Below are 72089 nucleotides of genomic sequence, written 5' to 3' on the forward strand. Positions count from 1 at the left end.
TATACACCCTAGGCATAAAGAATTCCTTGCACAATTTAAAGATTGTTTTGCAGAAAATCTACCACCTAGATTACCTCCTTCACGTCTTGAAGACCACAAAATAGATTTAATTCCTAGTACACAACCACCTTGTAAAGCACCATATAGGCATAACCAGATAGAGCAAAAAGAAATTCAAAATCAAGTTGAGGAATTACTAAATAGAGGATTGATTATACATAGTAGTTCTCCATTTGGTACACTTGTTTTGTTAGTAAAGAATAATAATAATACTTATCGTATGTGCATTGATTATCGTGCTCTAAATAAAATTACTATAAAAAATAGATATCCAATTCCTAGAGTCGATGATCTTATGGATAAATTGCAAGGTTCTGCCATATTTAGTAAAATAGATCTTAAATCTGGTTATCATCAGGTGAGATTAGATAAGTCTGACATATTCAAGACTGCATTTAGAACACAATTTGGTCATTATGAATTTTTAGTGATGCCTTTTGGATTGACTAATGCACCTGCTACATTTAGTAGAATGATGAATCGTATATTTTTGAAATATCAGCATTGTGTTATTGTATTCTTTGATGATATCTTGGTCTTTAGTAAAAGTGAGAAAGAACATTATGAACATCTGTCCTTGGTTTTCAAGTTGTTGAAAGATAATCAATTGTATGCTAATCTGGAAAAGAGTGAGTTCTTTCAAATAGAAATTGAATATTTAGGTCATATTGTGTCATCAGATGATATTAAGGTTGACCCTAAGAAGATAGAAGCAATATTGAACTGGCCTATACCTAAAAATGTGCATGAGTTATGTTCTTTTCTAGGTCTTGCTAGTTTTTATAAGAAATTTGTGCGAAATTTTTCATTACTTGCTTTGCCTTTGACTAAACTTTTAAAGAAATGTATTGTTTATCATTGGTCTGATAATCAACAGAAATCCTTTGATTTATTAAAACATGCATTAACCCATGCTCCTGTATTACAACTACCTGATTTTATAGACCATTCTTTTTAGTAGTTACTGATGCTAGCGAATCTAGAATAGGAGCCGTACTTATGCAAGATAATCATCCCATAGCCTATTCTAGTTGTAAACTGAAACCCTCCGAACTCAAATATTCCACATATGATAAAGAATTATTAGCTGTGGTACAAGCTTTAAGACAATGGAAACATTGCTTAATGGGTTCTGAGTTTATGATTAAGACTGATCAACAAAGTATTAGACATTTACTTAGTCAACCTCAAATATCTGATCGACATATCAAATGGGCAGCTTTTATTCAGAGTTTTCATCCCATTATTCAATATCAACCAGGTAAAGAAAATGTAATGGCTGATGCATCAAGTAGAAGACCCACCATTCATAATATCTCTGTTATATCATTTGATTCTCTAACTCCTATGAAAGATACTTATCATCAGGACATTACTTTTCATGCTAATTGGAATAAATTAGTTGAAAATAACTAGATTCCTATTAATTCACTATCTTATAATGATGGATTCATGTTTTATGAAAAGAGATTATGTGTTACAGTTCCATTTAGATCTTTTGTTTGGAATGAGATTCATTGTCCTCCATATTAAGGCCATAGAGGTATCATATCTACTTTGCGTACATTGACTGAAGATTTTTATTGGCCACATATGGACACTGATGTATCTAACTTTGTTTCTGAATGTCTGATTTGTCAAAGAGTTAAGAGACATCATGGTAAACAGTATGGATTACTTATGCCTTTATCTATTCCATCAAGACCATGGGAACAAATTTCTATGGATTTTATTACTAGTTTACCTAATACTAAAGCTAACCATGACATGATTTGGACTGTAGTAGACAGATTTAGTAAACAAGCATATTTCATTCCATGTAAGAAAATTTTAACAACATCTCAGACAGCATAATTGTTTTTTAAAACTGTTTTCACTAATCATGGATTACCAAATGTTACTATTTCTAATCGTGATTCTAGATTTTGTAACAACTTTTGGATTACTTTGTTTGCTAACCTAGGAACAAAGATTGATTTCTCGTCTACATTTCATCCTGAAACTAATGGACAAACAAAAGCCACTAACAGTACTATTTTAGATCTTTTACGTGCTTACACTATTTCTAAATCACAGACATGAGACATACATTTGCATTTACTACAGTTTGCATATAACAATACACCACACACATCTACAAAGAAAGCACCGTTTGAAGTGATTTATGGTTATAGATTGTCTACACCTATTGCATCTTTATCAAATAGAATTCAGAGTGCTAATGGTATTGCTACTATGCACGTTACTATTTTTTATGAGATTAAAGACATGATTGCCAAAGCCCAGCAATCATATACCAAACAAGCCAATAAGAAAAGACAAGCAATGAATTTTAAAGTTGATGACTATGTTTGGTTGAGAATAGAAAAACGTAGATTACAAAGTGTAGATAAACACCCAGTTGTGAAATTAGCACCTAGATTCTATGGACCATTTAAGATCATTCACAAAATCAATGACAATGCATTCAAATTAGAATTACCACCTCACTGGAAAATTCACAACACATTTCACATTAGTTTATTACGACCCTTTAGAGGCCAATTACCTGTACACCCTATTTATGAAACCCACCTTTGTTAGATGAAGAGACTGAAATACTTGAACCTGAAGCTATTCTAGATACAAACTTTATGACCACTAGAACTGGCCGAAGATATTCTAGATATTTAGTCAAGTTCAAAAACCATCCTGTAGAAGAAGCCCAATGGATGCACGCTAGAGACTTAAATGCTTTCCCCACTCTATTAGCTCCACATTGAGCTAATACCAATTGAGGATAATTGCTATCCCACCCCGGGGTATGATGGCATATTTCACGGTGAATTCCGTGCCACGGTGGATTCCGTGAGGTTTTACGGTGGATTCCGTAAACTTTGTTGACCGGGGCTCATACACAAAGTGGATTCTTTGTGCGAGAAGTTGATGGGGACGCCTATCCTTTTCAGGCGTTTAATTAATTTAGTGTGTACATGGGTGATTTCATAGCGGGTGATTCCGTAAAATACATATTAAATTAATAAACGTTTATGAGTTTAGAGTGCGCACTCGTAATAAATTAAGGTTAGGATTGATTTCTAACCAGTTGATTTATTTATGTAGCTGAAGACTGTTAGGTATTCACTTTTGTCGGTTTAATTGTATTATTTTGCTAACGATTGTGAATGCTTCAGTTGATGTGTAGAGATAGCAGCAATGGCGGAGGAAAGCATTGGAGGATAGTGTGTATTCGAGTTATCACTTTTATTTTGATGGGCACATACTTTAGGCATGGCGCCTATATTTTGTCGCACCTATTTATTGAGGCATTGGATATTTATTTATTATTTTGTATGCGCATGGGCGCACGATTATGATATTTGTATTTGGACATTGTATTGGGTACGCCTGACTCTTTGGGCGCCTGCCCATTTGCTTTATTTCTATTTTGTGCTAAAGCAAACTCAAAAGCCAAAAGCGTGCTATTTTGTAATTTGGGCTATTATTTGAGCTTGAAGATGATTAATACATAAAATACATGCTTTGTGAAGCACTCACACAAGGCATGGGGGGAGATTGCACCCAATTGGTCTCTTATTCATGTCGTGCATGCTTTTTACCTTGAGTTTTGTGCAAAAAGTAGAGTCCTTTTGTTCTTGGGGACCTTCCGGCATTCACCACGCGAGCATACAGCATCCGATCTGCGCACCAATTGTTGGGTGAGATGAAGGGAAAGACTCAAAAGAGAACATAGAATATGCACATTAGCCTTTTAAAGAATATGCTAATGAGGTCCAAGAGGTCTCCCAACCATTTGATTTAGCTAGTGAGAGGAAGAATAAAAATTTTGCAATAATTAACTATGCTGCTATTTTTCAACTGATGGTTTTTACGTGTTTTGAAAGTTTGTTGTATATCATCATAATTCTCAATTAAAATGTAGAGTTTCCTATTTTTGCATTGAAGATCCTATCAAGATATCTTGGAGGATATCCCATTAAATGGGAAGTAGGGAAGATAACATTCATGGAGAAGAATGAAGCTCTATGAGTTTTTCATCAAGACTCTGGTTAGCATATGTATCACTACTAGTTAATGTATAGACCATCTGCACTAATATGTGGAATCAATGATCCAAACTTTCTTATAGAATATGAAAAATTGGGCCTAATTAGATCAAAATCAATTCTACTAGTAGAGCAACAATGATAACAACTAGAGAATGAAATTAGGCCATCTTCAAAGAGGCAACAAGTAGAGTGAAAGGTCATTGTATTGTAACAATATTCAAAAACAATTTGCTCCAAAAAATGAAAATTATTTTATTATGTAATGATGTCTTTGAAAATTGATAAGAATTTCATTGTGTCAATATTTCAACAAAATCTATCAAGTATTCATTGCATAAGGGCTTGTGAGCAACTATTGCTTATGGGTACATAAGCCTTATCTTTGTCTAGTTTGTCACCACATAGCATGTTTAATTGCTACATTATAATTTTACCAAGATTCAATTCTTCTTTTCTCTTCAAATGTCGCATTGGTTTGTTAATTTTAGATGTCCTTAGTGCTTCTTTCATGTTGGCTTTATGTAAGTCTATTAGCATAACTCTTCTAAATGGTTAGCTTTCTTTGTCCTTAGTCGTGACTTATATGACTAAATGATTGGAATGAACTTGAAAATGGGTTTTCTCCATTCCTTGAGTTGACTAAACTAACAAACTACCATATTTCTTGGCAAATCAAGGGATATGATTACATGTAATGTGTTATCGAAGCATAAAAACATGTGGATTAGTAAAGCACTTGTAATGAAATAATTGGAATTTATCAAACTTTAAGAAGACAGAGAATCATGTAGTGGGTGATCTATTGATCTATCCATGCACTAACCATTAACCTTTTAAGCGTGGCTAATGTTGTTTCAAAGGCTTAATAGTCAAGCCTACTCCATACTTGCATATCATAGAGCTTAAAGATTATATTTGGCTTCCAAATGTTGGTCTTCCGTGATTGCACTTCACCATTATCTGCATAGCCTCTACAACTACATTGTGGATGCACTTTAATTGGTTATATTGAATCCTTTGAGTAAACTATTTTCCATGTGTTTTCACACCTCTACAACTACATTGTGGATGCACTTTTATTGGTTATATTGAATCCTTTGAGTAAATTGTTTTCCATGTGTTTTCACACCTCTAATCGAAAACTTATTAGGTTATCTTAACCATCCTTTGACATTTTCTCATCATATTCTATATTCATATCTAATGTCTTCTCAATTGTTGACTACCAAGCATGTGTAGACTTAGATCGTAGAGTCTAGGCAAAACATATGTACAAGAATAGTAGTAGCAGTAGCAGCAGCAGCAGCAGTAGTCGTAGAGTCTAGGTAAAACATATGTACAAGAAAAGAAGTAGCAGCAACAGTAGTAGTTTCTCGATTTTAGTAGTAGTAGTAGTAGTAGTAGTAGTAGTAGTAGTAGTTTCTCGATTTTACATCATGAGAAAACATATGTACATGAGGAGGAGGAGGAGGAGGAGGTGGTGGTGGTGGTGGTGGTCTACACTCTTTTGTCATTGTGATCCGTGAATTTCTTTGGATGCAAATGATGTGAGATATGACTTTTTTTTTTCTGTTATGGCTCGCACTTGTGATCAAGCTCAACATGGAGGTGATATACCTCTATTCTATACCTCTTTGACGATGATTCAGGCACCATCTCCATATGTGATTTGACCCTAGCCATCTCCATTTACAATGTTGATTTGGCCCCAACCATCTTTGTTTTTGTGATTTTGGTGAAGTTACTTTCAAAAAATGAGAATATATCATAAGAGAATGTTTCAAAACGTGATATAATAAACACCAATTAAACATTCATCTGGTATTTCGTCTCCAATTTTGATAAAAATATACTACACCCTTAATCCAAATTGATATAGATACATGGTTTCGTCTTACCAACCTAAGTTTCTATGGCTTCTCATAATGCCTCTACCAATTCCCTAACCTCGGCTGGTTGAGGCACCCCCTATATCCCAATGGATTATGTTAGTCATATAATCCACATTGAGGATTATGTGGAATTTGATTTGCCTACTGACTAACAATTTCTTTCCGACATCCTCACCATTAGCCAAAACAAAAAACAAGATTAGTATGTTATTAGTTTTACAACCATTACATAATTGAGTTTTTTCTAAAAGTAACCCATAAAATGTAGTAATAGCATGCTTTTTTGTGACATATTGTTAAGGCTCCTTATCATCCCTTCATGCATGTTGAGCAAGTCCAAGGGAAGCAAGGCATGTGCATAGTGTGTATATGTGTGTAGGTGTGTATGCATGTGCATGTTTAAAAGCGACCCCTCAAATGTAGAAATATCATGCTTTTTTGTAACATAGCATTAAGGCTCCTTATCATCCTTTCTACTTTGAGCAAGTCAAAAGGAAAGTGACACATGTGCATAGCGTGTGTATGTGCGCACATGCATGCATACATGTGCCATGCATGTGCATCTACATACATACACATACATATATGCATGTATGCTATACCAGTAGCAAACAATTAGAAGAAACACTGAAAGACAGGACAATGTATGCATGGGGTGGAGAGAAGCTTAGCCAACAAATATGTGCAATGTTAACACACATTATATTTGAGGTTTTTAACAAAAGAACAATGGATTAAGCATAAAAGCCATAATATTAATTGACATAAAATCATCACCAAGATAGTTGTGACATATTTATTCTATTTCAACATTAATCTTGAGTGTGATTAGATTTAAAAATAAGAAATGTTGATCTATCTTTTATGGGGTTCCTATTTGTCATGATAAGGATCTCCACTATCTAATGTTCAAAGTCTCTCAATTTGATCAATATGCTTTAGCTAGCATCAAGAAACAACCATAGTGTATAGAACGGAAAAAATCACTTTGCTTTTCAACCACTTTGGCACAACTCGTTAAGGAAGCTACCTAAGAGACATTATTTGCATAGCATCAAGTTAGAGTTTTGTGCACTTGTAATTAGCTTTTGAATATCTAGTTCTACTTTCTTGTTCAATCCTAATGCTTCAACAAAAATTAAGGAAAGGGATGCATGAAATACATTAAACTTAAGGAACGCTTAACATAAGGATATTGGAACAATGTGTCAAGTGCAAGAGTTACATTCATGAGACAATGTGCCTAGCAAGACTCCATTCAAAATTAGAGAACCTGATGTCAAAGATCTTAAAAGACCCTCGAATGATGAGAGAGGAAAAATAAAAATGAACATACAATGTACACATACTTACAAAGATGACATGATTTATAAAATCTTAAGAATACATCACTCAAGTATTAAGAGGTTAAGACCAACTTATCACTTGAACCCAAAGCATATACAAGCTAGATGAGCTTGAAAGAAAAACGACAAGGTCCCTAAAGGCTAGTCCCATTTTAATCCTATATTCTTAAACGACTACTTTTAGAAATGAGTTTTAAAAAGACAAAGGGGGAATAAAGCCATGCAAAGGAGAAAGCCTTGATTGGCATACTTTTCTTAACTTGTAATAGTCATCAATCCTACCATTTCTTTTGGCTGTGGCTTGCATCTTGATAGGATGCTTTGCAACGACCTCATTCTTGTTTAAATGCAACCACGCTTCGTCAATCTAAAGCTACATGACCTTCCAACCCGATGCATCTTTCAAGCCTTAGGAAGTCGCACCTTGTGGATAAAACCACCTTACAAAAGTAAAATGCGAGAACAAGATTGACATAAATCTTTTATCTTTCCTCAAAATTGGAGAACTAAGCTTTGCCAATTGTACTACAAAATTAGCATGAGTTAATCTTCAAATTACAATGGTGGATTGCTTTCAAAAGTCCGAGGAATTTATAAAAAGGTTAGATAAATTTTTAAAAGAGAAGTTCATCAAGTTAAAGTTATTTCTAAGTTAGTTGAGGAAGTAATCAAAATTTGCTCAAATCTATAAAGATCATTTCCACTTAACTGTTGTCTAAAGTCCCATTAAAACAAAGTCCCAAAAAAAAAGGGCTTCATACCTCTAGAACATCATGGTTACCTAAGCAAATTTTGCCATTAAGGATTGAAAATTGCCTTACAAAACAGTTCTCTCCAAGACACTAGGCTAACCCACAACAACTTTGAAAGAGCAAAAAACGGTTTTGTGCTTGTCTTGTTCATCAATCACGCACAATAAAATGGGATGATCCTGAGAATGCCAATACAAGGAAAGAGGATAAGTCTAGTTTAAAACTTGTGGCAATGGTACGGTACGAACGTTAAGAGGGCTTTCCATGATGAGTTTCGTAAACCAAAAGTGCAAACTTTCCGTTGAAACTACTACCCCCTTGAACCTTCCCAATGCCCATGCTGAGTTTGAGAAGAGACCCCACAGAAAGTTGTGCTGTGTTCGAAATTTCGATGCCCTTTTGAACTCCCCTTTTCAACTCATTGTGGAAAACCTCTCTGAGAATTTCCAAAACCTAAGATTCCTCGCGCATCTAGTGCTTGTTAATAGAATTTGCTTTGCGTGTAAGGCACATCCTTAAAAGCACATAAAGAATCTGGTTGTAGAGTAGCCTACTTTTCCTTAATTTTTTGAACATATACTCTTGTTGTGAAAGCATGCTTGCACTACCCCCCCCTTTACTATTTATTACTTGGGACTGTAAATCCCACAAATTGAGATTTATTACCTGGCCATATTTTGATGAGGTTCAATACTGGATGTTACGGCGAGCTTAATTTTACCCTCTCTGGTTGTTGCGAGGCACACCCGGGGGTTGGGCGGGTGGGCCGGGCACGGAGAGAGAGAGAGAGAGAGAGAATACATCAGTTAACCGTCATTACATGTTGCTCCTCTCTTGTGAGGAGTAATAAGAATTGGACGAGTTTCCTACCTCATCTCACTGTACAGTGTACAGATTCTTGCTGGAATGTTTAGTCAGTCCTCTTCCAAATAATTTGACAGTCAATTTCCCACTGTACAACGACACTTTACATGCCGCTCTTCAAAATTGACAGTATGGACAAAATGTTTACAAAGATGTACAGGAAGAACGAGCTTGGTGGGAAAGATCAGTAGTTGACTGAGGCTTTGATAGACTCCAATACCTACAAGACATATAACAATAGCTTCAATAACAAATACAAATATAATCTTCACCCGCCACCTGTCCGGGCTCCAGCTATCTTTGGAATGTTGTATTAATGAGTAGCAGAGTTAAAAAAATTAGGAAAGCAGGGTCAATTCCGGAAGTATGATTCGCACAGCCATCGGAACCTCCAAGGAGGAAGGAGCAGCAGCAGATTTACTTGAAATGTGTAAATAAAAGGAAGGAAGGTCTTTCTTCTAGACTTTGAAGGCAGAGAACGAAATGGCCAGCTGGACCTTCGCCGAACGAGTCGGTAAAAGATAATAGGAAATAGGACAAGCGAACTTACAAGAAGCCATCCGGAATCTTACCTTATTCTTCGTAGGCAGATAAAATGGCTCGAAGACGAGAGGAAACGGTGTATCCAGTCCACAAACCCGCGAGACTGGGGCTTCAAGCTGAAGCACAAGAACAGTCAGACCATTGTCTTTTGAAAGAAGTTCTGGTAGTTAGAGAATACATTCTCCCACAAAACAAACAGCTAGCAGTGCCTTTGCCAAAAACAAGTGTTGTTTGTGGTATGCAATGTGGTCAAACCGAATGGTGAAACGCACCCGAAGGAAACAGCGTTCAATGATGGATGCTGCGATTTCAGCCCCAAAACCTCCTGTAACCGGCGCCTCATGACTAACCTGCAAATCCAGAGAGGGATCTGTAAATATGCCTCCGTCCAAAAAGGGTTCGCATACTTCCAATTTGTGGAGAGAACCGCCGAATCGCCATTTCTAGCTCTGCGACGTGAAAATTCAGAAGGGCATGCGTATAAAGGTCAAATTAAAAAGCGGAGAGAGAGAGAGAGAGAGAGAGAGAGAGAACGGTTTTACTTCGTTATGGTTTATGAGCCTCTTCCGTAATCTTGAATCTCAAAAACAACCGCTGTCTGTGCCATGGACATGCAAAAAGTACTCACAAGAAGTCTGCCAGTTTTGTTCACTGATGCCTCTACAGTCTCCTTGTCCCACGGAATCAAGGTTTGTAAATCAATCAGCTCACATGAAATCCCTTCCTGTAGGGCACATCAACAGGTCTCATCGTCTATCTATTGAACCATTTTAAGCAAGCATAAAGCATATGACAAAGGTTGCTGCAGTTTGTACGTAAAAGGGGCAGAGAAAAGCGGGGGAAGGAGTAGAGAAATAAAACATTAGTTAACTTGTGCAACAGATGAGTGATGTACTAGAGCACATAAACAAAATATAAAACCCACAATCATACAGTCTCAGACACGTCATAACAAACAAGTAGATATTGTTCTTTTCAAGGACTGTTACCCTTGAAATTGGGAGTATGTTAAACTCTAGTGTAATATATCACGTTATTGAAACTGGGTAGCAAAAAATCCGAGTCACTCTGCCCAACCAGTGTGAAGTTAAAAAAGCACTGCTGTGCACAGTAACAAGAATTGCATAAAAAGCTTGAGATCAGTCTTGAACAAGCTCAGAAGCGGTCTTTTACTCAAGCAAGTTCATAAAAAACTAGTAATATTGAATCCTAGTAGTATCTCTTTCTCAATTGATTAGGTTTAAGACTGCATTTTCTGAAGGTTGCATGCCAGTTCCCTGCTGTTTGGAGAAAAGAACTAGCGCTTACGAAGGAAAGCCACTTTTCAAGTCAACATTGGATTGTTGAAACTCTAGGTATCTAAAAGCCACTATTGTTTCACCTTGACTATATCTTGTAGCAGGTTTAGAGCATCCATCCCAATGATGAAGGCAAACACCTGCATGCATGGGATAATTGTCACCAGGTGGTGATACTTTTTGTAGTTGCTTTCCTTATTTACTTATATAAATATTTTTCTTTTCTTTTCTTTAGTTGCTGTTGCTTTTTACCCCTAGAGTTCTCTTGGATTAAGCCAAGATCTTTGCATGGCCAGAAGAGGCAGCCATTGGAACAAATTGGACTAATGGTTTGTCTCAGCCTTGGAACCAGTTCCATATTGAATGGGCACTGAAGAATAGAATGCCAGTGGTTTAGAATTGTGTGCTTAACCACTAGAGATGGTGTAGAACAATGAGCAAGGCCAATACAAAAGATGCACATGTGAGAATGCTCATGGAATAAAAGTCACCGTAACGAAGCTACATTACACTTTTTGATGTCGTTGCAATGATAAAAGTTGCTCAAAACAACTTGAGAAATGCAAGGGTCACCATCCCTAAAATTTAGTAAGTTACTATTTTTGGACCCCAAAATCTGTTCATGTCATTATCTTCGTTTTTGCACAAGAATTAATTCTCTAGTTATGGCTAGGTCAAATTTTGCACCGATCATGGAGAATTTTAGACCGGAAAGTGTAAACGGGAAAATTGTTACATGTATGCCATGTGTCACAATTTGGGCACAAATTCCCGAGAGAGAGAGAGAGAGAGAGAGCATTAAAAAAAACGTAATAGGCAAGAGAGGCAGATCTGAGCGTGAAGTTTTCAAGGGTTGAGGGCAAATTGCTGCAAGTACATCAGCTATGGAGAGTACTTCATCTCTGACTCGTGTACAGAGGTAGAGCTTGCTCCCTCTAGTCAACACTCTCTCTATTCTCAAAGGAAATGCTTTGCATGATGGGCTAATTCCATGGAATGTACAGTTCTGTGTTTTCTTTGCACTTCTGCTGAGGCAAGAGCCTCACTGTCCAGGTTCAAGAGCAGCTCATTGCTTCTCCTATGCAGGAACTAAAGAAAGTGATGACCACGCCACATGGGAACAGGGTTTTCAGCTCTGATTTAGTGATGTTTGTGGGTTTTATTGCTGGAATGATGCCAAGATCAAAGGGTTTGTAATCCACTGATATGGAACAGATCTGGAATGGAATAAGGCTGAGAACAGGTCAAGAAACAAGTGAAAAACAGTAAACACAGAGTTCTGCAAATTGCAATTCTACACTTGAATTATTGAGTTATGCTCACAGAAAGTGTTTTCCTACTTGGGATATTGTTCTAGATATGATGTACTATCCTTATACAACTGAAATTTACTTAGAAAGGGATGTTGTTCTGGATATGCTGTATTGTCCTTATGCAACTGAAATTTACTCAGAAAATATGAAAACCAACTCTTCACAAGTTTTGCACTTTGGAACTTTTTTTTTTTTGTAACCTTCCATCTTTTAATTGATAAAGAAATATCGAGAGGGGCACCGGTTTTCAAAGCCAATCTGGTGTTGAGTAAGGGAGTGAGGTCTCTATTTGTGTGTGTATATGAAAAGACCAGGTATTAATTGAAAGGACTACCGCTTTATGTGAATCATAGACCAGTTCCATGGTTCCATCCTTGGGATTTGAATTCTTTTCTATAAGAATTTAAGCTCGGACAGTTTTGGGTGAAAAGGCGATACACACAGGTTTTACAGACATTGGAGGTAGTATTAATGCACAGGTGTATTGATGCACAGGTGTCAACACCTTCTAGAACCAAGATTGAACCACAAGATGAGGAATAAGAACAGGAGGACTGGTTTATGGCACAACTCCTCAATATGGTTCGCTCTTTCCAACAACTTGTAAAGAATCCTCGGATGCAAAAAAATTTTAAGTCACATAATCAGGATTCTCAGGCTAATCATCACATCATACCATGGAGCGCTCAAAAAGGCTAACCTCTAATGTGCATGAACATGTGGAAAAGACATTAAACATGGAGACAGGTCCAGTGCAACAAGAACCACAAGCACAGAACCAAGGAGTGAATGGTCAAGGCAATAATGCACAAGTGGCATAGCAAACTATTCCTCCTCATTTTGCTACTTATCCTGGTTACTTTGGTCAGTTTTTCAAGCAATGGTTGGATTACCCACTAGTTATCAGGGATACTTGCCCCGAGGGCCACCAAGAATGATGGCTATTGAGGCAGTGAACCCACTTTATGCTAATATTGGTCTACAGCTCGGTTATCAAATTTTGCAATGTCCTTATTTGATGCCTGGAGTACAAAATGCAGCAGCTGGTTTTTCTCAGTCTAGTGGGCATATGGCAGCTAAGACAAGTTAAATTAATGTTGATAATGCACCTAAGGGACTCCCCTTTTAACAACCACTTATCTATGACAACCTAACACCAAAAAGTACAAAGCCTAAAGACTATAAAGAGGGTGGTCAGGCATCAAAGTTTAAAACCTTCAACGCTATGCAAGATAAGCTGAAAGCTTTGACATTTATACAACAATTTGATGCAGCTTAAACTGGAAGGAATTTTATTAAGACTTCTATCTAAGGTGCGAAAGGCTGCAACTTTTTTGAAAGGTAATGCTTAGCAGTGGTGGAACATACTGTTGATGCAAGGATATGCACATGCCACTTGGATCCATTTTAAATAGTTGTTTGTAACTTCATGGTTAACTAACTCGTTTGAAGTAGATGTCATGACTGCATAGCATAAATTGAACGCGGCAAATTGTGCGGATTTAGAAGAGTACAATAAGAAATTTTGGGAAGCACTTTTGCCCGTGAGTTCTTACAGGATAGTGCCCCTATCAGAACAAATTGAAAAGTATTGTTGCGGTTGCCCGAAGCCGTCAAAGGTTATTATACCAAGACCAGAGTTACAAATATGGTACAATTAATTGAAAATGTTGGTGTGGCAAATGCTTTGTTGAAAGGGAAAGCTGACAGCTTTAAAGGCACTGAAAAGAAGGATTCTGATTTAAGCAGGATCCTAGCAAGAAGAAGAAGCAATTTCCAAAAAAGACCAGCTTTACAAAGAAGTCTTTTGGGAAGAAAAGTTTTCAGCAGCAGCCTTGGACTTCTTTTAAACAGGGAAAAGGATAGAAGAGGCCACTTTTTGGCAAATCATTTGAAGAAAGAAAGGCTTTAACGATGGCTGGGAAATGTTTTATATGTGAACAAAAAGGCCATATTGCTTCTAAGTGTCCACAACAATCTTCTAAAGATGCGGAGGATAAAGATACACTAAGTAAAAAGAAACCCAGCATTGGCTTAATGCCTGATATGGTGGGAGATCAATGAACTGATGATGCTACAGAATGGTGCAAAGCTTGGGGAAAGATCAGAGATTCCACAATGCTTATTTTCTTTGATCATGGAGCTCATGCAAACTTTATCTCACCGGCATTGGCAGCTTAACTGGGTATACGTCCCGAGAAAATGGGACCAGTTGGATAGGTTGATTTAGCATGCCCAAGACATACCTAACCTGTCACCCCCCATTCTTGGCAAACTCTGTGTGCACATCCAAAGCTATATGGACACAGAGGAGTTCCATATTATACCTTTAGAGGGCAATGATGTTCTGTTGGGAATTCCATGGTGCCACAGGAAGCATGCTATCTTGGATACTTACAACAAAACGATTACTCTTGTACATAGGAGCAAGACTCATGTGTTAGATGTGAAGCTTAAAGGAGAGTCTGTCCTAGTTGTTTCTGCTTCTGCAATTACTTCTGCAATGAAAAATCATCTTTCTGCGTACTTGGTTTTTGCAAAGCAAGTTAATGAAGTTGAGAGTAATGTGTCTGTACTAGATGAAAGTAGAAGGGATTTCTTGGATAAATTCAGTGATTGTTTCTTAGATTCGTTACCAAGAGAGTTACCTCCTGAGAGGCCTAAAGATCATACCATAGATCTTATTCCAAGGAACAGTCCACTCAATAGGCCACCCATAGTATCCCAAAACGTCGTTTTGATAGCGCTAAAACGGACCGGCCATCTCAAACCAAGACGAAAACAGAGGAGACCGCTGTTTCGAGATCCTGCGGCTTGTTTTGGAGTGGTTATCAGGCGCAAGATCGCGATTCGATTCGTTCTCCTTCCCGACTCACGCGCGCGGCACACTCCAATAGCTCTCACCTCCTCCTCTTGGAACCTCCACCTCCCGCCTCCTCTTCCTCTTCTTCTTCCTCTTCCTCTAAGCTCTTCTTCTTCTTTCTTCTTTCTTCTTTCTTCTTTCTTCTTTCTTCTTCTCCTTCTCCTTCTTCTTCTCCTCCTCCTTTAATTCATTACCTAGGTCCTAACGAGTAATCATATCATGGCGTCGAACCCATATTGGAGGCAGGTCACTCCAATCAAGGGATACAAGGGCTCCAGCAAATCAAAGAAGTGGCAGTGCAACTATTGTGAATTGGAGAAATCGGGGAGTATAACACACGTGAAAGACCACTTGGTATGCATTCCCAACAAAGATATCAAGCCTTGCGCAAATGTGCCTCCATCTTTGGCACCGAAAGCATTTGGGTATTGAGCTAGAAAAGGATGAATCAACACCACATTGGGCTAATGAAGCACAAGTGGGGCAAAGAGAGACTAGTGGACCTAGTGGCGCTAACCAAATTGAAAGTGCCTGTGGCCCATTAAAAATAAGTGCATCCATATCTATATCGGATCCAAGTGCAAAAAGGACCCTGTTGCCATCTTCTAGTGGTGGTGGGCAAAAGGGCTCCTTGCATGGTACAAGTGTCCATGCAGGACTTCAGAGGCAAGAAATTCTTGAGGCAACTAGGAAACTCACATGCTTATTTATTCGGTGTGCTATCCCTTTTAATGTGGCTACTACACATCAATGGAAGAAGGCATCAGGGTAGTAAGCCACATACGGTGTAAGTGGGAAGGCCCATCCGCAGATGCATTACGCACACAGGAGCTTCAAAAAGAAAAAGCACCCATAGAGGCTCAATTGGAGCCCTTGAAGGAGACATGGGTGAAATATGGATGCACAATATTATGCGATGGATAGTCAGATATGCGTCGAAGGAATATTTACAATGTTTTGGTATCTTCATGTAAAGCCACCATGTTCATTAAGGCCATCGATGTCTCTGCCTTAGGTCTTACCATCACAGGAGCTTTCATTTGGGAGTACATGTGACAGGTCATCATGGACATAGGAGTCCAAAATGTGGTACAGGTGGTGACAGATAATGGAAGCAATTGTGTATCTATGGGACGTATACTTGAGGAGGAGTTTCCTAGCATAGTATGGACTCCATGTGCATCCCATTGCCTTGACTTGCTTATTAAAGATGTTGGACAAATATCTTGGGTTGATGACATTTTCAAGACGGCAACAAGCATGGTAAGATTTATGAAGAAGAGGCCATCCATCACAAGCATATTTCGAGCCAATAGCACACTTGAGCTATTGAAGCCCTCCACCACTAGATTTGCTTATATGTTTATTGTATTGGAGAGGTTGATATGGGCCCGTCCAAATTTGATACGGACCATTGCATGCCAAGAATGGCTCACATGGAGTGAGAGAGAATCTCCAAAGGCTCTTGCTTTTGGGCACAATATTTTAAATGTGAGTTGGTAGGCATTGGTGAAAAGTCTCACCCTTATTTACATTGTATTGCACATCACTGATATGGAAGGGAGTACTTTGAAGCTTCTATATGAGTATATGGACGAAATTAGCGAGGCCTTGCTTCACAAAAACTTTTTGCCCCAAGACAAGTTTTTGTTTAACTTTTATACATGTAATTATTTGGTATTAACGACTCATTGATGATTGATTATTATTCTAACTTCTAAGTTTTTAGCCTATTTTATCTATAGAATTGATGAGATTCGTACAGTCTGGAATGCACGATGAGATTGGTTCCATAAATCAATCCATGCTGTCGCACATATCTTGCATCCCCTTTGGCGTAGTAAGGAGCAATACACTAGCAAGGAGTTAGAGGAGCGCTTCATGGAGTACATGAGGCGCCTCACAAGGGATGATATAGATATAATGAGAAGAGTAGAGTATGATTCGCTGACATTCCACAATCATTCTCTTCATTTTGGCCGACCCACAGCTAGACTTTGAGAGAAACAGCTTCAGCTTCTATCTTGGTGGGAGAAAACGGCAATTGTGGTCCTACTTTGGCATGTGACTAGTGATTTATATTTTAAATCTTGATTATCTAATATATTATGCAACCTAGGTAACAAGTACTGTAATGTATTGTCCACTCAAATGTTGATTTTGCGGCATGCATATAAGTAATTGCCAATTACTTAACCTCAATCTCTTAAATTTGAATAGAAACGCATTGCTATTTGGGTTCTCTTACAAGATTGTAGTTCAGGGCCTCCTGAGAGGAACTAGAGCACATGGACCCTCTTTTATACCAAAAAGAGAAACAAGCTCACAACTACCTAGCTGGAGCGTTTAGTGTTTTGCCATTGCAATCTCCAGCTTTTTGAGTGGACCGCTCTGTTCCCTAAATCTTCATAGGTAAATTGGTAATGATTAGCATTATGTACGATTAACTTTTTAACCTTGAGTCCTTGACACTTGACATTGCTAATTTGCTTGGATCGTTCACATTTATAGGTGAATGTATTTGTTACACTGCAGTTGAATGATTATACATGTTGTGATACTAATAGTTTGGAGATACATGCTATCGCCATGTGTTGCATCCAGAAACATGTATATTAAAAAGGCTCCTAGTAACCATAGTTGGATACAGGATGTGATCCTCCACCTATGTGAGACTTGAACTTGCAATGGTGTTAGGGGCCCAAAAGCTTGCCCTACTTTTACCCAAAGCAAATAGTTTCCCCTATAATAAACATATCCAATCCGTTTTCAACCCTGACTAATCTGTCTATTCTGAACATTAATTCCGAATCATTCTTTCCATTGACAGGCTCATTTCCGACCACACAGACTCCATTTCATAATTCAGATAATCGATTACTCAAAACAGATAACAGTTTTAATACAAATAGAAACAAAAGAATAGAAATCTGTTCTGTCTATCCATTACTTTTTGAATGATAACATCGCTTGCAAGCTTATCCGTTCCTGATGAGAACAGGCATACCCACATCTCACGACGACTCCTTCTAACTTCCCAAAAATATATATATCCTACTGATGACTCTTCACATCTAATCAAGACAAAGATTTAAAATACCCTTACAAAACTAAATAAGGAACTCCTAAGTTATGCCTTTAACACTAACACAACCAGTGGTTACTATTTTTCCAAAATAGTGGACTTAAACCCACAAAATCCCTTGTTTTCATTTCAGTCCTGAGAATTTCATCTAGGTCTTCAAGAATTATATAGAGTTAAAGTGCAATGGCTGGATACATCCAACTTACACAAAATACACAACATATATTCCATCCATCTAACTACATTCCTAACTATCAATTCTATTTTGCCTGAATATCAGTTAAAACTGATTGAATTGATTTCTCAATCTCTGCATCAGTTTTGCTTTTTTCCTCTCCTCTTGGATCAATTAAATCAGTTTTCTAAACATCTTCTGCACTAACATTGGTCTGAGTATCAATCACATCCACTTTTTCAGATTGAACATCTACAATGATATTCTTCATTTGCACAGAAGTTTGCACTTCCCCAACAAGTACAATTACCCAATTTCAGTCAATACGCCACCCTCTGACTTCTCAAGTTCCACTGAAATTAATGGATCTAGCAAATCCAAATCTGTGGAGATTTGACATGTGGAGATTTGGCATTTTGCATCATCAATGTTCCTTTTTATAATTGCATACTGGCTGTGGTCGACATCCACGACATCATGAAAGGATATGTGTGAAAATGAATTTGTGTCCACTCCTACCAAATTCAAATCAATATCTTGGAACTTATTGAGCAAAAACAACTTTAATCTAAAACCATTCACAAGTTTAGCCAATAAATTACCCTCCAAATCAACCAACTGAGGTGTTCCTTGCCCTGAGTCCTTATTAATTCTATATGGTCCCGCATACCTAAGTTTTAATTTGTGAGGATACTTGCCCAACTTAGAGTTATACATTAAGACCAAATTTCCCTGTTTGAATTTCTTCTTCTTTAAGTACTGATTCAGCCATCCAAATCTTCTATTCTGAATCACAATAGCCACATAAGCACTATGAAATCTGTCTTCATCCAAAGACATCAACTACTCCAATCTCTGTTTAAGTGAATCCTCCTGTGTTAGTCTATTCAAAACTGCCACCCTCAAAGATGGTACTATGAACTCCATTGGCACCACAGCTTCCATGCCATAGACCAATCTAAATGGTGTGAGTCATGTACTGACCTTAAAGGCTGTTCTAAATGCCCACAGTGCTAAATTCAATTTCGGATCCCAATCCTTTCTGTTTTCTGAAACAGTCCTTTTAAGAATTTTAACCAAAATCTTGTTACTGCTCTCAACTAATCCATTGGCCTATGGATGATATGCTGAGGACATTTTATGGCTAATCATATGAGTTTCAGTCAGAACTTTAATCACCTTGTTAAAGAAATTGACTCTCTGATCTGATACAAGTTCCACTGGGCAGCCAAATCTGGTCATTATGTTATTGTACAGGAAATAGGCCACACTCCTTGCCTTATTATCCTTTAATGCAACAGCTTCTACCCATTTGGTATAATAATCTGTAGCAACCAAAATATATATGTTTCCTGAAAGTTCTGCTGCTGGCTTGAATGGACCCATAAAATCCATTCCCCACTTCTCAAAAGGACCCAATGGCAAAACTGGATACTGCCTCATTCTGTCCTAATTTCTTGGATATCCATCCCTTTGACATTTATCACAGGCCTTTGCATACCGATGTGAATCTTTGATTACTGTTGGCCACCATAAGCCACTCTGAAATATTTTTCTAGTGGTTATGTCACCTGAAAATTGACCTCCAGAACTTCTTGTACGAGCTTCAGTTAACACTGCTGCTTGCTGACTGTCACGAACACATCTCCTGATAATCTAATCCACTCCTCTCTTGTACAGATATTCTCCAATTACTGAATAGGTTGCACTTCTTAATACCAGCTTTCTTATGTGGACTTTGGTCATTCCCTCAGGGAATACCCCCTTCAGTAAGGCAATTAAGCATCTGTTCATACCAATCATCTGAGTTGGTTGCCTAAATCTGAAATAAATCTGCATCAGGCAAATCATTTGTTATCCCTTCAAGAGGTTCTCCTGACTCCAATCTGCTTAAATAATCAGCAATCAAGTGTTCTCTTCCAGGTCTATGCACAATGGAATAATCAATTTCCTGTAATAGCAAAATCCATCTAGCCAATCTTTCAGTTGGTTGTGGTTTGTTGACCAAATAGATCAATGCCTGATGATCCACATGAATTATGATTGAATTGCCCAACAAATAATGTCTGAACTTTTATCAATATAAAGATAATTCCCAAGCACTCCCTTCTAGTAACAAAATAATTTCTTTCTGCTCCTGTCATGACCTTGCTTGCATAATATACTGGTCTAAACCAACCTTTCTATTTTTCCTGCATTAACACAGCTCCCACTGCAATATCAGAGGCATCTCCAAAGACATGAAATGGTAAACTCCGATCAAGAGGCTGCATTATTGGTGCTACTTGTAACATCTTCTTTAGTAATCTGGATGTTTTTTCCTGTTCTTCTGTCTAGACATACTTCACATCCTTCTTGGTCAACTTGGTCAATGGAACACAAACATGAGACAAATATTTCAGAAATCTCTTATGCCACTTGATCTGTCCAACAAATCTACTCAATTCCTTCAAGTTTGCTGGTGCCTTGGCCTTTTGAATAACTGTCACTTTCCTGGGATCAGCCTGCATTCCTTCTTCTAAAATGATATGCCCCAGTAAAATCCCTCCTTTAATAACAAAAGCACATTTAGCTGGATTAAGACTCAACCTAGCCATTCTACATCTTTTAAAGCATAATCTGAGTTGGTTAAGGTGATCCACAGCCTTTCCAAACACACTAAAATCATCTAGAAAGACTCTTATGAATGTTTCAAGTTTGGAGCAAAGACTTCCTGTACCCATTTCTGAAATGTAGGTGGAGCATCTTTCAAGCCAAATACCATTACATTAGTGGCATGTACTTCCCACTCTGTAACAAAAGCAGTCTTCTCTCTATCTTCTTCTGCCATCAATATCTGATTGTAATCATTGAATCCATCCAAGAAATTGTACATCTGATGACCTGCAACTGTATCCAACAAAGTATCCTGAAATGGTAATGGGAAATGATCAATTATAGTGGCTACATTTAGTTTCCTGTAGTCAACACAAATTCTGAGTTTTCCATTCTTCTTTGGCACCACCACTATAGGTGATAACATGGTCACCTTCTCCAAACGATAAATAAATCCCACTTTCAGAAGTTTATCAAAATCCTCCTTAGCAGCCTTTGCATAGTTTGGGTTCATCCTGTCTCTCTCTGAAATAACAGGGACTGTATCTTTTTTTAGGTTAATCCTGTGCATACAAAATCTAGGATCCACTCCTTTCATATCAGTGTAAGTCCATGCAAAAATATCTTTAAATTCCTCAAACAGTTGACTCAGATTTGTTTTGAATTGGCCTTCTACATGAACACTGACTTTAACCATCTAAGGCTCCTTTTTAGAACCTAAATTGAGATCCTGTAAATCATCTTCCTGGACCCTGGCAGTTTTAGCCATCTGTTCCTCAAAAGCCTTTTCAGCTTGAATGATCTATTAAACGTGCATCTTCTCCTCCTATTCAGATAACTTCCTGCTTACGTCCTCTTCTGCAAGATCTTCCTATTTACTCTCATTCTGTTGTTGAGAGGTTATAGATTCCTTCTACTCCTTGAACTGCTCCAAAATTCTGACTACATCTATATCAAAAACAAGTACAACTGATTCTTTAACTTTAAGGAAAGCATATTCTTCATCATCATCAACTTCCTTCACCATGTTAATATCATGTGCATACAAGGCTCTAGCTTCTCTAGGCAAGGTTGCACTAGGTATCATATTCATGTGAACTTTCTTCTTCCCCTTCCTAATTGTTATTTTTGCAGCTCCCCAATCTTGTTTAACCTTAGCCTGGTTAAACCAAGGCCTTCCCAACAGAAGTGAATATGGGTTGTCTCCTTCATCCATTTTTAACACTACAAAATTCACTGGGAATGTGAGTCTTGAAACAGGAATCTACTAATTTCGAAGAATTCCTATAGGCCGAATCCTCCTTTGATCTACCATCTTCAATTGAAAAGGAGCTTTTTCTAGCTCAGGCAACTTCAGTTTGGCATACAAGAATTCAAGTAGAATATTTACACCTGAACCTCCATCCAGCAATGCTCCCTGTATTTCCTATTCCTGAAAATTAACATTGATTTTAGGCACTTTGTAGTCCACATCTTCAGCCTCAATCTGACAGGCTTCAGGTTCATCCACTTATTCTTCCTCCTCACTCAGATTTCTGAGTACATGTCTTTTGAACTCAAGGACCAAACCTAAAATCTAATCCATTGTAACAGTGGTATTCCTCAAGACTTCAGCTGTCAACTGAGCCTCCCTTGTTTCCTGCTGCTAAATCTCCTCCTGAATACTTAATTGTATATCAGGTATTGGTTGCTGCAATTTCTATTTACCATAGTTTGTTTTCTGACTCTTCTGAATTTCCTTCAAACACCCCTGTCTGACCTGTCTTTGATTCTCCCAATACTGAGGGTGTTTCATCACCTTATGGAATATAACAGGATCAGCCACATACTTTTCACCTGATCTTGTAATAACTAGAACTGATGCTGATTTTTCAAGAATCTCCCACTTGTATGCAATTTGAACAATCACACTAGACATGCAACACATTGAGATAGTTCCCTTGTTGTTTCTGCAACACACGTTCATTAACTTGCCTAGCTTCCTCCACAATGACTACCTTAGCTTATGGTGGCCTATTCTGTTGTGCCTGTGCAAGTGGTCTCTGATTGTTATATTTTCAACATGCTGTCCATGATTCGTGCCTTGTCCAAGATCAGGCATTGCATTTCCTTCTTTCACATGTTAATGTGCATCATGAGAGGCATCATTACTACTTGATTGCATCCCACTGTACGAAGACATCTTGCTGTAATTTCTCAACTGAGCACAAAGATCAACACTAGCACAAAGCTTTGGCTTGCAATCAGGGGCCTCGGGCCCACCAAATCAAGAGATTTGATGTATCCAAGCAATGGAACCATGAAACCAGTCTTCCTTCTTGGAATGGGTGGTAATAACCTGATTTAAGAGTTAATTACAGCAATAAATAAATGCACATAAAATGAAATACACACTTTACATAACATTCTTGGACAGTAGACACCCTGTTGGCCCCAAAATTGGCACCCCTTGCGGTATTTCTTTAGCTTTCATTCAATTGGAAGGAGTAAAACTCGAGATTCTTCAATCTCCTCTTGCTAACCAATTGCTCTTGCTGTAATAAATGACCAGCAAGCCTTTTGGGTCATTTGCCCCTTGATTCACCCAAGACTTCTTCTCCAATTTGACCTTTGGCTGGCCAAATGCTGCCCCAAATCAATTTGGGATGGGTTGGCTCTTGAATTTCCTTGATAATCTTCAATTATCAGCTGCTGGTTTCAGTCCCTTGAGTCTTCAATCTCTAGCATGGATCCCAAGGTGTCTGCTAAACCCTAATTTACAGCAGGGTTTACTGCAGAAATTACAGATCAGCCCACCAAAAATGGCTGAAATCTCCTCCAAATGGCTGAGAATTGCTGAGAATGGCTGAGCATAGGCTGCAGGAGATGAGAGAATGCTGTAAAGAGAGAAAATTTTGAGATTTGTCGCGAAGAAAAATCAATTGCTGCCCTGTTGTACCAGCCCCAAACGGATGCACCAACAACAATAGGAGAGCATCAAAGACTGTGATCTTCAGGAGAAAGTGCATCAGCAGCAATTGCCAGCTTCCCAAGGTTAAGAATATGCAATCTTCATCACCAAAATGGTCTCCAATGGCTGGGAATTGGCCCCAAAAGCTGGCAGCAACAGTCCAACACCTCTTTCCAACAGCTCCAAAATGAAAAAACGAGATTTCCCTCTCCCTTCAGCCTTATTTAGCCTTCCCTCACTTGCATGGGAAAGTTTTGCGAAGTGGCAGCTTTCTTAATCCATTTTCAACAATTTCCAGTCATTCAATTAATTTTCAGAATTAATTAATTCTGAAAATTAATTCAGCCCTTAATCCATGCCCAAAAAATTGCCCTTGCCCATCCAAAAATTAATTGGCTAGGCCATTTGCAATTCAAAGTGGTCCCATGCATTAATTGACCCTTGGACAAGCATTAATCCATTAATTAATGCCTAGTCCCTAATGTCACCACTGACACTTAATGGCCAATTAATGGTCCTAGGGGCAAACTGACACCAAAATTCACCTAGAATCTAGCAAGTGTAACTTGTTACAACTTTTGCCTTTGACACCCATCTTTTTCACAGGGTCCTTCGGCCTTCAATTGTGAAAAAGTAGCTTGCACCTCACATGTGCAACACATGTGCAACTTTTAATTGCACACTTGATTAATCCTTTAATCAAATGTCAATTAAGCATAAGCAAAGCATCAAATTTTCACGTCCTCGTGACAGACCACCCCCTTGAAATCCTTGCAATCGTCGTCGATTGCACTATAATGTGTCAAAGCAAACAATATTGCATTGGAATTTTCACAAGGCATCATAGTCAACACAACATTGGCCATTGCTGGCTAACTATCTCATATACCCACCATTTGCTGAAAATTTCCAACCAGCATAAAGCTCAACAATAGTTCAGAACTATTGCCAAAAACTCATCGGATGCATCCCAAACTCTTGTTGCTCAACAGTGCTGACTACACAACCATAGTAAAGCATAAACCGAGTTGAAACCATAGCTGAATTGTCAATGGCATTTAATACACATGTTGTCCATAGAACCAGCTGAATACCACTAAAACTAATGATCATACATTGAAAACTAGCACTCGGTAATCAATCTCTCATGATCATAACTTGATGCAAATGTATAATTTCAGAGCTGCAATGAAAACCTTACCCATCTGCATACATATCATAGTGACTAGTATACTGAATAGTGACCTCATGGCAGACATACTGTCAGCACAGTACCTTGGATGCATGCTAAATACATCCGAGATCCACTATACACGAGAGCACTCCATTCCTGGAGAAGTGGAAGTGCTACCTCCCCCTTGAGTATCAGGTGGTACTCTGGACCCTTGCCCTGCTGAACCTGAAAGAGCCCGATCCAAAGTCAGCTCTAACTGAAAGGCATCAAGGTAAAGCTGCAACAATTGAGTATGGTCTGCTAAGTCATCCTCTTCCATCCATTTAGCATCTATTGGTGAACAATTGTGAAACTTCACCCAATAGCTTATGGAAGCTTTACCTTTGACCTTTTCTTTTTATGTGCCAAAATCTGCTTAGATACCAATATCTTATTCAGCTCCTCTACATTGGACTGAATTTCAGCAGATACATCCTAAAGCACATCACCATTAAAAGGCCTCAACAAGCTCACATGAAAGGCATAGTGTATCCGCTAGTATAGAGGCAATTTCCATGATAGCTAGCATTAAACGGAGCATTTGCATAACCAGCACTTATTCCTTGAGCCCCAAAAGCACGATGGGGTATCAATGCTTGCCCATATGCATGATTTTGCACACCACACATCATACCGATGCCGCCATACATCGGATTATGCATTCTATGAGCCATACCCGAGTACATTGGGTTATGCAAGCCATGCATTGGTTGCTGAAAGTTATGGGGAGGTGTGCCATACATTTCCACATTCGGTCGCTCACCCACCATAGCATGAAAAATTGTGCTACCACCAAAGTAAGCTGGCTGCCCCAAATTCTCATGCAAACCTTGCTGTCCAAAAACCATAGGATTAGCATTTACTTCATGAACTTACATTTGCATTTCTTGCCCAACTGGCATCAACTGCTTTTCACCATGAGCATCTTTAAGAGCATCTTGAGAAGGCTTTGGCTTGTTCTTTGGTGCATCTTGCTGTCCCGAAGTTCTAGAAGAGGATTTTCTCTTCTTGCCCTTGTTGTCCTTCGTAGGAGTATTCAAAAACCAAGTAAACTAAGGATCTTTTGCCAATTCAGCAAAGATATTGGCTGCTGCCCTCATTCGATTCTTGAATGCATCATAGTATTCAATTTCCCCTTGCTGATCATCATCATCTTTCTGCATTGAGGGTTTAACATCTTGGCCTTCAACCACATTTTCAACATGTTGTCCATGATTTGTGCCTTGTCCAAGATAAGACATTGCATTTCCTTCTTTCACATGTGAATGTGCATCATAAGAGACATCATTACTACTTGATTGCATCCCACTGTACAAGAACATCTTGCTGTAATTTCTCAACTGAGCACAAAGATCAACACTAGCACAAAGCTTTGGCTTGCAATCAGGTGCCTCGAGCCCACCAAATCAAGAGATTTGATGTATCCCAACAATGGAACCATGAAACCAGTCTTCCTTCTTGGAATGGGTGGTGATAACCTGATTTAAGAGTTAATTACAGCAATAAATAAATGCACATAAAATGAAATACACACTTTACCATAACATTCTTGGACAATAGAAACCCTGTTGGCCCCAAAACTGGCACCCCTTGCGGTATTTCTTTAGCTTTCATTCAATTGGAAGGAGTACAACTCCAGATTCTTCAATCTCCTCCTGCTAACCAATTGCTCTTGCTGTCATAAATGACCAGCAAGCCTTTTGGGTCATTTGCCCCTTGATTCACCCAGGACTTCTTCTCCAATTTAACCCTTGGCTGGCCAAATGCTGCCCCAAATCAATTTGGGATGGGTTGGCTCTTGAATTTCCTTGATAATCTTTAATTATCAGCTGTTGTATTCAGTCCCTTGAGTCTTCAATCTCTGGCACGGATCCCAAGGTATCTGCTAAACCCTAATTTCTACTGTAAATTAGGGTTTACTGCAGAAATTACAGATCAGCCCACCAAAAATGGCTGAAATCTCCTCCAAATGGCTGAGAATTGTTGAGAATGGCTGAGCATAGGATGCAGGAGATGAGAGAATGCTGTAAAGAGAGAAAATTTTGAGATTTGTCGCGAAGAAAAATCAGTTGCTGCCCTATTGTACCAGCCCCAAACGGATGCACCAACAACAATAGGAGAGCATCAGAGACTATGATATTCAGGAGAAAGTGCATCAGCAGCAATTGCAGCTTCCCAAGGTCAAGAATATGCAATCTCCATCACCAAAATGGTCTCCAATGGCTGGGAATTGGCCCCAAAAGTTGGCAACAACAGTCCAACACCTCTTTCCAACAGCTCCAAAATGAAAAAAAGAGATTTCCCTCTCCCTTCAGCCCTATTTAGCCTTTCCCCCACTTGCATGGGAAAGTTTTGCCAAGTGGTGGCTTTCTTAATCCATTTTCAGCAATTTCCAATCATTCAATTAATTTTCAGAATTAATTAATTCTGAAAATTAATTCACCCTTAATCCATGCCCAAAAAGTTAATCTTGTCCATCCAAAAATTAATTGGCTAGGCCATTTGCAACCCAAAGTGGTCCCATGCATTAATTGACCCTTGGACAAGCATTAATCCATTAATTAATGCCTAGTCCCTAGTGTCACCACTGACACTTAATGGCCAATTAATGGTCCTAGGGGCAAACTGACACCAAAATTCACCTAGAATCTAACAAGTGTAACTTGTTATAACTTTTGCCTTTGACACCCATCTTTTTCACAAGGTCCTTCGGCCTTCAACTGTGAAAAAGTAGCTTGCACCTCACATGTGCAACACATGTGCAACTTTTAATTGCACATTTGATTAATCCTTTAATCAAATGTCAATTAAGCATAAGCAAAGCATCAAATTTTCACGCCCTCGTGACACCTGTAACAGAGCTTGTGCAAAGGATTCTCGTTCCTCCTCTTCAATAGTCCAATACTGAAATTCCTCAAGCCAAGAGTTCATTTCTCACTGTGTTCTGTAACTCAAGAATATTCTGTATCTGTGCCATTCTAAAACATTCCGCCTTACAGCCAAAGACGTATTCACAGGATCGCCAAGTGTTAGGGGCCTAAAAGCTTCCCCTACTTTTACCCAAAGCAAAAAGTTTGCCCTATAATAAACATATCCACTCCATTTTCAACCCTCACTAATCTGTCTGTTTTGAACATTAATTCTGAATCATTCCTTCCATCAACAGGCTCATTTCCGACTGCACAGACTCCATTTCATAATTCAGATAATCAATTACTCAAAACAGATAACAGTTTTAATACAAATAGGAACACAAGAATAAAAATCTGTTCTGTTTATTCATCACTTTCTGAATGATAACATTGCTTATAAGCTTATCCGTTCCTGATGTGAACAGACATACACACATCTCACGACTCCTAACTTCCCAAAAACATATTTGTCCTACTGATGATTCTTCATATCTGATCAAGACAAAGATTTAAAATACCCTTACAAAACTAAATAAGGAACTCCTAGGTTATGCCTTAATCATACCTTTAACAAATGGCACAAATGGTAGTGGGGAAACTCCTACCATCACCCCGTGTCATCTATTGGCAAGTGATACATGCAATGGTACTAATAACATGGAGAATCTTGTCATCCTCCTATGCTATCCACCGTTAGCATGTGCAGCATGCAATCAAGGTCGCTTGCTTCTTTCAAGAAGGGGATATATCACCAGGTGGTGATACTTTTTGCAGTTGCTTTCTTTATTTACTTATATGAATATTTCATTTTATTTTCTTTAGTTGCTGTTGCTTTTTATTCCTAAAGTTCTCTTGGATTGAGTCGAGATCTTTACATGGCTAAAAGAGGCAACCATTGGAACAAATTGGACAAATGGTTTGTCTGAACCTTAGGACTAGTTCCATATTAAATGGGCACTGAAGAATAGAATGCCAGTGGTTTGGGATTGTGCGCTTAGCCACTGGAGATGGTGTAGAACAATGAGCCTAGCCAAGACAAAAGATACACATGTGAGAATGCTCATGGAATAAAAGTCATCGCAACTGAGCCACATTACACATTTTGATATGGATGCAATGATAAAAGTTACTCAAAACAACTTGAGAAATGCAGGGGTCACCATCCCTAAAATTTAGGGAGTTACTATTTTTTAACCCCAGAATTTGTTCGCATCATTATCTTCGTTTTTGCACGAGAATTAATTCATTGGTCTATGCCGAGGTGAAATTTTGCACCAATCATGGAGAATTTTAAACCGGAAGGTGTAAACAAGAAAATTGTTACATGTATGCCATGTGTCACATTTTGGGCACAAATTCCCAAAAGAGAGAGAAAGCATTTTAAAAAATGTAATAGGCAAGAGGGATAGATTTGAGTGTGAAGTTTTCAAGCGCTGAGAACAGAATGCTACAAGTACATCAGCTATGGAGAGTACTTCGTCTCTGACTCATGTACAGAGGTAGAACTTGCTCCCTCTTGTCAACTCTCTCTATTCTCAGAGGAAATGCTCTACATAATGGACTAATTTCATGGAATGTACACTTCTGTGTTTTCTTTGCACTTCTGCTGAGGCAAGAGTCTCACTGCCCAAGTTCAAGAGCAACTCATTGCTTCTCCGATGCAGGAACTAAAGAAAGTGATGACCACGCCACACGGGAACAAGGTTTTCAGCTCTGATTTAGTGTTGTTTGTGGGATTGTTTTACTGCTGGAATGATGCCAGGGTCAAAGGGTTTGTAGTCCAACTAGTATGGAACAGATCTGGAATGGAATAAGGATGAGAACAAGTCAAGAAACAGGTGAAAAACAATAAATACAGAGTTTTGCAGATTGCAATTCTACACTTGAATTATTGAGTTATGCTCACAAAAAGTGTTTTTCTACTTGGGATGTTGTTCTAGATATGTTGTACTGTCCTTATGCAACTGAAATTTACTCAGAAAATATGAAAGCAAACTATTCAAAGGTTTTGTACTTTGAAACACTTCTTTTTTTTTGTAACCTTCCATCTTTTAATTGATAAAGAAATACCGAGAGGGGTGCCGGTCTTCGGGGCCAATCTGGTGTTGAGCGAGGGAGTGAGGTCTCTATTTGTGTGTGTATGTGAAAAGACCAAGTATTAATTGAAGGGACTACCGCTTTATGTGAGTCATAGACCGGTTCCAATAATGAACAGCGAGAAAACATAAAGGTGACCTTGGAGTTAACATTAATTACCTTCAAAGCTTGTCTGCAAGCCTCATCAAGTATAGTCATCTGGGCACCCCATCCAACTACTGTGATATCACTACCAGCATAAACTACCTTCAGAAAAATGACAAAACTCAGATCGAGACTAAATGAAGATCGATTGGACTATCATAGTATCTATAACAGCTTTAGAAAGGTCACTTCAAGTTTAACAACAGCTATACCTCAGCTTTAGAAAGTGGTGAAGTGTACTCCTCTTCAGCCACTTCATCTATTGCTTGCCGATAGAGCCACTACCAAAGAAACAGCCATCAATCGAATGACAATCAACATCACAAAACAGAACTTCCTGAAGAAATTTTTGTTCATTGAAACAGAATAAACTTCCAAATGCTTACTTTAGGTTCAAAAAAAACCACTGGATTTGGATCATGGATAGAAGCCAATAACAGTCCTTTGGCTTGTCTTGGACCTCTTGGTATTACCACCTGTGCAAAAGAAAAGCTATCATACAAGCTCATAGTGAAAGTCTTCGAGTATAGAAGCATCGTAACTGTACTAAGACAGCCTTGTTGTAGAAAGCATACTTTCCTTGTATGTAGGAAGCATGAGAAAGTGCTGGAAGAAGAGGATTTTAAATGCACCAAATAGCATTAAGGGTAAGATTAACGCTGTGTGTCATGCTTCCTTGCATAGCAAGCAAGGATTGTAGAATCCTTAGTTCCATTTACTGAGATTGTCACAAGGTCAGATTAATTTAAAAATTAAAATATTCTAATTCATGCTAATGCTAAGTTCTAACAAATGCAACCCTTGTTAGTAAAATATTCTAAAGCATTCTAAAGTAATGTGAACTCCTAACATAGATACAATGGTCCAAAGTTCTCATCTTGAAGTCATAAATCTGAAGCCTAGAGGGCCAATTATACAATCATGTAAAGTGCCCAACAACTACACTGAAGAAATCATCTGTTCTAGCAGCATCAGTATGCAGTAACTATAATTACACCTCACACTTTTATGCATAGCCAGATGTTTGGTCCTTATTTCCATTGGCTTACAAAAAAGTTCTTCCTTTTTCTGAGAAAAGAAAAAGTATATTAATAATACCTCTGAAAAAATCCCATTGAGGTAAATTGCAAAGTACAAAGGACCCTGTATAGAGCAACTAAGTACATAAATACAATGATTGTGTGAACCACCAATCTAGTGAGCTATAATACCAGACCATCTAAGGGGCTACATGAAATAAGGTGCCAGGATCCCATGTCTGTAAGAAGGCATTTCTCCTTCTCCTATCTTCTCACAGCCACCCTGCAACCTCTCCTATCTCCAAATCCTCAGAAGTCTTTGCAATGGATCATTTCTATCCAAATCCTTGAGAGTCTTTGCAATAGAGACATCCTAGTGACCTAAAGCATGGCTACACCCTGAACCTACTCAAATGTTGACCAATGTTGAGAAGGGGTTAGCTCCCTAAAGTCCTTGTATCCATATGCTTGGCCTCTTTCAGTGACCCAACCTACAGCCCCAGAAGTCACAACCATGGTATCTGCTATGTTGTGAAAGACCACTTTGAAGGCTCTCTTGCATACCTCCTGAGCTCTAGCACGATTTCAGCGTGTCTTTGCATCTCCTTTGTCTCACCACATCTCACACATGCCACTAGGTCCCTGCCATACTTGAACCGTGTGCCAACCATAGAGTGCTATTAATGTGAAGCCCTAGTAACTTTTGTTGGGAATAAAGGGCCATCGTGTCTTTTATATGTACACGGGTGTGAACACACCCTTAGCACATTTGAACTTTTATATATATCTATCTAAAACCTAAAGAGGTACACTAGTCTTTTGTACCGAACATAAGAGGTATCGTGCTCACTCTCCTTTCTACTGCTCTCTACTCTTTGTGTGTGTTATCCATTGCATTCACTCTCAGCTTCGTTAGGCTCAAGCTCCAACAAACTGGTATCAGAGCTGCGGTTAAGGTGTTTGCGCTTCTCGGAGTCCGTGCAGGTCAGCTCATCATTGTTCTTCCACATTTTCAGTCAAGCGACAGTTCCAAGTCGCGAGCACGTCAAAACGTCACTCCTGCAGTCAAGCGCAAGTCAAAACATCAAAACGTCACTCATGCAGTCAGGCAGTAGGTTCGACAATAGTAGGCAGGTCGTGGGCTGCAAGAAACAGTCACACGCAACCAGGCTGCAGTCGCAGGCGACCAGGCTGCAGGCAAGGCGACCAGGTGCAGGAGAAACAGAGCACAGCTGGTGAGACGGGCTGCAGGCCACAGCACACGATAGGACGGGACGGGCTTCAGCAGGTCGCCGCAAACCTGAGGGGTCAACGGACCCACGTCAAGTCACGCAAAGGTTTTTTTTCCTTTGATAAAAAATCAAATCTTCCCCTTAATCCTTTCAGCCATCACTAACTCTTGGCGGGCGTTCGTGCGTGTAAGCACGGTTCAGAACTTTGGGCAGATTTGTGCCAAAAATTTGGAGATTTGTCCAGATTTGATACGGGCAAGACACAACAATGATATTTGTCTCAGAAATTGCAGGAATTTGTGACATTTTGCCTCTGACATTTGGGGCTTTTCATGTACATGCAAGAATTGGGCTAAAATCTACCCAATTTCTCGACATTGAAGCACATTGGACCCCGTGCAATTTGGGGCTTTTGCTGTTTGGGCGAAATTTGTGTGCCATTTGGTCATTTTATGTAAATGCGGGTTTAATTCCATGCAATTTGGACATCTAGCACTTGGAAAAAAGTGGGGGTTTTGCTGAAATTGCTCTCTTTTGGCAAAATTTGCCTATTCTATGCATGTTAGAGACAGTGCAAATGTATGGTTGATGCTTTGAGCCCAAAAATTTTGGGGCTTTTGACCGTGCGTGTCAAATTTTGTGCCCATGGGTACATGTACAACAGAAATTGCAGCTAAAATTTGGGACTTCTCATGTAATGTGATGTATTTGTCCTTAGAACAACTATAATCAGTTGTGGAGTGTTGTAGCACAAGGTTTAGTGCTTCTCTGAAATTTTTGCTTTTACGTGGTTATTTATTGCTGGTTGGTACTTGTTTGTACCTTAGTCACTTGTGTGACAGTTTGGACCTGCATTTGCTGAATTTGTTAGTCACATTTGGGCTGAAAATCATGGCTGGCAACAGTGACAGCAGTCATCTCATGCACATTAAGAAGCTTGAAGGAGCACATAACTTCACAGTTTGGCAAAAACAGTGCTATAATATCCTATTGTAGAATAAGCAGGCAAGGCCAATTAAGCCCAAAGGGGCAAAACCCGCAGATATAGAACAGGAAGACTGGGATGAGTTAAATGAGCTTGCATGCTCAACCATCAAGCTATCGATTTATGATGCCTTGTTGTTTAACATTGAAGGTTTGGATTCTACCTATACTATTTGGACTCGACTGGAAAAACTGTATGCCCAGAAGAGTGTCGCAAGCAAAGTTTATTGGCTGAAAAAGCTTATAGATTTGCGTATGAAAGAGGATACAGCAATGTTTACTCACTTGAGTGAGTATAACTCCATTTTCAGCCAACTGGTTGCCTTGAAGTTCATGATTGATGAAAAATTTAAGGCTACGTTCTTGCTTTACACTCTGCCAAAGAGTTGGAATCATAGTTACCTGGAACGGGGAACGGGAGCACGAGCGGGACCCCCTAGAATGGGGGAGAACGTCCAAGGTGGGGGAATGGGAACGGGAACGGGAACGGGGGGGAACAGCACATATCTTAAGTGCCCCAAATATGCCCTGCATGATCAAGTTGCCCCAAAGAATGTCCCTCTAATTACCCCAATACCCCTCAATGCTCCAAATTGACCCAAATGTCCCAAAATTGACTCGATTACCCCCACAGCTCCAAATTGCTCATGAATTGCCCCAATTATTCTACTTTCCCTTGAAATTAGACAATATAAATGGATGATTACCTTGGAATTGAGAATAGGCTGAAATTTGATTGTGATTTGCAAGAGTTCATAATGCATCAAATTTGAGCTTTGCATGGACTCCTAATTGGCTTGTGGCTTGTCTTGACACTTTGAATATTCAAAAGAGAGAGAGAGAGAGAGATTAGTGTGTGCACATTAGGCAATGGAGATAGGTGAACATATAGTAGAAGGAGTGTGATATAAGCAAAAAGAAAAGACCTGGAAAAATGTAAATTTTTTGTCAACAGGCCTGGAATGGCCGTTCCAAACAGGGAACGGCACGGAACAGTAGGGAACGGCAGGGAACGTTCCCTGGCCGTTTCACCTCCTCCAAGGATCTTGAACGCGTTAAACCGTTCCTATAGGCCGGAACGGCCGTTCCCTGTTTCTATGGTTAGAATACATTCAAGACTGCTATGAGCAATTCTAATGTGATCCTTTTGTATGCTGATGTAGAGAGTGCTCTACTCATGGAAAAAATGAATCAGCAAAACAATGCATCTAATAAGTCTTCCAGTGCTTTGCATACTAGGGGCAGATCGCAACAGAAAGGCAAATCTGATAGCAAGGAACACAGTAAATCACATGGTAAGGATGTTGAATGCCATCATTGTGGCAAGAAGGATCACTTTAAACGTGACTGCTACAAATGGAAGAAAGAGAAAGGAAAGGATAAGAAGACAGATGATAGCAGAGAAGATAAGAAAAAGAGTCAGCCTAAGAAGAGCAGTGTCAAAATTAAAGAGGTGAATGTAGTCACTCATAACAATGGCAATGCGAATAATGTACTCTTTATCTCTTCCCACTTTAGTACACATGCTTTACTTGCAGATACGGATGATGACATGCATACTTGGATTCTAGATTCAAGTGCTTCCTTTCATGTCAACCCTCATCGTGAGTGGTTTTCTGACTATATAGGGGGTCAACATGGTATTGTCCATCTTGGAGACAACTATGCATGTGACATTGCAGGTATTGGCAATGTGCAGTTGCAGTTTCAGCATAGTTCTATCTTCACACTTCAATATGTACGGCATATATCTCAGCTCAAGAAGAGCTTGATTAGCACAAGGCAGCTAGATAACGATGGATTTCATACCACCTTTGGTGATGGGAAATGGAAGATCTGTAAGGGATCTAGAGTGATTGCCAGAGGTTGTAAAAGTAATACCTTGTATCCTCTCCATGTATCTAGTGTGCGTGACCATGTTGTTGTCGTGACCGAGCAGCCAAGTGTTTCTTTGTGGCATGGCCAGTTGGGACATATGAGTCAAATTGGAATGAAAGTGCTTTCTCGTTTGGGTTACTTGCCTTGTCTTCATTATGCTGATTTTGAGCGTTGTGATCATTGTGTTTATAGTAAACATGCACAGACATCTCATAAGAAGTCTCTTTCGTTAAAATCTTCTCTAGAGTTAGTACATTCCAATGTATGTCAGATGCCGGGGTTATCTTTAGGGAGAAAAAAATACTTTGTTACCTTTGTCGATGATGCTACACGAAAGGTATGGGTTTACCCTATTCGTAGCAAGGACGAAGTGCTTGACGAGTTTCAAAAATTCTTGGCACTGGTTGAAAATCAAACTGATAAGACACTTAGGTGTCTTCGCTCTAACAATGGTGGGGAATATGTGTCCAAGGCCTTTCGGGCATTTTGTGACAACAAAGGAGAGGGAGCTCACTGCCCCTCATAATCCACCCCAAAATGGAGTTGCAAAGCGTACGAATCAGACCATTCAAGATAAGGTTCATATGATGCTGTCTCGTGTTGCTTTAGCTCATGGTTTTAGGGTAGAGGCTGTTATAACAGCCATACACTTGATTAATCGGTCACCAAACAGGTCTTTCTTTTTATTTTGCGGGGGGGGGGGGGGGGGGGGGGGGGGAAGGAGTTTCCCAAGAAGCGTGGTCGGACAAGCCACCTTCGTATGCACACTTAAAAGTGTTTGGCTACGAAGCATTTATGCACATACGTAAGGAAGAACGCAACAAACTTGAGCCAAAGTCCTGTAAATGTATTTTCCTAGGATATGGTGATGAAGGTGAAATAGGATATAGATTATGGAATCCCAAGAAAAGAAAAGTAGTTGTAGCAATGATGTTATCTTCCGGGAAGATTGCATGCACAAACAACACAAAAGAACAGAGGAAGTCCATAGGGTTGTATTCCGCGTGGAAATACCTTTTGGACAGCAAAATGTACCCGCTGCACAGCAGCAAATACCTGCTGTAAATGAACCTGCAAATGCAGAAAATAATGCTGGAAATGATCAGCCAGCCATTGCCCATAATAATGAGCCACTGGATGTGCAAGAATAGCCAAGACAACAAGCTGAAAATGGAAATTTGCAGGCTCAATAGCCAGCAAACAATGATCATTGGGTTAGGAGATCGTCTAGGGCTACTAGACAACCTTATAGATTCGTTCCTGGTGCAAACAATGTGGTTGATTATGTCATGTTGACAGACTGTGGTGAACCATCTTGCTTCAAGAAAGAAAGACAAACAGAACAGCAAGAAATGGTATAAAGCCATGTTGTCAGAATATTGGTGCAGTTGCCTAAAGGGAAGAAAACCCTTCCATGTAAATGGGTTTACAAGATGAAGGTCACTTCTGGTTCCTCACCAAAGTACAAAGTAAGATTGATTGCGAAGGGATACAAGCAGGAACATGGAGTTGACTTTGATGAGATCTTCTCTCCTGTAGTCAAGATGACTACATTGAGAACCATTTTAGGCTTGGTTGCAACTGAAGATATGGAGCTCATACAAATGGATGTAAAGGCTGCATTCTTACATGGTGATCTGCATGAAGACATATATATACAGCAAACTGAAGGATTTGTGGCAAAAGGGAAAGAAAAGATGGTATGTAAGCTCAAAAGACGTTTGTATGGGCTGAAACAAGCACCAAGAGAATAGTATCATAAGTTTGATATATTCATGCAGTCTCAAGGTTTTCATAGAAGTCAAGTGGATCACTGCTTGTACACCAAAAGGTAGCAGATGACAGTCTGATTATCTTGGTTTTGTATGTTGATGACATGCTGATTGCTAGCAGGGATACTCATGCCTTGGACTCACTGAAGCAAAGTCTTCATGGCAGCTTTGACATGAAGGATCTTGATGATACAAATCACATTCTTGGCATGCGAATACTCAGAGATAGATCAAAAGGATTACTCTATCTATCTTAACAAGAGTATATCTCCAAGGTTTTGCAACGTTTCAATATGGAGGGGGAGGAAACAATTGGGGTTCCATTGCCTCCATATGTGAAACTCAGTGCAGAGGACAACCTTACATTTGATGATGAGAAGGCTGAAATGGCTAAGATACCATATGCTTTATCTGTTGGCAATTTGATGTATGCTGTGGTTGTTTCACGTCCTGACATTGCCTTTGCAATGGGAGTGGTTAGCAAACATATGGCAAACCCTGGTAAAAAGCATTGGGAAGCAGTGAAAGGTATTATGAGATACCTCAAATGCACAAAGGATTTGTGCATCTGCTTTGGAAAGCAGAAGGCATCTGTCATTGGTTGTGCGGATGCAAACTATGCTGGTCATGCAAACTGCAAAAAGTCCACTTCTGGATATGTATTTATCTTCACAAGAGGAGCAGTCTCTTGGATCTCTAGGCTACAAAAGTGTGTTGCATTGTCTACTACAGAGGCAAAGTATGTGGCTGCCACTGAGGCATGCAAGACGGCTTTATGGCTTTCACATCTTGTGGGAGAGCTTGGCATTACAGAGTTACATGTTCTTCATTGTGATAGAGTGCTATCATGCTAGCACGGAATCTCATCTTTCATGCAAAGATAAAGCACATACAGGTGAAGTATCACCTCATTAGAAATATACTTGACAGCAAAAGCATTGACCTTGTCAAAGTGCATACAGATGATAATCCTGCAAATTTTCTCACGAAGAGTCTTCCAACAGAGCGGTTTGCTCATAGCCGACAGATGATGGGAGTTGGATAGGTGTATGTATTTCAGCTTTGTACATACCTAGACTTAGCTGATTCTTTTCTCCTCTTAAGGCACATCGCCTTTAGGTGGGAGGTTGTTGGGAATAAAGGGCTATCGTGCCTTTTATAAGTGCATGGGTGTGAACACACCCTTAGCACATTTCTACTTTCATATATATCTATCTAAAATCTAAAGATGTACACTAGTGTTTTGTATCGAACATAAGAGGTGCCGTGCTCACTCTCCTTTCTACTGCTCTCTACTCTCTGTGTGTGTTATCCATCACGTTCACTCTCAGCTCCGTCAAGCTCAGGCTCCAACAACTTTAGGTCAAACAAGATGGCAAACCTCAATGGCAGAAATTCATCCTTGCACGAGTGACAAGTGTCTCTTCAAGAAACATGCACACATTGATAAGGATGTTTTTGATCAAAACATTTGTGCATCACTTGAACTGAAGTATCATACATGTACATATTTTGGAGACTGGCCCCATACATTAACATATTTGGAGACTGACCCGTACCATACAACTCTTTGCTATGTAAAAGCAATAATTGCCTGCAATGGCCACAAACTAACTTGAAACACTTGTCAATGTTTGCTTCTATCATTGCTTCTTCGCACTTCTCAGCCTACTTGTTCAAACTTTCTGATGCCAGGAGGCATATTCTACGGTGGATTCCGTGAGGTTTTACGGTGGATTCCGTAAACTTAGATGACCGGGGCTCATACGCAAAGAGGATTCTTTGTGCGAGAAGTTGATGGGGACGCCTGTCCTTTTCGGGCGTTTCATTAATTTAGTGTGTACATGGGTGATTCCATAGCGGGTGATTCCGCAAAATGCATATTAAATTAATAAACGTTTATGAGTTTAGAGTGCGCACTCGTAATAAATTAAGGTTAGGATTTATTTCTAACCAGTTGATTTATTTATGTAGCTGAAGACTGCTAGGTATTCACTTTTGTCGGTTTAATTGTGTTATTTTACTAACGATTGTGAATGCTTCAGTTGATGTGTAGAGATAGCAGCAGTGGCGGAGGAAAGCATTGGAGTCTAGCGGGTTTTCGATCTTTGGACTATATTTTGATAGGCGCCACGCCTATATTTTGTTATGTCTATAGAGACATCGATTATTTATTATTATTTTGTATGCGCTTATGCGCCTGGATATGTTATTTCTATTTGGACATTGAGATTGGGCGTGCCAGATACTATGGGCACCGTCCATTAGCTTTATTTTCCTATTTTTGGTAGAAAGCAAACTCAAAAGCTAAAAGCTTGTCATATTTTTGTAATTGGGCTATTTTTGAGCATAAAGATTGGAAATATACATTAAATACATGCTTTGTGAAGCGCTCACACAAGGCATGGGGGAGATTGAACCCAATTTGTCTCTTGTCTCATGTCGTGCTTGCTTTTACATTGGTTTTTGTGCTAAAAAGTAGAGTACTTTGTTCTTGGGGACCTTTGGGAATTCACTACGTGAGCTACCTGCGTCCGATCTGCGCACCAGTGGTATCAGAGCGGAGCAGAGACCAAGGGCTTCCAATCGCTACCAATCTCGGGCGAAGGCGGAGCTCCAGGAACAAACGGCCTCTACAGTCAATCTCGTCGCGAACCGTCGATACAGGCAGACTTCTGGCGATCAAGAACCCCTGTTTCCACTCTCAGATCGCGAAGGACCACTCTCTGTCGGCGGAGGACCACTCCCTCAACTCCATGAACAAGTCGTGATCAACCAGTGAGAAATTTCTTATCTATTTCATCAAAAAGCTTAGTTTTAAGCTTAAGAAGCTTATTAGCTTCATAATCTTCAAATCGTGATCAACAAGAGAAGCTCCGAAATTTTCGGCGGAATCAAAAACGGCCCCCCCCCCCACGATCAGAAAAACGGCGGCCTTCTTCTTATTATTAAGCTTTAAGCTTAACTAATTAAGCTTAAATCCTACTCTACTCTGCAAGTTCTACTGGGCAGACAAGTTTGTAAACTCTCGGTCACGCACTCCAGAAGACAAGTTTCGCAAGTCGACACTAATCAAGTACTGCAAGTTCTGCAAATCGGCTAAGTCCAGCAAGTCAACAACCCTGCAAGTCTGTTAAGTCTGCAACTCTGCAAGTCAGACTAAATCAGAACTGACTAACGCTCGAAACTCCTAGAAGACTTGTTCGTTTGCAAAAACTCAGAACTGGAAAGTTGTTCGCAGCAAGCTGTTTTACCTATCTGCAAGTTCGTTGAAGTACTTTCAGCAAACGGAGACAGAAATATTTCAGAATTTCTGAAAATTGAAGAAGAAAATACCCAAAATACATAGCCTTGTAACCCCAAATTTGAGCTACGCTCATCCCGCTAACTGATTTTGAGTGAGAAAGGTTTGTTGAGTTTTACAGGATGACTACCCCACATATGGATGATCCTATGGCTGAAGACGACCTACCCGAGCCTACCATGGAACAAAAGCTGGATCTTATCATGTTGCAATTAGACGAAGAGCGAAGAGCTAGGCAAGCCTTGCAAGCGCAATTGACAAAGCTACAAGGAGCGTCCACTGATAAAGAAGAACCTCAAGCTGAAGATCTGATTCGCCGTACCATCGACGCCACTCTTGAAGCACAAACCATTCGCAAGGAATCCAAGATAAGTAAACGAAGTTTCAAGTTTCGCACTTTCAATGGCATAAGAGAAGGAAAGACTGTTTTATCATTCATTAGCCAGTTTGATGACTATTTCCATGAGGAAACTTATCCTGAGAAAGATAAAATCAAGTGTGTTACTAATCATCTGATAGATAGAGCATCACTTTGGTGGACTGTCGTCCGCAAGAGCATAGAATGTCCTGCTACATGGGAAGATTTTAAGAATAAGTTCATGCAAAATTTCCTTCCACCGCAATTTCATGAGAAGGCAATCAAGCAATGGGATTTACTTCAACAACGCGACCGTGAGCCTATACCACAGTATACAGAGCGTTTTTGGAATGCACTTCTACAGCTACGCATGCTTGAAGACGTACCAGAGACGACCCATAAGCGGAAGTACATGTCTGGACTTCTTGGACATTACTACGCTGAGGTGAATATGTTCAAGCCTGCTACCCTTGAAGATGCTATCTCCTTAGCTCACGACACTGAAGATAAGTTACGTGGAAGAGATCGACGACCACAGCCATTCCAAGCAAACGGTAATTATGGATCTAAACAATTCAATTCAAATTTCAGAAGGTTTAATCCAGGTCGTTTTTCATCACCATCTTTCCGCAAGAATTGGCCTAAACCACCTGCATTACCATCCACTGTCAATCCAAATCCTAAGCCTATCCAACAAGCAAATCCAAATATACCCAGACTCCCAGCCATTGCAAATAATGTGACCAAAGCCAAGCCTATCGTATGCTACAAGTGTCACCAGCCAGGCCATCTCGCAGCAAATTGTCATTCAAAGAAGCCATCAGCACATATCAACTACCTTGGAGCTATGGACGAAGAAGAGCATGAGGATATGCCGGACTTCACTGAAGAAGAAGATGATCCTACTACTACTTCCAACACTTTACCAGGTATGCCTACTTCACATTCATTGTTGACTATGAAATGTATGGTGCATGGAAAAGAAAGAATTATATTGCATGATGACGGTAGTACCCATGACTTTATTTCAGCAAAATTGGTAAAGGAATTGAAATTGCATACAGTACCTACGCACTATCGCATAAAAGCTGCATTTTTAGGCACTAGGTACAATGGCACACAAGAAGTTCAAAATTTAGAAATTCAAATTGGTCCATATATTGAAAGAAGAAATTTCTTAGTTGTCCCATTACAGTCTAGCGACATTATTCTAGGAATGCCATGGAGACACCAACATAATCCCAATATAGATTATTCTACGCACACAATGAATCTTAATTTTCAAGGAAAATCTATTACATTATTTGGTATGCATGCATCTCATATGTTTCCACTGCTTTCGCATACTCAAGCAAAACGTGCACTACGCAAGAATACTAAATCATATCTCATTTGGGTGAATGAATTGCACACAAAAGAAACTCATATGCACCCTAGGCATAAGGAATTTCTTGCATATTTTAAGGACTGTTTTGCAGAAGACCTACCACCAGGTTTACCTCCATCACGTCCAGAAGACCATAAGATTGACCTAATACCTGGCACACAACCACCTTGCAAAGCCCCATATAGGCACAATCAAATAGAGCAAAAAGAAATCCAGAGTCAAGTAGAAGAATTACTAAATAGAGGTTTAATTCGACCTAGCAGTTCCCCATTCGGTGCACCTGTGCTCTTAGTCAAGAAAAAGAATAATACTTATCGGATGTGTATTGACTACCGAGCATTAAACAAGATCACTGTAAAGAATAGGTATCCTATACCTAGAGTTGATGACCTTATGGACAAACTGCAAGGATCTTCTATATTTAGTAAAATTGACCTTAAATCTGGATATCATCAGGTGAGGTTAGATAGATCTGACATATTTAAGACTGCATTCAGGACACAGTTTGGCCATTACGAATTCTTAGTTATGCCATTCGGATTAACTAATGCACCTGCCACTTTCAGTAGAATGATGAATCGTATTTTTCTAAAATATCAATATTGTGTGATTGTTTTCTTTGATGATATTTTAGTATTCAGTCAAAGTGAAAAAGAGCATTATGAGCATTTATCATTAGTTTTTCAATTACTGAAAGAAAATCAATTGTTTGCAAATCCTGACAAGAGTGAATTCTTTAAGACAGAAATAGAATATCTAGGTCATATTGTATCAAAAGAAGGAATAAAAGTTGATCCTAAGAAAATTGACGCAATATTGCATTGGCCTATTCCTAAAAATGTACATGAATTACGCTCATTTCTTGGTCTTGCTAGTTTCTATAGGAAGTTTGTACGTAATTTCTCATTACTTGCTTTACCACTGACCAAACTTCTTAAGAAAGGCATTGTTTATCAATGGACTGAAAACCAGCAGAAATCCTTTGATTTACTTAAACGTGCATTGACCAATGCCCCTGTCCTACAATTGCCTGATTTTAATAGACCATTCTTTTTAGTTGTGACTGATGCTAGCGGATCAGGAATAGGAGCCGTGTTAATGCAAGATAACCATCCAATAGCATATTCTACTTCTAAGCTGAAACCCTCTGAGCTCAAATATTCCACTTATGACAAGGAACTTTTAGCAGTTGTCCAAGCATTGAAACAATGGAAGCATTATTTAATGGGTTCAGAATTCATGATAAAGACCGACCAGCAAAGCATTAGACATCTACTTAGCCAACCCCAAATTTCTGACCGCCATATCAAATGGGCTTCATTCATTCAAAGTTTCCATCCTATCATTCAATACCAACCTGGAAAAGAAAATGTAGTTGCTGATGCATTGAGTAGAAGACCTGCAATTCATAACATTTCTATCATATCTTTTGATTCTTTGATTGCTATGAAAGACACATATCACCAGGATATTACTTTTCATTCTGATTGGCAAAAATTAGTTCAAAATAATTTCATTCCTGTTGATTCATTATCATATAATGATGGATTCATGTTCTTTGAAAAGAGACTGTGTGTTACTATTCCATTCCGATCATTTGTTTTGAATGAAATTCATTGTCCCCCATATCAAGGTCATAGAGGTATCATTTCTACATTACGCATGTTAACTGAAGATTTTTATTGGCCGCATATGGATGCAGATGTGTCTAATTTTGTTTCTGAATGTCTGATTTGTCAAAGAATAAAGAGACATCATGGTAAACAGTATGGGTTATTAATGCCTTTATCTATTCCATCTAAACCTTGGGAACATATATCTATGGATTTCATTACTGGCTTACCAAATACTAAATCTAACCATGACATGATTTGAACAATTGTAGATAGATTTAGTAAGCAAGCATATTTCATTGCATGTAAGAAAACTTTAACAGCATCACAAGCAGCACAGTTATTTTTGAAAACTGTTTTTACTAACCATGGATTGCCGAAAGTGATTATTTCAGATAGAGATTCTAGATTTTGTAATAATTTCTGGATTACACTGTTTGCAAATCTAGGCACAAAGATTGATTTCTCATCTGCATTTCATCCAGAAACAAATGGACAAACAGAAGCCACAAATAGCACTATTTTAGATCTTTTACGTGCATACACTATCTCTAAACCTCAAACATGGGATACTCATTTACATTTATTACAGTTTGCTTACAATAATACACCTCACACATCTACAAAGAAAGCACCTTTTGAAGTTATTTATGGACATAGATTATCTACACCTGTTGCATCTTTGTCTAATAGAATACAAAGTGCCGATGATATTGCTGTTATGCATAACACTATTTTTGATGAGGTCAAGGATATGATTGCTAAAGCCCAACAATCATATACCAAACAAGCCAACAAGAAAAGACAAGCCATGAATTTCAAAGTTGATGATTATGTTTGGCTTAGAATAGAAAAGCGTAGACTGCAAAGTATAGATAGACATCCAGTTGTCAAATTAGCCCCTAGATTCTACGGACCATTTAGAATCATTCATAAGATTAATGACAATGCATTCAAGTTAGAACTGCCATCTCATTGGAAAATTCATAATACCTTTCATATTAGTTTATTGAGACCATTTAGAGGACAATTACCTATCCACCCTGTCTATGAAAACCCACATTTACTAGAAGAAGAGACTGAAATCCTTGAACCAGAAGCCATCATAGACACTGATTACATGACCACTAGAACTGGCCGAAGATACTCTAGATATCTTGTGAAATTTAAGAACCATCCTGTAGAAGAAGCAAAATGGATGCACGCTAGAGACCTAAATGCTTTCCCCACTCTGTTAGCTCCACATTGAGCTAATAGCAATTGAGGTCAATTGCTATCCCACCCCGGGGGTATGATGCCAGGAGGCATATTCTACGGTGGATTCCGTGAGGTTTTACGGTGGATTCCGTAAACTTAGATGACCGGGGCTCATACGCAAAGAGGATTCTTTGTGCGAGAAGTTGATGGGGACGCCTGTCCTTTTCGGGCGTTTCATTAATTTAGTGTGTACATGGGTGATTCCATAGCGGGTGATTCCGCAAAATGCATATTAAATTAATAAACGTTTATGAGTTTAGAGTGCGCACTCGTAATAAATTAAGGTTAGGATTTATTTCTAACCAGTTGATTTATTTATGTAGCTGAAGACTGCTAGGTATTCACTTTTGTCGGTTTAATTGTGTTATTTTACTAACGATTGTGAATGCTTCAGTTGATGTGTAGAGATAGCAGCAGTGGCGGAGGAAAGCATTGGAGTCTAGCGGGTTTTCGATCTTTGGACTATATTTTGATAGGCGCCACGCCTATATTTTGTTATGTCTATAGAGACATCGATTATTTATTATTATTTTGTATGCGCTTATGCGCCTGGATATGTTATTTCTATTTGGACATTGAGATTGGGCGTGCCAGATACTATGGGCACCGTCCATTAGCTTTATTTTCCTATTTTTGGTAGAAAGCAAACTCAAAAGCTAAAAGCTTGTCATATTTTTGTAATTGGGCTATTTTTGAGCATAAAGATTGGAAATATACATTAAATACATGCTTTGTGAAGCGCTCACACAAGGCATGGGGGAGATTGAACCCAATTTGTCTCTTGTCTCATGTCGTGCTTGCTTTTACATTGGTTTTTGTGCTAAAAAGTAGAGTACTTTGTTCTTGGGGACCTTTGGGAATTCACTACGTGAGCTACCTGCGTCCGATCTGCGCACCACTTTCTCAGCCTCAATCAATCTCAATCTCAACTGACGATCTTCATTTGATTCTAGCACTAGTTTTATAACTTGAATCCTGACTACAGATGTAATTGACTCCATACTATTAATCGCAAGGCCTGATATTAAATTTTGAATTGCTTTTGTCGTATTGTTCTACCCTTCAGGCTTACTTACAACTCTCACCTGATTTTAGGGGACATTTGTTTGAGTAGTGTGAAGGACCTGTAAAGTGTGTCATTATATTTGCAGGTGTATCAGCTTGCTTCAAGCGCGCACACATCTCCAAGCATGGAGTGTTTTGCTCATGTGCAATGTGTTGTGTGCAACCTACTGCGAAACCAAAATCATAAAGCACTAGTTTTACCCACAATGCTATCTATAACTAACCTTAATTCCTGGAACATGGCAAAAGAAAGCCTCTGGAGACTGGGAGTGATAGTGCCCTCCATGTCCTACTGCACCGTAGGGAGTTCGAATTGTGAGTCCTGAGATGAGTAATGGTTATGAGATTAAAGATGCCTCAAAGCTTCCTGCTCACCACAACTCACATCACATTAAAGCAGTTAACCTGAAATTACCTCCACAGTTGAACTGGTTCCCACTTCTATAACGAAATTTTGCAGCCTCATTCACAATCTGCTAGCAAGGCCCCAATTAGACCACAACTCATACACAAGACACTATACTCCAACACATAAGATCATAAACAACTCTCCAGAAATAACCAAGTACCTGATCAAACGCTGGGTAAATATAATCAGCAAACTGTATCTCCGCTATTGCTCTATTGCCCTGCAATAGATGCCAACAAATAATGCATAAACCAAAACGTAAACCACTATCCAGACTTTAGATTGGGTCTTAACAGCAAACAATTTTTTCCATAAATTCGTATCAACATCAACTAACATGCTGGCCAAGTCAGGTGAGGGTTTACCATTGCAGCCAATCCAATGCCAAAGCCAATAATTCCCTGTCAAGAAGTAAGAAGCCCATGTGAGAGCTTTTTATGGACCTCTTTGTTGCATCAAGAGAACCGTTTGTTAAGCGCAAATAAAAAATTACAAACTATGTGGTTTTGTTTTCACTCATATCCATGCCAACATAAGAGGTAGAAGCAGTCCCATGCAAAGAGAAACAGCAATTTTATAAGCTCCCCCAAAAAAGTACAGCTTGGTATTATCATTTATGGCAAGCAAGCAATCTGCATCCTACCATTCAAAGGATGCAGAATTTTGTATGTCCTCATAATAAGTGGCAAGAATGCATAGGGCAAGAAAGTATTCAGCATTCTGCCATCCCTAGAATGAAGGACCTTTTAGCTCCTCATATCTAGATGTACAGGACACAGGAAGTTTTGCAGTATGCTTTGAAGATGGATGATGGCCGGATGGGACACCATGAAGACCTATGGTTGGGTGTTACGCTTTTGTTAAACAGCAGCAATTTCTGTTTGTTGTGACTTGTCTCAATTTTATATAAGAGGTTAGCTGGCGTCTGTTTTGCTGAAAAACCCATGTGACAAAAGAAATATCCCTTCCAAGTGGTCTCCCAAACATCAGAATTCTGAGAACAATGGCCACATGGTTCTACCACCGATACAGAGCCAAATACAGAGTATGTAAACGCCATGTCTTCCTGGTGTGAACTTTGAAGGAGTACAAGAAAACAAAGGAAACTTTGTGCAATAATTGAATGAAAACGAGAGGTGTATAGGGAACAAAACAAGACCTCTAAGCGAGAGCCATCCTATTGTTGGCCAAAAACCATAACTCTCAAGGCTAAGCCCCCAAAGGAGGATACAAAAACGTGGAAGTTCTTAATGTCAATCTTATGATTTTGGATAAATGAGAAGCATGTGCCTTGAGTTGAGGACCAGTAACTGACTTCACAGGATTCGTAATTCCCATGCGTACGGGACAATCCTCGGTTTTGATAAGTAGGCCTGTAATATCTTTTGAGAGGGAAATCACCTGCTCACATAAAGGCGTGTTGAATACTCGATGCTTGCCAAACATATCAGCAAGCCCAGTGGTACACCGGAAGACACCACCAAAGCTTACATCTTCGCCAAAGACGTAAGACCTGCTGTCACACCCATAGCAAAAAATTACTCTGGATGAATTTACCCACAACTGGTAAAGAAATATGAAACCCACGAAGTGACACGCAATCTGATCACCACACACTAACTACACTTGTATTAGCCGGATCGTAGATTCTGTCATTTGGCCAGGGTAGCGAGTGGTTTTTGAATTGAGATACTTTTCTCAAAGCTAGAACAGTGGTAAGTGCACAATCATGGCCTCACAAGACCACGTAAGACCTTAGAGCACAGCCTTCTCCGAAAAATGCCACGGGCAACAACAGTAGAAAGGGCGTGGGAAAATCCACACGACACTCTATTGATTGGGTGAACGAACCAAACCATACAACATTCATCGCAATGGTAAAAGGAAAGCTCGCCTTGGATCATTTTCCAGAGTTATTTGCAGAGCATTGTTGATTGCGGAGACTAGATTCATCTTCTTGACGGGCACTGCCGTTGCAGTACTGGTAGATACGAGTCGCTTCTGCGGAGAGAGTAATTGGGGCTTGAACCCTGATCGCCTCCTTGAAACGCATCGAGTGAGGAGCTTCTGCAGAAAGCGCATGGCGATCAACGATGGAGAGTGTGTGTGTGTGTGTGTGTGTGTCTGACGGGGCGGAGAGAGGGCGGGATAACAAATGTGGGATGAGAGAGAGAGAGACGAGAGAGAAAGAGCTGTGATGTCGTAAGCTTTGAGACTACCAAGACGATCGAGGTTGGGTGCGTTACCGACCAGTAGCTATTGTTGGTGGATAAAGAGGTTTCTGTTTCCGACGAAACACATTTGGTTTTCTTACATATATTTACCATCTTTGCCTAGGTGGACCAGACCAAGGACCTAAATCCCAAGCCCAGATCACTTGTAAAGAAAAAATCTATATTTTATTTTATTTTATTATTATATTATTTTAGTTATAGGTTTAAAAAACTTCGAACCTCAGAGGGTTTCTTGAATCTATCTCTTTTTTTAACTTCTTTTTTTCAATCAAAACCCTTTCCTCTCCTTTCTTTTTCACGTGCAATATCTCATTTTCTCTTCTTCCCTTTTTTCATTAAAGTCTTTCCCCTCTCCCATTTCCCGAACCTACGCTTTTTTCCAAACCTCCTTTTTTCAATCAAAACCCCTTCTTCTCTTCTCTTTCTCACGTGCAATATTTCATTTTCTCTTCCTTTTCCTTTTTTTCATTAAAGCCTTCCCCCTCCCCCTCACCTCCCTTTTTTAAATTAAAACCCATTTGTAAGAAGTTGGAAATAGTTAAAATGTTGATAATATGCCATGTCACACTGACATTGGTATATAAGGAGATAAGTTGTAATTTTTCATATCTTTTTGACATATCAATACAATTACAATCTTTCTCTCCCTTCTTGCTCCAAGCTTCCATGGCTTCTTCATCTTTCCTGTCTTTCTCTCTCCAATTCTAGTCTTTCTCTCTCCTCGTCACTCTATTTCTCTCTCTTCCTGCAGTCTTTCTCTCTCCTCTGTAGTCTTTCTCTCTCCTCTTTCTCTCTCCCTAGTTCTCTCTCTGACAAGTGGTATCAGAGCTTCAGTCTTTGATCCATTATTTTCTTCCATTTTCACTCTCATTTTCCTATTTCAAAACCAATTTCAGACAAAAATGGTACAAGACAGTGACTAGTGGAGTGCTGCAGGACAACTACAGTTAGCAAATAACTACATCTGGAGATATCCAAGGTCAGATATGGCAGATAAGGGATTAAATGGTTGGACGTCACCAAATTTTATGCAAAATTGAAGGTACACAAGTACAGGAGCAGTAGGGGAGTTTCCAAAGCATCTCTGGACCACAAGGACTGCATGTAGAAGCATTAATGACAGCTTTTCTTGGGAGTTTACACCTCCAGACCACAAGGACTGCATGCAGAAGCATTAATGACAGCTTTTCTTGGGAGTTTACACCTTCAGACCACAAGGACTGCATGCAGAAGCATTAATGGCAGCTTTCATGAAGACCACACAGACCATGGCAGCCTTTCTTGGAGTCTTAAATGAAACTTAGACCAAGTTTAGAGGCTGACAAACCGGATTTGGCAACTAGTTGGTCATTTTAGGCCATTTTTCGAAGACTAGAAGAAGGATCAAATCAAGGAGCTCAAGGCATCCATGCAAGGCGCAGTATTGCTAGGGATGCCTCATAATCTGACATTTTCGACTCTAGCTCTGCTTTTTGAATGTCCAATACTCGCTGCAATTCAATCAACTCCTTTTGTTGCTCAGAAATCCTAGCATTCAGATCCAGTTTTGTTTGTCGTAATGATCTTCACGAGCCTCAGCTTCTTGCAATTTTCTCACTGCAATACCATGTTTGCGAGTGGCATCTGCCTCCAAGGCATCTGCTGCACGCAACTTTGACTCTGCTGCAAGAATCTTTTGTTTAGTTTCGGCGATCATTTCTCTTGCTTAAGAGAGTTTGTCTTCTGCAGAGACCTTCATATCAGCAGAGTTTACTCGCATATCCTTTAAAGCCTTTTCCGGATCTTCAACACATTGCTTCTCAATTGACAGAGCTTTCTTCAGATTCTCTTCACGTTGTTGTGCCTCTAGAAGGGCTGTAAATTTTGCTGCATGCTCCTTCCTTAAGGTTGAATACATAAGATCGTTTTGATGACTTCACGGTCTCAAACAATCCCTCCTCAAGGCCATTCCTGTGAGAAAGCGAGGAAACGGAAGGCGCGGCTATGGGAGAAAGGGGAAAGCAGAGAACGTTGAAAGCCGGTGCAACTGCTTAGAGTGGTAGCCCAATGATGAATTGCAGTGATAGCATAGGATGATGCACTTTGTGATGTTGCATCTACTGCAGTGCGTCCACTTTCTGATGCATCGCCACATGGATATAGCAAAGGCACTCCGTGAAGCGGCAGGAGCTTTGGAGGCGCAATGAGAAGGCTTCACTGTTATTGTCGAGGGTGTAGTCTTCTCCGGAGTTCCCAACAATCGACAGGAGCAGGCCTTCAGGAGAAATCCTCACTCTGCAGAGAGAACTTCAGCAAAATCTCCTCAATGTTCACCTTGCCACTTCTAATATCATCTTCTGGTATAAAGACCGAGTACTTATTGTGATTCTGTGGGAGGTGCCACACATACTGAGTATAAGCAAAGTGCACATGGAACAGATCTTGGCTCATTCTCAGAACTGTGAATGAGCAAATCGAGGAAGGGCATTCTCCCTTGCAACTAGAAGAGATGGTTTCCTGGCTGCAAGGACACCTGCCTATGCCTGTGTTCATTCTGCTTTCATCTACAAGGGTGTTGGCGCCATTCCCTTGCGCATAGGCATTTTCCTAAGGTAGACAGAAGTTGTACATGCTTACAGAGTCCATGAGCAATGGAGGGGAACATTCTGCCGAATTGTTCACTTCACCTCCTCAAGGTTTTGGAAAACAGAATGTTGTTGGAAGATGAAGACGGCATTGCTGATGCCAGAATTGAATAGTCAATTGTGTACATCCCAAAACACCTCCACAGGTTTGCCGTCAACAAATACAGTCTAGTTGCCTCAGAATTTCCACTCCAGGTCCTTCACATGAACAACCTCCTGCCTGTCCACCCTGATGCAGAGATAAGGATCCTTGGAAGGTACATTGGTCTGACATTCAATGACAATGTCGTGAGTCTTCCCAGAGCCATCAAATTGAGCTTTGGTGCAGAATAATTTCTTGCCAAACACATGTTCCTTCTTGGACAAGAGAGATGCTTCAATGGTTGACAGCCTTGCCTTGGTTCTCTTGTAAGCCTCCTTGGTTTTGTTCCCCAGGAGCAGCACCACCTCTTCATCGCAGACGATGAAAACATAGTACCCATGTTGGGGCTCAGGGCTGCACAGGTATTTGGCGGATAAGAGGTCCCAGAAGACCTCCACCTTGCTCCCACAGACATCAAAGGCCGATCAAAAGCCTATGGTTTGGATGTGCAATTATCTGCTTTTGCCCTGATTTCAGTTAGTTCGTTTCGAAAATTAACATAGTCCTGGCCAAGCTCCTCCCAGTTCTGCCTTCCACCATCTCCAACCAGATTCAAAGGGCTGCTCCTGAGCCCTAAATCCCGAGACCAAGCTGTTTCTGAGGATGCATCAGTACCAATGGCATCTTTCTTAACCTCCCTCAATTTACTGGCCATTTTGTTTTCCAATCGCTTGATGATGATGCCGAGGTCCTTGATGAGGCGCCATGTGCTGTTGTATGCGATGCCGTTGTTCGGGGAGGTGGCCCAGGGGCATTCTCACTGAACCCTTAATAAGATTTTCAGCTGCCCTAGTTTGTATACATAACTGCATTACTGGCATGACAGTAAGAAAGATCATAAGACTACGCAATCCATCGACCAGAGCATCACATAATGCTGTTCAAGCGTCCCTTGAATTATCAGCAGAACCAACAGTTACAACATCTTCTGGAGGCTCAGGGGATACAAGAAAGTTGCAGCAGATCGATCAGATTCAAGGAGAACCAACTCCTGAACGCTTGTCCTTGGCATTACAATTCTAAACAAGGTGCTCCTGGAGCACCTTGATCAACATGAAACTCTCTGACTACAGGGGCAAGAAAGTCTGAGAAGTTGAACACTAAAGTGCTTGGTGTGTCTAGTGATAGTGTGTTTTCCCACCTTGCATGGATCCAGACTGACAGGAAGTCTGGCGGATTGGGTGACCTGAAATATCCACCAGGGATGCTTGCATCATCATTAATGTTGAGGCCAAGCTTCAGAATACGATAGATTTGGTTGCCAAACATGCTGGGATTATCCAAGCTAAAACCATATGTGAGTAAGGCAGTCTCAAACAAGAGTAGCACTAGAACTTTGATAGACTTGTCATTTTATCCACCTCTGCCTTGCCTCCTGCAAATGTTGTGACAGTGGATTGAAATCGATGTCTTCTTCGTCCTCCTCATCACTCTGTGTGCAACCAGTACTGTCAATCATTAAGGCAGATAAACATGCAGTTACAAGTCGTATAGCTGAACCTACTATGCAGAGGAGGCAAATGTTGCAAGCATTTTAAAACCAGCTATGAACAGGATTCTTGTCACTGCTCAGGAGGTTTCTGTTATCTGAGAGACGCAAGGTTTCATATTGCATCAATAGCTCGATTGTCATCCATCGACAATGCAACCAATGGAAGTTTTCCATGCTTCAGAGAAGATTTGATTGTCTCCTGGCTAGATTCATACATTGCATTGATATATGGAACTCTAGGATTGACAGTTTTGGACAACACTAAAATTGTTCAAAAATTTTGAAGAATTTCATGGGGCTTTTTTCTCTTCAACACTTCCTGAATGTTCTTAGCATCAGTGACCAACAACATTTGAAGGTTCTTCCCCAACATTGAAGAGATTGAACCATTTCTTGAAGGCTTAGCAATGATCTATTTGATGAATCTTGTACCACTTGACTTCTCGTCATCAACCTATTGCCTATGGAAGATCGATGGAGCATTCTCAAGGGTATGATGCTTTGGGGATGCAATCTTGTAATGCCATATTCATGGAATGCTCTCTCCTACTCATTTGAGTGTATAGGTATTGGGTATTGACTCAAGTTGGATAAGAAGTACTCAAAACACTTGGAACAGGGCCAAAACAGGGCGCAGTCCAAACAGGGACAGATTTGGAAAAGTTGCTACAGAAATTAGTAGCATCATTCTAACGACAAAGAAACAATTGGAAGTGATACTAGTTATCATAAGCTTCGAGTGGAGCCATCAAACGTCTCTTTTGGACATATATTTCTTGAGTTAGAGCCTAATTGGTACTGGCAGTTCACTAGCAGTTTATTGTGGACAGTTCTGGAAATTCTTAAACAGACAGGGGTATTGCTACTCCTAAATTCAAACCAGGATTTCTACTTGATACTAGACATCCTAACCTTCGATTCAAGCTATCATACACCTTATTTGGACTTCTATTTTTCAAGGAACAGCATATCTCTTCAACTTGACTGCAATGGCAGCAGCTAAGAACAATAGCTCCAGCTCTAGTGAACAACGTTGGCTTCAATTACAGGCTAAAATGGACAAACTTGGACAAGGTTGGCTTCAAACACAAGCTAATATTGACAAACTTGTAGTTTCGGCTGAACAATGTATTGCTCTTACAAAGACACTTATGGAAAAAACAGCAAGACCTGAATCAAATGCTTATGCTCATGGCCAGCATCAATATGCTGATGGTACACTTGGATCAAATGCTTATGCTTATGGACAGCATGTATATGCTGATGGTACACACTATGATCCACATGCATCTTATGAATATGAACGGCAACAATATGCAAATGAATATGAGCAGTATGCAAGTACATCTGGACAGCATGTTAATGCTTATAAATATGATGTACCATATCATAATGCAGAGTATCATCCCATTGAACCTTGGCAGCAGAATGGTTATTATGGTCAACATGCTTATGCTTATGAGCATCCATCTCTTCAGCAACATAGTTCTTATGGATGTAACAGAAATGGTTATGCTTATCAGTACACTTCTAGCTTTGATCAACAGCAAGCAAGTGATTATGACCAATACAGTGGGATCAATGATCAAAGGCAACATGCTTATGAATGTGAGCAGCAAACTGCAGTGGAAACAACTGCATATGCTCAACCTAACTGCCCCTCTGATGTGCAGCAGGACTATTATCACCATATGCAGTATGGACAGCATGAGCAATATGGTTATGAGTATGGACAGCCATCTGTTGTACATGATGAGCATGGACAGCCATCTGTTGTACATGATGAGCATGGACAGCCATCTGTTATGCATGATGTCAGAGAGAGAACTAGGGAGAGAGAAAGAGGAGAGAGAAAGACTACAGAGGAGAGAGAAAGACTGCAGGAAGAGAGAGAAATAGAGTGACGAGGAGAGAGAAAGACTAGAATTGGAGAGAGAAAGACAGGAAAGATGAAGAAGCCATGGAAGCTTGGAGCAAGAAGGGAGAGAAAGATTGTAATTGTATTGATATGTCAAAAAGATATGAAAAATTACAACTTATCTCCTTATATACCAATGTCAGTGTGACATGGCATATTATCAACATTTTAACTATTTCCAACTTCTTACAATCCATCCCTTCCCAAAAAGGTTTTTGTCCTCAAAAACAAACCTAGAAACAAGCTAAAGAGGAAATGGATAGAACAGAGTACTACTCTGTACAGCATTACAAGGGATAAAGGAAAAGATTACCTAATACTCAATAGTAGTACTAATCTATACAGGAGGTCAAAATCAGCCTGTAGCCTCCCGGATCAAAAGGAAAAGTTGTATCTTTGCCATGCATAGGATCAACTTTCATAAGATCGAAATCAAATACTGCTGGAAACACGATCATCATGATAGTACTCACTAATAAAGTCTCCATTGCATGATAATCTTCCAAGTCCACATGCTGTCCATAATCTTCCTTCTTGAACTGAACTTCTTGTTGTTGAACTTCTTGTTGTGGACTCATACCATAATGGTCTTCAACAAGATGTTCTTCATCATCTTCAACAAGATGTTCTTCATCATTTACATCATAATATTCGAATAGCAAGATTATTTTGGCAGACCTTGCACTACATGTGGCTTGGTGGTTACAAGATAGTGGCTTAGCACAACGATAGCATAAGCCCGCAGCATGCAATTCCCGTATTGTATCACTAGTAAGGTGTCTAACACGTTTAGCTTTAGATAGCAATTTACACACCTGTTCATCACCATTAGTCAGCTCTATGATATTCTTGACATGCTGCTCATAGTCATCTTGCTGCTCATGTGTAAGAAGTTGGAAATAGTTAAAATGTTGATAATATGCCATGTCACACTGACATTGGTATATAAGGAGATAAGTTGTAATTTTTCATATCTTTTTGACATATCAATACATTTACAATCTTTCTCTCCCTTCTTGCTCCAAGCTTCCATGGTTACTTCATCTTTCCTGTCTTTCTCTCTCCAATTCTAGTCTTTCTCTCTCCTCGTCACTCTATTTCTCTCTCTTCCTGCAGTCTTTCTCTCTCCTCTGCAGTCTTTCTCTCTCCTCTTCTTCTCTCCCTAGTTCTCTCTCTGACAGATGTAAATTAGGTTAGTTGGGTAAGTAAAGTCAAATCAAGTCAACTAAGTCAAGTTAGTCTAGATAAGTCAGGTAAGTCAGGGTAAGTCAAGTCTGGTCTAGTCAGGTTAGTCAGGGTTGATTAGGTTAGTCTGAGTTAGTCTAGGTTAGTTAGGTCAATTAAGTTAGTCTAGGGGTAGTTAGTCAAGTTAAGTTAGTCTAGGGGTAGTTCTAATTAACCAGTGTTAGACTAACTAACCTAGGGTTAGTTAGTGGGGGTGGAATTAACCTGAGTTAGGTTAGTCAGACTGACTACAGTTAGATTAGTGGAAACCTAACCCTAGTTAGGTTAGTGGAATCCTAGTGGGGTTAGGGTAACTAAAAGGGGGTTTAATAACTTAAGTTAGGTTAGTTTTTAACTTAAGTTAGGTTAGAGGTTAACTTAGGTTAGGTTTTAACCTAACCTAGGTTAGTTTTAACTTAACTTAGGTTAGGGGGTAACTAAACTTAGGTTAGTTTTTACTAAACTTAGGTTAGGTTCTAACCTGGCTGTGGTTAGATGGAGAAGGAGGAGGAGTAGGTGCAGGTTGTGGGGGAGGAGGAGGAGGGGGAGTAGGTGGAGGTGGTGGGGGAGGAGGAGGAGGAGTAGGAGGGGGAGTCCGTGGCCGCGCAGGTGGCGGTGGCGGCAGGTTGAAGAGGTGGTGTCGGCAGTTGGAAGAGGCCACCCGAGGTAGACAGCGGCACGTGGAGGAACCGCAGGCGGCGACGCGTAGAGGAACCGCAGGAGAGGGCGGCGAGGGAAGAAGAGGAGATGAAGGGGGCGGCAGCAGGCGACACAGCGGGCGGCCGAGGAGGAACGCCGAGGGGGGAGAGAAGGCGCGGGGGCGCTGCGAGGCGAGGGTGGAGGAGAGTTGGAGGAAGGCGAGTTCTCAGAGGCCCGCGAGGACTTGGCCGCCCTCAAGAAGGACTTCGAAGAAGTCAGTGCCAACTCCACTAAAGGCGACAGCGAGGATGAAGGAGAGTTGGAGAGAGCCGCTGCGTGAAGGAGGCGGCCGAGGAGGACAGGTGGAGGCCAAGGAAGAAGCTTTTTTCTTTATTTTTTATTGTCTTTTTTTTTGTTTAGTTTTTCTTGTTTCTGTTCTTGTGTATTTTTATGTGTGATTTTAGTGTATTTTGTTATTTTTTTTCTTTTTCTTGGTTTTCTTAGTTTGTTTTTTTTTTTAAACCGTATATGTAATTTATTTTTTGGTTTTTTTTATCTTAAATAATAAAAAATAAAAATAAAAGAACACATCCCTAGCCTGTGCGCATGCGCACGCAGGGGTAAAAAATTTTGCAATGACGGGGTCAAATGGGCAAGGACGGGGATGCGTGAGTCACGAACGCCACGGGGCATCCCGAGGCACGTAAAACCAAAAACAAGCGCGTTCACGCGCGAGGCGAGAAACGTGGTTAACGGGAAAAATAAAGAAAAATTAATAAAATCCAAACCGTATGTCGGATCAAAAATCCGTAAAAAGGAAAAATGGGCCGAGAGGCGAGGGAAAAATGTCGGAAACATGCAACACAAGTTCCTGGACAAAATCAGGGTGTTCACATGGGAAAAACGCAAAAAACAAACTCGAAAATACATACAATCATTAATATCGGAAAATCCACGCATCGGAATGAAGTACAAAAAGAAGGAAAAGTGTGCAGAACAATGTGTCCAGTATCCCTATCATGAGAAAACACAGTTTCGATCGAGATAGGACGCATTCACATGGGAAAAACCCAAAAAAAAACCCGAAAATGGGATCGAAAATTAATATCGGACGAACCGTTCGCCGGAATGACATGCAGTAAGAAGGAAAAATGTCCGCAGGAAGGAACGGCACAGGGTTGTCACGTTAAACTGCAGTCCTGGTGGAAGTAGGAGGGGTTCACATGCAAAAAACTCCAAAAATACACCCAAAAACTCATTGAAGAATTAATAATAAAAAAATCCAGAAGGCGAAAGAGGGTGAAGGGAAGAGGAAAAAGGTAGGGAAAGACACAGGGGACACGGTTGTCTAATCAAATTGGAATTCCGATGCAAATAGGGCAGGTTCACATAGAAAATGTCAAAAAGACGCACGAAAAAGTCGTAAAAAACCGGAAAATTAATATTGGACAAACCGTGTATCGGAATGACTCAGAGTGAAAAGAAAAAATGTCAGGGGAAAAGTGGTTGGCAGGGTTATGATATCAGATCACGGTTCCGAAACAAGAAAGGCACGTTCACATAGAAAACCGATTAATTTGCGCAAAATGCTTTAAAAATTAATAACTCAAAAACCGTGCACCGGAACAGGGGTAGGTAAAAAGGAAAAATGGTCATTTCAAAGGGAGGAATAGGGCTATAAGGTTGGATTTGTACTTCGGTGAACGTAGGGTGCATTCACATGGCAGGACCTCAAAAGTAGGGAATGAAGAAAAACTGCAAGGGAACAGTCCCAAGGGTGGGTGGAACATGAATTGTTGGGTGGGAAGAGACCCCATCAGAGTAACAACAAGTCATGGCATACATGCATGAGCAGGTTGAGGCATATGCAGAAGAGTAGGCAATGTAGATGCGCAGGGACGCGTCCCCACACTTAAGATCTTAATGGATAGGGCTAACTGAACAATAGGGACCTAGGACCACGCCACAGACCATCCACTAACGTCCCCACACTTAAAACATGAACGTCACTAAGCAAGGTTGAGTGTCGATGGCACGTCCTGTGTTGTTGTCGGCTGCTGGAGGTACCAAGGCATCTTCTCGGCACATGTCCTTCATGGCAGGGACCACGCGGCAACACCCAGGAAGGTAGCTGGTTGAAGGAATCGCAGGAAATTTGTCGATGATAAGGGATATTGCACTCAACTCACAATCACTCATATGGAATGAAAGAACAGTCACTCGCCCCATGACTAATATCACTCAAGGAAGAATGATGGAAACCCATATCTCGTATCCGATTGAGGAATCGACAAGGGGGAATGGTGCAGAAGGAGTATGCCAGGGTGCACAGTTGATGGTGCATTAGTGCGTCCAACCCGTCTAGCATAAGTGCAAGGAAGAAGGCAAGGGAGCCTTAGAGTGCAATGTACAGAACAAGGTGACGTGTCTTATGTTGATGGTAGAGACCCATCCCGTGGGTGCATAGGGAAACGGGAACATACCTTACTCCAAGTATCGTAACGTCCCTCAATCTCACCTCTTGGTAATTGATTAAAGAAACTCCAGTCACACTCAGCCCACCCTCTGTCTCACGCTCTATTGATAGATACAGGAGGGTAGCCATGTCCTGAAACCCATTGATGTAATCCTCACAGTCACTTGTGCAAAGGTTGTATGCCTTGTGTGCATTTGATGGTGCAACTGTGCATCCCGCCCTGTGCCGGCATACAGTGCGAGAAGGAAGGCCAGGGAGCCTTATGGTGCAGTGCACAGAAACAAATTGTGCTTTTTGCATGGAGAGGCCCATCCCATGGGTGCAACACTTCATTCACACTTCTCACCTCTCATTTGATTTGAAGGGAAAAGACTGGTCACTCGCCCCACCCTCTGTCTCACTCTCTGTGGATAGTTACAGAGGGCAACCCATACCCACGTCCCCATCCGGCTAGGATGAAAGCTCACGTCACTCGATTGTTTGTCGATGAAGATCGTGTCGTCAGTTGTTGAAGAGGCGTACGCAGGGAGGTAGCCAACAAATCGAACATTGTGTTGGATAGGACATGTCATCTGCTAGAGGACAGGTAGACGCATTGCAGAGAGACCCAGGACACAGCGTACCAAGGGAGGTAGCTTTGGAACTGGATCCTGGAAATATCAATTGATGAATCCACTTTCTGGACTACTGGGTGTTGCCACCTTTTCCACAGCCAGCTTCTTGCCCAAGGGTGTTTACCACCTTTTCTTGAAACGAGGCCTGCTATGACAGGGAATTGCTTCCTTTTCTCCCATAACAGTTTTGTTTTTCTTTGTTTTTCTTTTTTTTCTTTTTTTCCCCTATTCTCGAGGGTGTTTCCACCTTTTCTCGAAGAATAGGTCGGCATGACAAGGACCTAAGTCCTTTTCTCCCATAACTGATATGTATATTTTTTCTTTTTTTTTCTTGTCTTTTCTTTTCTTTCTCTTCGAAATAAGCAAGGAAATTGTAGAAAGACCATGTATCAAGACCAACCTCGCCACTGTTGCTGGTGGAAAATAGAGGATAAGAGATCAAGGTTGGAAGGTGGAGTTGAGGGGACAGAGGGTTGCGTCCATCTCATCAGGAGTGACTGAAGAACGGCTATCAGAAGTAGCATCATAAGAAGTACAGTGCCGCACCAACGAGGGAAAGGATCAAGTGACCGTAATTGTCAAGATCCCCAAGGAGGGAAGTACTTCTTCAGGCGATATCCATTGATCAGAAAGGGATCATCAGAGGCATCAACGGTCTGCACTTGGACAGAGCCATTAGGGTTGACGGCAAGTATCTTATAGGGGCCCATCCACCGTTGTTGGAGCTTGCCAGGAAACTTTCCAAATCGTGAATCATAGGCTAGGACCAAATCACCTTCTTTGAACTCCTTGTGCTTGATGAAGCTATCATGGTAAGCCTTGCGTCGAGCTTGCGTGGCATGGCTTCCATGCATTGTAGAGCCATCCTACGAGTTTCGTCCAAACATTCCAGGTGCAGGAGACGGCGTTGCAGTGAATCATCACCCCCCAAACGCTCTTTGATAGCCACTCTCAAAGAGGGTAATTCCAGTTCAATAGGGAAAACAGCTTCTGTACCATACACCAGCTGGAAAGGTGTCTGTCCTGTTGCTGCTTTATAGGAGGTTCTGTACGCCCAGAGGGCCTCTGTAAGTCGATCATCCCAATCACGACGATGTGCGGCAATCGTTCTTGTCAGAATCGAGCAGAGGATATGATTGGTGACTTCGACTTGGCCATTGGCTCTGGGGTAATAAGGAGTGGACTTGCGATGGCGGATCTTATACAACTCTATCAACTCTTCCATGACTTTATTAAGGAAATGAGTACCTCTGTCACTTACCAGCTCTAAGGGACTGCCAAAACGGGTGATGATATTCTCGTACATGAACAGGGCCACGCTGTTACCATCGTCTCGCTTTAGGGCTTTAGCTTTACACCACTTTGTGACATAATCTGTACATACCAAGATGTATCGATTCTATTTCCTTCTGGCGAGAGGATCGATTAGACCTACGAAGTCGATGCCCCACTTCTCAAATGGCTTTAAAGGAAGAATAGGTTGCAATGGCATAGCACTTGACTTCGTGGGTTTCCCCATTCTCTGACAAGCATCACATCTTTTACAGTAATCATAGGCATCCTTGTGAATGGTAGGCCACCAGTAACCTGCTAGCAGAGCCTTCCTGGCTGTGGCTTCTCCTACAAAGTGACCTCCACATGGCTCGTCATGGCAAGCCTTCAAAACAATCCCAATCTCATCTCCGGCAACACATCTTCTAAGCACTTCATCTTTGCCTTTCTTATACAGCGCACCGCCTAAAGGGTGTAGGGGGTTGATTCTAGCATAAGCTTCTTCCTTTCCTGACTAGAAATGCCAGGAGGGTACTGTTGGGTTGCCAGCAGATTGGCAATGTCTGCATACCAGGGAGTTACAGTTTCTACCAAGAATAGGGAAGCATCATGGAGGTCTGGATCATCTTGCTCCTCGTCTGCAGTTTGTGGGATACGCGACAGATGATCAACCAAAACATGGGAATGACCAGGTTTGGTAATTACCTCAAAGTCGAACTCCTGAAATAGAAGGAGCCATCTCATCATTCGTTCTTTCACATCTGTTTTGTTCATTAGGAAGAATAAGGCCTCATGATCCACATAAAATTTAAAGTGGGTGGATAGGAGATAATGGCGGAACTTCTCTAGGGCAAACACCATTGCTAAACACTCTAGCTCTGTCACTGTATAGTTCCGTTCCCTATCAGTGACTTTTCGTCTTGCGTAATAGATGGGTTGATCTAACTTAGAGGAGCCCTTTTGGCAGAGAACTGCAACTAAACCTTCAATTGATGCATCAGTGTGTACATGGAACTCTTTCGTCCAATCAGGAGGTTGCAGAATGGGTGCCTCAATTAGACACTGCTTCAAAGTGTGGAAGGCTTTGTCACATTCTTCCGTCCAAGTAAACTCTGCATCTTTCCTCAGAAGCTTGTGCAAGGAGGTTGCCTTTGTTGCAAAATGGGCTATGAACCTTCTGTAGTAACCCACATGGCCTAGGAATCCCCTCAACTGTTTGAGGTTGGTGGATGCTGTCAGAGCTGCAATCTTTTCGATCTTTGCAGGGTCTGTTGATATCCCTTGTGCAGAGACAATGTGGCCCAACAGAACTCCAGAAGAGACCCCAAAGATGCATTTGTCGGGGTTGAGGGAAATCCCATACTCCTAGCATCGGTCAAAGCATTGTTCCAAGTGTCCCCAGTGTTCACGGATCAAACTATAGACACAGAAGTCATCCAAATATACCTCAATAAAGTCGTGCAAATGATTTTGGAATGCGGCCATCATGACTCGGTGGAAAGTAGCAGGGGCATTGCAGAGCCCAAACGGCATCACTCGGTAAGCGTAGGTCCCCCATTCTGTGGTGAAGGTTGTTTTGGATTGGTCTTCTTCTGCGATTTGGACTTGGTTGTATCCGCTGAATCCATCCAGAAGGGAATAAAGCTCATGTCCGGCCACTGTGTCCAACAATTGGTCTGTGAAAGGGATAGAAAAGTGATCCTTCTTCGTCTTGGAATTGAGCTTTCGGAAATCCACACAGATTCGCAGTTTGCCATTCTTCTTAGGTACAACCACGATGGGTGAAACCCATTCACTATTTGCCACTGGCTAGATGAAATCGGCTTCTAGAAGCTTCAACAGCTTTGCTTTCACCAATGTGAAATAATTCGGGTTCATTCGCCTCTGTCGTTGCCGTACTGGCTTGGCATCAGGCTCCAAGTCAATATGATGTTTACATATTGTGGGATCAATCCCCTTTAGGTCCTTGTAGGACCAAGCAAACACGTCCAAATTCTCTTTCAACAAGTTGTACAAGGTTGACAACTCCTCTTCTGGGAGGCTGCTACCCACCTTCAAGTGGCGTTCAATGCCTTCTGTATCCACAAAGGTTAACTTCCTTTCACCTTCTACTTCACGGATGAAGGTCCCACGGACTGCTTTTGGATACAGATCCGACTCCTTCAAGGGATTGATATCCTCTTCTGATGTCCCACTAGACCCAACTTCTTCTTTTGGTGGAGACTTAGGTTGCTCCTTGAGATATTGGAATGGGATTAGGGCCGTTTCGGGTTTGGTTTCACGATTAGTTACCTCTTGGCTTGAAGACTCATCTTCTGATGACACATCCAGGAATGTCACATAACAGGGACCCTCTGATTTCTGTTGGGTTTGTGGGACTGGTGCTTGTTGGCACGGTGCATCATCATCATCTTTCTTTGGCAAGGATGGGTGAGGACGGCATGAGCCACTGCTGAAAGACGGCTTGTTCTTCTTAACCCATTTCTTATAAAGATTTTGCATGTGAGAAGATCCATTTACCAGACCAAATGGTACCATCGTCATTCTGTCCCATAGCATGAGCTCGTCTGCTTCTGATGCTTCTAGAACTTCTTCATATATATTCACTTCGGGTGGGATAGATTCTTCTGGTTCACTTTCATAACCTTCTTCTTCCATATTCTCTGTTTCATCTTCTGCCTCTGTCTCTGCTTCTGCTTCTGTCTCTGTCTCTGTCTCTGCTTCTGTCTCTGTCTCTGCTTCTGTCTCTGTCTCTGCTTTTGTCTCTGTCTCTGTAGAAGCTCTGTAAGATAAGAACAGGTTCTCTATTTCATCTTCTACCTCTGTCTCTGGCTCTGCTATGGCCCTGTAACAGGGAGAACAGTACATCCATGCTTCTATCTCACTGTTAGAAGTGATTTCGGAAATTGTTCCTAGTTCAGGCAGGAAGTATTCACCCATTGATAATGGCTTTGCATCTTTTGAAAGTTGGCTTACAGTATCCACTGTTAAGGAACGTGCCACTGTTTTCTTGGGAAGGATCTGTTTGACAGCATCTTCATCTGCTGATGTTCCATCTGTAGCCTCATTAGGGGAGTCAGAAGATAATTCCAAGGAGGTGGATCCATGTCCTTTCTGAGAACCTTACAGTTTCAGCACCACTTTATTGGGTCCTCTACCCAAAGTCAAGGTTCCTTTGAACCAATCCGTCCTTGCTCGGGCTTCAAAAAGCCATGGTCTGCCCAGTAACAGAGGGTAGGATGTGCCATAAGAGTTTGGCTTCACTACCAGATAGGTTAGCCAATAATCTTTTCTAGCCACTGTAGTCTTCACATATGGGAGAATACCCAAAGGCTTGATTCTGCTCTGATCCGCCAATCTGATGAGCCATTGGGTTGGTTGCACACCTTGTAGGCCTAGATCCTTCATTGTCACTTCCGTCATAATGTTCACTGATGAACCACCATCAATCAGTGCATTTGCAATGAAGCAGCCTTCAATCCACACGCCAGTCTCTGGAGTACCCGGATCTAGGAAGGCGTTAGCCACATCCACTTCTTTTACAGGCTCTGGAGCTTTATTGGACTTTGTTGCTGTTGAAGGAGCAATCCTTAAGCCACGTCTTCTTGTCAATATACTTTTGAACCTTTTTCGGCAACTGGGAGACAACATCAATAATTGTCAGAATGTGAGGTTTGGTTTAAAGGTATCTAGATCTCTGACCAGATCGTATTCCTTAATAGGATCCACTGGCTTCTCTAATCGGTTAGGGAATGGGGCAACACCCATTTTCATCTTCCCTCTCTCTTCCAACAAGGGAATCATGGGAACTTCTTCTGCCACTTGTGGCACTTCCTCCTCTTCTGTCTCCTGGACCTCTGGTCCTGTCTCTGTAACTCTCTGTGGCACTGTAGTGCTCTGTACGGCACTGTCAGGCTCTGTTCTGTTCTGTTCTTCTGGTGGAAGGTTGAACTTCACTATTCTGGCAGGAGGGTTATTTTCATTCTGGATAGATGGTTCCTTCTTCTTTGCACGTATGATAGCAGCAACTTCCAATTCCACTAAATTGGAGGTAGGCTCTTGGGCCTTGGCCGGACTATCAGTAGCATTGTTTTCACTGGGGCTGGGCTTGGACAATCTTTTGCAGTGTAGCCTTCTCCTTTGCATCGAATGCATAAGGGCTTGTAATCCACTGACCTTCTGGGATTTGGACAATTTGGTGAGATGTGTCCCTTTTCTCCACATCTGTAACACTCCACTTCTATTCTCTGACCACCGCCAGACTGTCTTCCTCTGTAACTTTGGGATGGAAATCTTCTGGGTCCGAAATTAGGACCAAACTCTCTAGGCTTGGATCCAATATCCTATGTTGTCATTTTGGATTCTAGCAAGTTAAATCTTGTGTCTTCTTCCTTCCTTCTCCTATCATGCATCTCCTTCAGAGAGCAAATGTCCTCTATATGGTTCTTCCGCAAACAGTAGGAACAGAAGGCTCCAGGAATGGTTGGTTTTCGTGTGCATTCAGTGGCTAAATGGCCTGCTTGATGACACTTACCACACCAAGTATTTGACCGCATCACATCTCTTCGTGCTCCTGCAACGTTGGATATGCTAGCGGTATTCACTTTCAGCGTCTATAGCTGCTCTGTAATCACATCCATCAACTCCTTTTTTATATTTGCAACTGAGTTGGATAAGTAGTCCTTCAAGCTTTCTCCTCCGGAGGTATTGGCAGGAGGGTTTTGAGGAGTCTCTGTAATCACTGCATAAACAGGTTGGGCTGGTGCAGAGGAATCTCTGTTTTGGTTCTGATTCAGAGCTCCTATTTGAACTGTTGGCTGTTGGCTCCAGTTGGTAGGGTTCCACTGTTGCTGCTGATTTGGCATTGAGAAAATTGGTCGGGACCATTGTTGTTGTGGTTGAACCATCATTTGAGGCATGGATTGTGGCCATTGTGGATTTGATGCACTGTACTGTGATACTGGGGGCATCTGTTGGTAAGGGTAGGGGACAGTCCTTGGGACTGCATTTGGTGGGTACATCATTCCTGGCATCAGAGGAGGTAGGACTCATATTCCTGGATTCATCGCCAATCTAGCTTCCACTTCATCATACAGTCTTGCACCTTCTGTTGCAGCTTGCAGTGTGGCTGGTCTTTGCAGCTCCACAAACTTACGGACTTCTGGTTGTAATCCTCTGAGAAACACCCCCTTCTGAATGCCATCATCTAGATTATGGTTAATCCATCTCTTCAGGATGGATTCCATTCGTGAGACATAAGCTTCCACTCTTTCTCCATAAGACTGACTTAGGTTCATAAATTCCTCTCGCATCCGCTCTTCAAAACCTTCACGCCTGAATTTAGTGAGGAAGGCCAACTTCAGGTCGTCCCATGTGCCAAAAGTTCCTGTTGCTTGTCTCTCATACCACTGAAACGCCGCGCCCTTGAAAGTGGCGGGGAATATTGCTAACCAGTGCTCAGGGGTTCTAGCATTATTGGCCACACATGCTACCATAAACTCTGCTACATGAAGATCGGGGTCTTCATTGTACTCTCCCTTAAAAATTGGCAATGGGACTACATTCGCTGGCCTGTCATCAATATTTCCAGGACGGATCTGGCTTGGAAGTGGACCTCCATCAGGAGGAGGAAGGGCTTGATGTGCCATTGGGACTTCTGTAAAGAGTTTCGCAAGGGCGTCAAAGGCGGCTTCTGCTGCGAGCTCATTCTCGGCTCTAATTTTTGCTTTCTCTCTTCTCACGTACCTCTGGACTCGTTCTAACACTTGCCACTTTATTGCGTCATTCATCAGGGGGTTGGCTCCACTATGTTGTTAGTGCTCCACAGAGGGTTAACAGAAGGCTTCAGTCTCTGGAGGACTGTCTTGCTAACATTTCTTCTACTTCTTCCTTTTCAACGTTTCTGAATTCTGCTTTCATGCCATTGCACAGAGGAAGGTATTCGGTTCTGAAGGTGTCAAAATGCATCCGTCTGAGCATTGTGGTGGTGCCATTATCATAGTAATGCCAACTTTTGATGGTTTCAACAGTGTATGTTGTGAAAAACACTCTGTCCACCAACTTCCAGTGGGTTGCTAATTGAACGAACAGAAGGTTATCAGTGCACCAAGCATCCCATGTATCTTGCTGTTGAGCATCCACAAACAAATTCCAACTCTTTTCCTTCTTGTCTCTGTGAACCTCCACAGACCAAGACTCCTGAAGCTTCTTCACAATCTCCCACTTGATGATGTCTGAAAACTTCTCAATGAATGCCAAATCTTCCATGGATGGTCATTCTCTCTGTTTCTGCTCTTCAGTTTGTTCCCAAACAGTTTGCCACCAAGATGCAAGTTTCTGCTGCTTCAACAGGAAGAGGAAACTGTCCACTGCATAGAGCATGCATCATGATGGTGATGTGTTTCCGCCATTGTGGGATGAACTTCTTGTGGAAAGTGGCTTTGATTATGAGAAATTCCAACTCTTCAGTGGAAGAAGGAACTTTACAAACATCCATTGAATTCTTCTCTTCTTGGCAATGCCATTTCCTTCATTTTCAGCCTCTTCTGGTGCTTGTTGATGGTAAGTTTCCCCGGCGGCGCACCAAAAACATGGAGCCCCAAGAGGAACACCAAGGAAGAGGGAATTCTCTTGCAAGAAAATCTATCTTGTAACATCAACAAGCTTGTTTATGATGTTTCATATGATCACAATGAAGAAAAGAACACCAGGCACAACAAATCTTCATACAGCATCATGTAGATCTCCCACGGATTTGATAGAATCAATCATATTCTTCAATATCTTCACAAAATCTATCAATAGAACAAAGAAAGCAAAGGAATACACCATCTTTGAATGGAAATACATCACATAGTATTCATCTTCAATATCTTCATAGTCTTCTCTCTCAATCTCTCATATACAATCACTTTGTTTTAGTAGAATTGGCTATCTTTGACTCTCTCTCTCTCTCTCCATCAATAATACATCATATCCTCACTACAATCTCTCAAATTCACTCTCAATAATCCTTTTTAGGTCGTGGATACCCCTCCCAAGAGGTATGTCTGATATAAAGAGTCACCAGAGCCACTACAGTGTCCTTTCAAGCTTCACTACTATCACTTCACTCTAGTCTTCACTTGAGTCTTCAGCAGCAGCTACTTCTTTCAGCTCCTTTGCACTTGTATTCACCTCTTTCCAAGGCTAGAAAACTTTCCTAAGCTACACTCTCATCCATCAGAACACATACAGAAGCACACAGAACAGTCACAGAACAGTACCAGAACAGCTACAGTACAGAACAGAACAGAACAGAGACAGAGGCTCTACAAAAGACCTACAGAAGATTACAGAAGGTCATCAAAACCACATAACTCATACTCAAACCATTCCAAACTCTCACAAACTATTCAATAAGCTTTCACAAGATCTCAATCTTCATCAATCAATAATCCATCCCTCCTTACAGAAGACAATCAGAACAAAACAGAACAAAACAGAAGGTATACAGAACCAATCAGAATCTATCAGAACATCAAGAACCACTAATAAACATCATGAACTTCCAAAACACAATCAATATCATCCAAAACACTCTCAAACCACTTCTAAACCAATCAATCATCTCATAAAATCAATCATTTAGCTCTTAAAAACAACAAAAAAACAGCCAAAAAACAAGTCATTTCAACACTCAACACCCATACATCCCAAGCATTGTATTCACTGCCATTGATTGCATATGTATTCTCATGTCTGCAAATACATCCTCAGTAGAAATTTCCATACATTTGCAGCCAATAATACTTCCATATATTAGTGCCAAGTCAATATCTCGGTTCTTCAAGTGGGTACCTACACTTGCAAGCAACTTCGGGCTTCGGATCACCGAGAGGTAGGCAAAGTTCCCCCTGGGCCGGGTTGTGCACCCCTTCATGGTCTTTGATGGCAAGGGGGGGTCACCCCTCTTTTGTCTTGCCACCTTGCCTGGCATCGGGATTTTTCCTCACCCAAAGTATACATGGAAAACATTTATTAATTAAGCAATCAGCATGCTATGCATGGTGGCTTGGAAGTAATTCTTTTCATGAAGTGCATGGAATTGAGTTGGGAATAAGGAGAAGGCTTATCGAGCAGTGACTCATTGCTAACTCACCTCATTTACAATGGATTTCAGAGATTAATTTGTGCTCAAACAATCATCACAAGTCAAGAGGTTAGGGTGAGGCAATCAGTAAACAATAGTGAGAATTTTCAGCATAGAATGGATCATTCTGAATGCAAGGAAGCCTAAGAGAGGACTGAAATTAAATTGGTAGCATGTGAGCATTGGAATCTTGAGGAAAATGCATGATTGACTACTTGAATCTCTTCCAACAATAGGCTTTTAGGCTCAGCAAGAGGATGGAATTAAAAGAGAGTTCAAGAGTCAATTACCTCTTTGATTGGTGAAGACGGGCTGAGAATCAATGGCCAATGTCCCATGATTGCTCTCCAATGCTCCCATTAGCTCCATGATGACAACTTCAACCCCCCTCCAAGAATTGAGTCTTCAAGCTTGATTCTTCAATGGGAGAATGAAGGGTTGAACTTCAGTAGTTCCCAGCATGCCTTGAAGGTCATAGAAGAAGAATGCCCCAAAATCTCACCCCATAATTCCTTCTCGTGCTCCAAAGCTCTTCCAATTGGGTAGGCAAGCTCCATTGATGGCAAGGAGTCCAATCTTGAAGCCACGGGACCCAATCTTGAAGAGAACTTGAAGAAATTGAAGGTCGTGGTCTATGGCTATGGCTGCCCCAAATGTCCAGCAGCTTGCATTCTTGCCTCCATCTTCAAATACAGGCTTCTTGATGCTTGCTTCTTCAAAGAATCTTGTAGGCACAAGTTCTTGGGACCAAGGGAGGCAAAAGCCCTCAAGAATCAGTGAGTTTTGAAGAAGAATTCATGGCTGTCCATGGCCCGCACCTGTTAGGGTTTCAAAGATTGAATGATGTCCAAGAAGATGAGAAGGTGGCTTCAGACTTGCAAGAACCAACTGCTAGATGGTGGCGAAGAAGGCCAAGATGAAGGAGAAGCTTGGTGTGCTGCTATTTGTGCCTAGATTCTTGCCCGAAAATTGGGCTGCAAATTGCGGGCTATACACAGGAGGGAAGAAGGTAGCTCAATCACCCAATTGGGTACTTGACATGAAGCATGAGACCTCTTGGAAGCTGTGGTAGAAAGCATCTGACCATTGGAGATGGAAGGAAGAAGATCTATGTTGTTTCTCCTCCATGGAAGCTTGGCAGGAGCTTGAAAATGAAGAAAGGAAAGACTGCATGTGAAAAGTAACCAAGACTAACTCTTCCCTACTTCTTGTGACCATCGTTTCAAAAAATTTATCTTCAAATTTGGCCCAAAATGACCCACAAGCTGCCAAAATTGGTCTCCCAGCCTCTAACTTGATCCAAGGACTCCATTAATGCTCTTGACTGCTGTCCTCTTGGTCCTTGACCTCTGGCTCTTCAGTGCTCCTCCATTTTTGTGCATGTCACTATGTACCTAAAGCTTCTTGGATTTTTAAACTGAAAATGATAGTAACTGAGCATGTAAGGTAACTAAATGGATCAAAACTAGAGCTCTGATACCACTTGTCATGGGGAGGATAGGAGAAAGAGAAGAAGAGGAGAGAGAGAGGGTGTAGAAGAGAGAGAAAGGCTGCAGGAAGAGAGAGAAAGAGAGTGACGAGGAGAGAGAAAGACTACAAAAGGAGAGAGAAAGACAGAAAGAGAGAGGAAGAATCCATGAGAGCTTGGAGAAGGAGATGAAGATGAAAGGAGACTTATATTATAATCTGATGCCAAAAATCAAGTCCCTAACACCTTATATACTAGCCAGTGTAGCTAGTATTTCCCCATTATTAAATCCCCCTCTCTTACACTTTCAAACATCGAATTGTATTACTAGGCACCTAATTTATGAGCATCTAGTATATATTTTCCTATATAATTTTTTATTGATTTAATGCACTAATTATTTTGTGATATTATCTAAATAATTTTCTATAAATTATTATAAAACTCATATGCATTTGTTTATCATTAGCAAAATGAAATAGAGATAGTTACTTTCAAGAAAAAATTATAAAATATTTCCTTCCCTAACACCATCTACCTTTTTTTTAATATTATAATCACACACGTCATTAATGAAATAATAATAAATATCACAAAATAAATCATAATTGAGATATTTTCTTAACGATAGGCATATAATTCTTTTCCAAGTGAAAGAGTCTTTTCACTAAATAGTTAATTATTATATTACTTAGGCTATTTTCCTAAGCAACAATTTATATGTATTTTCTTTAAAATACGTTTATAATCATTTAAAGCCAAATATAGTGATAAGCTTTTAAAACATTAATTTTTTCCAAACCGATGAGATGTTACCTCTCTCAAGTTTGTTGTAACAATGGTTTCGCCAATTCCTACCGCGCCATTTCTCCATCGGCCACGTTCTTTACTTCCCTTGCTTCAAAAGGGCTTCTTAAATTTTTGCGACCTCGTGGAGCCATGGATGTCATGCAAAAATAACATGGCAGTTCAAGGAGAGTTGGTGGTCATTCAGAAAAATTTCGCCAGCGTTTTGCTTAGCGATATGGCTGTATGGAAGAAAGGCATAATAGGGGGTAGAGAAAATGGAAATGAGATAGAAGAGGGGTATTTTCCTCCTTCAAGGCTCAAGTTACAATGGAAAAGAGAAGTAGAGAAACTTTTCCATCATCAAGAGGTCTTCCTTCTTGCTTTCTTTGTGAATGAGAGGGGGTATATTTATAGCCATGAGGGGGAGCATGCAATCGACTCATTCTTTTGGCTACTTGTGAAGAGCTAAGTAAGCTTTATAAAAATTCTTACTTGTGGCATGGGAATGATTTTAATGCCACAAGTAGCCAAAAGAATAAGTAGCCAAAAGTAGACAAAATCATAATTTTCTAATGCCTACCTATTGGATGGTGGCATGGGAATGATTTTAAATTTCTTTCTCTCCCTTTGGGCATTA

General features: G+C 40.5%; 1 protein-coding gene and 1 pseudogene across 5 annotated transcripts; both read right to left on the reverse strand.

The window, feature by feature from the left end:
* Nucleotides 1-8694: 8694 nt before the first annotated feature.
* Nucleotides 8695-48707, reverse strand: LOC148031966 (2-oxoisovalerate dehydrogenase subunit beta 1, mitochondrial-like). 5 transcript variants are annotated; one of them, XM_087682562.1, is made up of 13 exons: nucleotides 48324-48707; nucleotides 47720-47942; nucleotides 46795-46830; nucleotides 46590-46649; nucleotides 46436-46493; nucleotides 46245-46342; nucleotides 30538-30627; nucleotides 30364-30432; nucleotides 30167-30253; nucleotides 10135-10230; nucleotides 9779-9856; nucleotides 9536-9622; nucleotides 8698-9183 (listed from the first exon to the last, which is right to left on the reverse strand). In XM_087682562.1, the coding sequence occupies exons 1-13, from the start codon at nucleotides 48509-48511 to the stop codon at nucleotides 9148-9150; spliced, it is 1206 nt and encodes a 401-aa protein (XP_087538688.1). In that variant the 5' UTR covers nucleotides 48512-48707; the 3' UTR covers nucleotides 8698-9147. The 5 variants fall into 5 exon arrangements, 3 of the variants coding, with proteins under 3 accessions (XP_087538690.1, XP_087538688.1, XP_087538689.1); XM_087682563.1 differs by having other exon boundaries at nucleotides 8700-9183; nucleotides 47831-47942; XR_015691549.1 differs by lacking the exon at nucleotides 8698-9183 and having other exon boundaries at nucleotides 9552-9622; nucleotides 9779-9955.
* A 2613-nt stretch (nucleotides 48708-51320) lies between these two features.
* LOC148031967 (uncharacterized) lies at nucleotides 51321-51848 on the reverse strand (annotated as a pseudogene).
* Nucleotides 51849-72089: the final 20241 nt, after the last annotated feature.

This window comes from Lygodium microphyllum, chromosome 8 (assembly GCF_053477565.2).
Source record: "Lygodium microphyllum isolate KBCC chromosome 8, Lygodium_microphyllum_v1.1.10, whole genome shotgun sequence".
NCBI classification, from domain to species: domain Eukaryota; kingdom Viridiplantae; phylum Streptophyta; class Polypodiopsida; order Schizaeales; family Lygodiaceae; genus Lygodium; species Lygodium microphyllum.

Excerpts from the sequence above, each read along its gene's own strand:
- LOC148031966 (XM_087682562.1), bottom strand. The coding sequence starts at position 48,511 with ATGCGCTTTCTGCAGAAGCTCCTCACTCGATGCGTTTCAAGGAGGCGA. Across the intron at positions 10,231-30,166 it reads CTTGCAGACAAGCTTTGAAG|GAAGGGATTTCATGTGAGCT; the intron begins GTAATTAATGTT and ends TGTGCCCTACAG. Across the intron at positions 9,623-9,778 it reads TTGAACGCTGTTTCCTTCGG|CTTGAAGCCCCAGTCTCGCG; the intron begins GTGCGTTTCACC and ends CTTGTGCTTCAG.